The 60,948-nt window shown below is 44.5% G+C and overlaps 2 protein-coding genes across 4 annotated transcripts; one reads left to right on the forward strand and one right to left on the reverse strand.

Moving 5' to 3' along the window:
• Window positions 1-5,250: 5,250 nt before the first annotated feature.
• Window positions 5,251-10,843, reverse strand: LOC124048248 (ORM1-like protein 3). 2 transcript variants are annotated; one of them, XM_046368846.1, is made up of 4 exons: window positions 10,581-10,843; window positions 9,860-10,058; window positions 9,298-9,449; window positions 5,251-8,699 (listed from the first exon to the last, which is right to left on the reverse strand). In XM_046368846.1, exons 2-4 carry the CDS (start codon window positions 10,031-10,033, stop codon window positions 8,564-8,566), a joined length of 462 nt encoding a protein of 153 aa, XP_046224802.1. In that variant the 5' UTR covers window positions 10,034-10,058; window positions 10,581-10,843; the 3' UTR covers window positions 5,251-8,563. The 2 variants fall into 2 exon arrangements, with proteins under 2 accessions (XP_046224802.1, XP_046224803.1); XM_046368847.1 differs by having other exon boundaries at window positions 9,860-10,061.
• Window positions 10,844-30,413: 19,570 nt separating this feature from the next.
• LOC124048250 (proto-oncogene Wnt-3-like) lies at window positions 30,414-60,374 on the forward strand. 2 transcript variants are annotated; one of them, XM_046368848.1, is made up of 4 exons: window positions 30,414-30,770; window positions 50,435-50,676; window positions 54,445-54,710; window positions 57,582-60,374. In XM_046368848.1, exons 1-4 carry the CDS (start codon window positions 30,691-30,693, stop codon window positions 58,059-58,061), a joined length of 1,068 nt encoding a protein of 355 aa, XP_046224804.1. In that variant the 5' UTR covers window positions 30,414-30,690; the 3' UTR covers window positions 58,062-60,374. The 2 variants fall into 2 exon arrangements, with proteins under 2 accessions (XP_046224804.1, XP_046224805.1); XM_046368849.1 differs by lacking the exon at window positions 30,414-30,770 and adding an exon at window positions 45,670-46,366 and having other exon boundaries at window positions 57,582-60,373.
• Window positions 60,375-60,948: the final 574 nt, after the last annotated feature.

The raw sequence follows: 60,948 nt of genomic DNA on the forward strand, positions 1-60,948 counted from the left end.
TCGCCCCCTCCAACCACTGTCGCCATTCGCCTAGGGCTAAGCGGATGGCGAGCAGTTCACGGTTACCCACATCATAGTTGCGCTCAGATGGCGACAGGCGATGAGAAAAATAAGCGCAAGGATGAACCTTATCGTCAGACTGGAAGCGCTGGGATAGAATGGCTCCCACGCCTACCTCTGAAGCGTCAACCTCGACAATGAATTGTCTAGTGACGTCAGGAGTAACGAGGATAGGAGCGGACGTAAAACGTTCTTTTAGAAGATCAAAAGCTCCCTGGGCGGAACCGGACCACTTAAAACACGTCTTGACAGAAGTAAGAGCTGTGAGAGGGGCAGCAACTTGACCGAAATTACGAATGAAACGCCGATAGAAATTAGCGAAACCTAAAAAGCGCTGCAACTCGACACGTGACCTTGGAACGGGCCAATCACTGACAGCTTGGACCTTAGCGGAATCCATCTGAATGCCTTCAGCGGAAATAACGGAACCGAGAAAAGTAACGGAGGAGACATGAAAAGAGCACTTCTCAGACTTTACGTAGAGACAATTCTCTAAAAGGCGCTGTAGAACACGTCGAACGTGCTGAACATGAATCTCGAGTGACGGAGAAAAAATCAGGATATCGTCAAGATAGACAAAAACAAAGATGTTCAGCATGTCTCTCAGAACATCATTAACTAATGCCTGAAAAACAGCTGGCGCATTGGCGAGACCAAACGGCAGAACCCGGTACTCAAAATGCCCTAACGGAGTGTTAAACGCCGTTTTCCACTCGTCCCCCTCTCTGATGCGCACGAGATGGTAAGCGTTACGAAGGTCCAACTTAGTAAAGCACCTGGCTCCCTGCAGAATCTCGAAGGCTGATGACATAAGGGGAAGCGGATAACGATTCTTAACCGTTATGTCATTCAGCCCTCGATAATCCACGCAGGGGCGCAGAGTACCGTCCTTCTTCTTAACAAAAAGAACCCCGCCCCGGCCGGAGAGGAAGAAGGCACTATGGTACCGGCGTCAAGAGACACAGACAAATAATCCTCGAGAGCCTTACGTTCGGGGGCCGACAGAGAGTATAGTCTACCCCGAGGAGGAGTGGTCCCCGGAAGGAGATCAATACTACAATCATACGACCGGTGAGGAGGAAGGGAGTTGGCTCGGGACCGACTGAAGACCGTGCGCAGATCATGATATTCCTCCGGCACTCCTGTCAAATCGCCAGGTTCCTCCTGAGAAGTAGGGACAGAAGAAACGGGAGGGATGGCAGACATTAAACACTTCACATGACAAGAAACGTTCCAGGATAGGATAGAATTACTAGACCAATTAATAGAAGGATTATGACATACTAGCCAGGGATGACCCAAAACAACAGGTGTAAACGGTGAACGAAAAATCAAAAAAGAAATAGTCTCACTGTGGTTACCAGATACTGTGAGGGTTAAAGGTAGTGTCTCAAATCTGATACTGGGAAGATGACTACCATCTAAGGCGAACATGGGCGTAGGCTTCTCTAACTCTCTGAAAGGAATGTCATGTTTCCGAACCCATGCTTCGTCCATGAAACAACCCTCAGCCCCAGAGTCTATCAAGGCACTACATGTAGCACCCGAACCGGTCCAGCGTAGATGGACCGACAAAGTAGTACAGGATCTTGATGGAGAGACTTGAGTAGTTGCGCTCACCTGTAGCCCTCCGCTTACAGATGAGCTCTGGCTTTTACTGGACAAGAATTAACAAAATGTCCAGCAACTCCGCAATAGAGGCACAGGCGGTTGGTGATCCTCCGTTCCCGCTCCTTAGTCGAGATGCGAATCCCTCCCAGCTGCATGGGCTCAGACTCTGAGCCAGAGGAGGGAGATGGTTGCGATGCGGAGCAGGGAAACACCGTTGATGCGAGCTCTCTTCCACGAGCCCGGTGACGAAGATCTACCCGTCGTTCTATGCGGATGGCGAGAGCAATCAAAGAGTCCACATCTGAAGGAACCTCCCGGGAGAGAATCTCATCCTTAACCACTGCGTGGAGTCCCTCCAGAAAACGAGCGAGCAGCGCCGGCTCGTTCCACTCACTAGAGGCAGCAAGAGTGCGAAACTCAATAGAATAATCCGTTATGGACCGTTCACCTTGGCATAAGGAAGCCAGGGCCCTAGAAGCCTCCCTACCAAAAACTGAACGGTCAAAAACCCGAATCATCTCCTCTTTAAAGTTCTGGAACTTGTTAGAGCAATCAGCCCTTGCCTCCCAGATAGCTGTGCCCCATTCTCGAGCCCGGCCAGTAAGGAGTGAAATGACGTAAGCAACCCGAGCTCTCTCTAGAGTATGTGTTGGGTTGGAGAGAGAACACAATCTCACACTGCGTGAGAAAGGAGCGGCACTCAGTGGGCTGCCCGGAGTAGCAAGGTGGGTTATTAACCCTAGGTTCTGGAGGCTCGGCAGGCCAGGAAGTAACAGGTGGCACGAGACGTAGACTCTGGAACTGTCCAGAGAGGTCGGAAACCTGAGCGGCCAGGTTCTCCACGGCATGGCGAGCAGCAGACAATTCCTGCTCGTGTCTGCCGAGCATGGCTCCTTGGATCTCGACGGCAGTGTAACGAGCGTCTGAAGTCGCTGGGTCCATTCCTTGGTCGGTTCCTTCTGTCATGCAGGTGAAAGAGGACCCAAAAGCGACTTGGCGAAAACAGAGTCTTTAATCCAGTAAAGTAAATACAAACAAAAAACACAACTTTCACTCGAAATGACGAGGACAAACTGGAGACTCGATCTTGAACAGCAGGTGAACAGCAGGTTGCCTCGGGAAGGCACTTGAACCAGACAGACTCAGACACCTGCTCACCACGCAGCATCTGAGGAAAACACGACACGACAGGGCGATACACAAACACAGCACGGTGAATTCTAGACAAGGAACCGACAGGACAGGAACGGAACACAAAGGAAGAAATAGGGACTCTAATCAGGGGAAAGGATCGGGAACAGGTGTGGGAAGACTAAATGATTGATTAGGGGAATAGGAACAGCTGGGAGCAGGAACGGAACGATAGAGAGAAGAGAGAGCGAGAGAGTGAGAGAGGGAGGGGGAGAGAGAGGGATAGAAAGAGGGAAAGAACCTAATAAGACCAGCAGAGGGAAACGAATAGAATGGGAAGCACAGGGACAAGACAAGATAATAAATGACAAAACATGACAAGAAGCCACCAACCAACCACTATTTGTGCACAAAGCAACCAAGAATCTTTCATTTTTAATTAAACAGTCAAGGGTGAGCTGAGAAGTCCTCACAAAACCCCTGAACATAAAAAAGGCCAATCATTTTTATCTTGAGGCGATTCCTATTTATAATAGGAAAATGACAGTTCAGATTAGGATCAGTGACAGGCATTTGCTGCCCTCTGCTGGAGATAAGTGTTTTAGCGAGACAACGTGACTGGAGAGCATGAGGTCAACAAAAAATGGCAAATTCTTTATAACAATAACAACAATCTAGCATTGTATGAGGTAATGGAGAGGTTAAAATGACTTCTGGGGTATGTGGACTGTCTGTATATTATCATAAACATTGAATAACAAATTTAAAGCCACAGACATGAACACCTTAAAGCGTGTGGCTTCACGCCTATGGATTCTTGTACTATACTAACTCAGATTCAGCAACATATGGGGCTGGGCTTGGTTAGTGTTCATGGTTAGAGCTCAAATGACCCAGACTGATGTTTTATTGGCTGATAAGTGCTGGCCAGTATCCATGTCAAAGTATTCTACTAGTGTACTTTACTAAAGGATATCCCCTCAGTACAGCTTTGCTGCCATCAAGTGTTGGTTGGTTTACTGAGGTGATACAACTTTTAAATGTTATGAGAGGTAGCTATAAACAATTACAAAACTATTTGATTAGATGAATATAGAATTTTAATGTTGTGTCATGGTTTAACAAAACAATCAAGTAATCTTGTTAAACACCCAAGCCTAGACAAACCCGTTCTGAAAACATTCAGATACTATACAGAACAAAAATATAAACGCAACATGTTTTTTTTTTGGTCCTATGTTTCATGAGCTGAAATTAAAATTGTGCACAAATCTGTTTACATCACTGTTATTGAGCATTTCTCCTTTGCCAAGATTCCTGACAGATGTGGCCTATCAAGAAGCTGATTAAACAGCATGATCAATACACAATTGCTGGAGACAATAAAAGGCCACTAAAAAATGTGCGGTTTTGTCACACAACACAATGCCACAGATATCTCAAATTTTGAGCGAGCACACAATTGGCATGCTGACTGCAGGAATTTCCACCATTGCTGTTACAAGATAATTGAATGTTAATTTCTCTACCATAAGCCGCCACCAACATCGTTTTAGAGAATTTTGCAGGAGGTCCAACCGGCCTCACGACCGCAGACCACGTGTAAGCACGCCAGCCCAGGACCTCCACATCCGGCTTTTTCACCTGCGGAATCGTCTGAAACCAGCCACCTGATGAAACTGAGGAGTATTTCTCTCTGTAATAAAGCCCTTTTTTCTTCAATTAACTGATTTCCTTATATTAACTGTAACTCAGTCAAATTGTTTAAATTGTTGCCAGTTGCGTTTATATTTTTGTTCAGTGTAGATTCTGAATAAACGTCCCTTAAGCAAATGAAAGTCAGAGTTTCCTAAATATTGTACAAATCTAACGAGTTCACCATACTATCTCAAATCTATTATTAATAAACTATCGTATATATTCGCTGCCAGAGAGAAAATAAATCTACTTTAAATTACGTAAAGTGAATATCCATTTCTAACTTTTCATACGTGTCATTGTAGGTTATCACTAATTTATATACAAATATTGAGAAAAAGGTCATACAAAGACAAAACTTTTGTAAATGTATAATTAGATCATAAAACACCGTCGCCAACAGTAGACTCTCAACCTGGAAAGGAATATATCATTCAACAACATCAGCTATAATTCACAATGCTCTACAATGTATTTGTAAACAGACAGCATTATGCTATGGACAGGGCCCAAGTCACTGTCGTACTTATTAATAGATTAGCCAACGACTGGTTTAGTCTACCGACATGGATTGTACTGTAAGAAGGGAGACACCTACACTTACGGGACACACACACACATGAATTTCACACGGGAACAGTGTTCTAAAAACACGTTTTAATGTGATCTTAAGAAGGGAGACACTTTCTTCTGGAACAACAAAGAACCTACACTTACGGGACACACACACACATGAATTTCACACGGGAACAGTGTTCTAAAAACACGTTTTAATGTGATCTTACGTGAAGTTAATGTGATAGCGTGACAACATGGAAAGCAACATGTGACTACATGAAACTACACGTGAAGACGTGGTGGTCCAAAAAAAACTTTTCACATTACATTTTATGTGAAATCATGTGGTTTTTCTGTAAGGGTACATCTGTAGGTTCAGTGCCAGTCTGTGGCTAGTAAAGCCAAGTGACACCTGATGACTCACTTTCAGCACTGTACCTATCACTCTCCCTCAATCAATGTTTAACAAGCTGCTGGCTTTGGCTGCTAATGTTCCAAACACTAATTGGATTCGGGTTGCAATACCCATGGATTACTATCTAAAGTTGTATGAGTAGTTTTGTACTAAGTAGGGGTTGAAAGAGAGCACAAGCCTAAGTGTTCAAGACCAACACTAGTGGAAATATTATGCTATTAATAATTAAGGCTCCGCTAATACGGACAGGGTCTAGATTCTAAACCACTTGGCAATGTCCAAGTCTCAGCAGTTTACACAACGCATTTCTGTGGTCCGACTGTTTCGTTGTTTAACCAACCTAAAAATGACACTATTCTCATATGTAACAGAAAGACTTGTCTCTACATAAGCTAACATGTTTTCAGCTAAACACTACTTTAAATGACCATTTAGAAGACGCAAAAACTCCCACCGAAGGTTTTCATAATGGACGTTTCCTGCTCAACAACTTTAAACATGAGCAAAGTTCTTTGAAGGTAGGATGACTTCGAGGCCTGGGTAGGTTTTTATACACCACGACAAAACACTGCTAGGGGCGTAAGGCCAACATAAGTTATGTTAATATCGCTTGCTACTGTACATTTGTCAGGAATTGACCAACTGTATTCAGGTGTACTATATGTATTTGAATAACATTGGTACACCCACTGAAGTTACGATCCTCATTCACTGAAACCAAATGCCAGAGATAAGCATGCTATTCTGTGTGGTTGGACTAAACAATGCCTATCATGTACAAGTATTCACTAGAAAGAAAGAACTGTTTGCTTGCCCGTAGAACTGTGTTTTTTCCATGTAGGCCTACTCTTAACAAAACAAAAACACAAAAACTTTAACCCTCATTGTTATAGGTTTTCATTTGTAAAATATATTTACAATAGTCCATCCTCCTTCTGAACTTAAGTGACAAAAAAGCCCTAAGCTATATTTTTCCTAATCCACTATCATGCGAGTACCTACAATTTCATAAGACTGTAATGTTGTTACACAATCAAACGAATAAAGTCCTGTGCTCTGTACCAGTCAGATCACACATAAACGTCACATTGCTCCTGTGCAACAGACCTCACACACATCGAAAAACACTCGTGTTCTTTGCTACCTACTGTGCTAACAAACTAGGAAGGCGCACATACTTTGTTTTTTTACTTCTAATAAAAAACAATATGCAGTATCTCTAATGGTTGTACATTGAAACCCTGTCAGTCATAAGTGTAATTAATAAATCTTCTCTGCACTTGCTAAAATCCACTGAAGCCATTCATATTTGAGTATAGTGCATTTTTGTGGATATGAAAATGTTCCACTAAGTTCTTTTCTCCCTTTCATTGCCAGAATTTCCGTTGGGGGGTTATCTAACGCTGTGTGAAAGACTCTGGGAATTCATTTCAAACAAACATTCATCTCAATTATCACAACCTCTCTTCAATCGGAGTAAACAGAGTGTCAGTTCTGAACACAACACTTTGTGCTGCGTAGTTCTCAGTTTCCGTTTCCCCTTTTTAAATACGCTTGTTTTGTGTTTGTTGCCATGTTGTTGCCATGATGACTCTGCTCAAAGAGTGTAAATACATGCTATGTGGCAAACTCCCGGTATCTATCTGTACTTGGTACCTTATTAAAACAGCAACATTACAACATGTCATAACACATTTATAGCCTTTGTATCAACTGAAGGGATAGTTTGAGATTTTGTCAATCAAGCCCTATTTTCTACTTACCCAGTCGGATGAAGTCATGGATACAGTTTTTATGTCTCTACGTGCAGTTTGAAGGAAGTCTTTAAGCCCATACAGCACTACAATCTATTATTGTTGAATATACAATACTTAGAACAGGGATCATCAACTAGACCCAGCCGCGGGTCGTTTTTTTTCTTGAGCGGATGGTCCGGGGGCCAGAACATAATTACTAATCATTTGTAGACTGCAAATTGACCGCAAGAAGCCCAAACAGATATGTCTGACTAAAACATAATCATTTCACACGTCTCTCTATTATGCGTGGGAATACTTGGGAACAGATTTGTTCAATTGAAATCACTTGGGAGCTGATTTCCTGGTGTTTCTACAGTCTTTTATGTCCTACAATGAAAATCTCAGAAAACTTTGAGGGGACAAATAAAACCACCCAAGGGCCAGTTGGGGAACCCTGACTCAAGAGTATGCAATATGTATGCACAAATGTTTTCCATGAACATGAATCGCCTAACCTGCTTTTCATCTTCTGCCCTAAGGGTCCCAACTGAAATGTAAATACAACAGATTCACAATGCTGGAATTAGCTTTGGGGCCTGAGCATGTCTACTCTGCACTGTAGATTAAAGACTGCTATGTGAACAGACCTTTACTCTGGTTCAAATCAGAGCAAGGCAATCTAAATATGGAAATGATCAGATAAAATAAGTGTTGCTTAAACTTTCCAAACTCAGACTGAGTGGTCAAGGGGGGCTAAATATAAACCCTGTGGTCCCTCCTGTCTGACCACTGCAACAGTCAGAGCAACTCCCGAGCTAACCTTTTCTCTAGCAGTCTGTCCTTTCTTATGAGAGAAAGAGAGGATGAGCCTTGTGAGGACAAGATGCTAAAGAAATGTAGAGTTCTAATTCTAGAGGGCATCCATAACTGAGTGACATAACTTCCAAAATGTCTGAGTCTCACTTTTCTCAGGATCAAACTGCTCCGAGGTTTCTCCTCTCCACATTGTAACTCAATCTCAATACATCTCATACTACTGTATGTCCTCAAAGGCGTCACTTGCAGTGTTCTCTGTGAATCAAATCAAATGGACATAAAAGGAACCACAAATAAACACCACAGCACAGCTTCAATAGGACCACATAGGAGCTCGGACCCAGCCGAGCCCTGTAAGTCAATTCTGTGTTGTTTATCGCCCATAGGTTTCATTTAGCAGAGTGCTCAATAGCCCTGTGAGCCAGAGAGGGGCCATGGATCCCTATGGGCTGGGGGCCAATGCGGCGGGGGCCTGATACTCTGTGTTTACAGTCCACAGGGAGATGGAGGAATGGCGGTGTCCTCTTCCGCCCCATCAGTACTTGTTAATGCCAAAGATCCGAACTCCGTGAAGCTGGGGGAGCTTGGGAATGAGCACGGTCATCAGGGAGACCGTGTTGACCACAAAGTGGGCCCGGTCATACTTGGTGTAGAAGCTGGTGAGGATGTAGCTAGGGGGAGAGGGAACAAGTATGAGGAAGAGAAAGAAAGGGTAGGTCAAAGAAAGACTGGAGCTGGGTGAAGGAGGTCATTTAAAAAGGTATTGTCTGGACAACTACAGGTATCTGTTTTTTTGGTCGACAGTTACGTCTTTCCAATTCACAATGCCACATGTGAACATGTCAAAGTGTTGTGGAGGACTTTTGAAGATCAAAGTGACAAGGACTACAATAAAATGTAGCGTAAAATGTAAGAGGACGTATCTGCAAATAGATCCATCATGGTTCATTGACCAAGCATTAGTGACAAACCATCTGTCAGCAGTGTCTCTAAATAGAGCCTTCCGCTGACAGCAGGCACCACAGCAGCCCAGACTCCCCACTGCCCAAAGACTGGCTGGACGAGGCTGCTGAAGTCATTAACAAGGACAGCGAGAAAAAAACTGTACTTAAAAAACTAGGCTAATGCTTCACTTCACAGTCCTATCACTACTAAAATACCATTGCAACACATTGCATTCAATTATACTTTATAAAGGACTATAAGTAGTAAACAGACTATTATTTTATAAATAGTCTATAAAGAATAAGGTAGTGTTGATGTCCTTACAGGATGATAGGAGTGATGGTGAGGAACTTGCGTGAGGCAGTGAACTGTACACCATAGTCCATCTGCTCCCAGTATGTGTAGAAGCGAGCCTTGCTCTGGTCCGGAGTTTCAAACGGGGTTCCTTTCACCAAGTGTAACAACAGGTACATGCACTGCACACACACACACACACACACACACAGAATAGTCAGTCAGGAAAGCTGTTATATAAAACATTGTACGGGTTAAAGAGATACTGTGAAATTGTCAGTAGCCTAGAACTGCAAATCGATTTAGTTTGGAAAAGGATGTGGAAGCTGATCTGTTCTGTGACTTTTCATAGCAATGAAAATGCCACAAAAAGAGACAAACGTTCCAGACTGCCCCATGGACTATCGCTTTTATTCACTTTCACTCAGCACACTCCTAGTGACTGTGCAGACTGCAGAGTAGTTTGCTTATGGAGACTACCATTGTGTGCAATAACAGTGACTGGACCATCCACCTACAGTACTTATGTTATACAGTAGGTGAGATGCACTGGTGGCCCTAGGCATAGCCTACTAAGGTGCCTACTACCCACCAGGTTGTGTATGAGGTTGGTGAGCGTCCAGACCACGGGCACACTGGCGAAGGGGATGCTGAGCAGGATGACATGCAGCAGGCCGATGCCCAGGAGGTAGGAGAGCCAGATGCCCCGGCTGTTCATTACCCGTGTGTTGGGGTTCACCTCGCTGTGTGCCGTGCCCACGTTCATGATGTCACGTTACCACGCTCCTCGTCTGCTTGGGGTCAACGTTGAGTGGTGGGAACAGAAGGGTGTGTGTAATTCCTTAGGTATGCCAGCAATTACGAATGATGCAAGCAATGCGACTAAGCTACAGCTTGACTATTCCATCCATGCACTGTTCATTATTAGACCCTATTGGGAGGGGGTGGAGTCCCTAGATAGGCTAAATTTAGTTGGAATGTGGTGCTGAACTAGGTTTTGTGTAACTTTGAGGAGGGGGAGTCTTGCAGAAATGTAGCAGAAAGTAGATTAGTTTTGGTCACACAGTATATTGGATACTCTTTAAGCAGCAAAAATAGTAATTAAATAGCTATGAGAATTACAACATAATCATGACCCAGCATGTAGTGCAGGCTGATTCAACTCACATTCTTTCAGCTCTTCCAGAACTTTCCATTATTCAATTGAAATATGACATTATGATCTACGATATTGCATCATGCACTAGGACTACTGTATTCCAATATCAATAATAAGTAAATAAAGTAGCCAAATCAAACAAGATAATACTTACAGGAGAAAATGGCTTCAATCGCACTTTTAGCTTCAGTCCGTTATATCGCTGTTTTCCTCTTATTCACTGTCGCGTTCTCTGGTTAGGTAATTGGCATCAATAGGTCAGACTGCTATGTCGTTTCGATTAGTCATTCATTCAAATACCTTCTTATTGCTTTCTTATGCAATGTTATTCAAGTATTCTTCAGTTTATAGCCCGACATTCAGGCTAAACAGTTCCACTTCCACTACCAGCCAGCAATTCATGTAGAACGTCATCATTTTCAGAGCTCCACATTTGGACGTTGTTTTTTTTATTTTTTTTATCGCTCTTAGCACTGATTGGTGTCTTTACATCACATGGGTAAAATTGACCAATTCAAATGGAATGCGTTGACAACGTCACAGGAACAGGAGGGCGAGGGCACTTTTCATGGATACAGAAAGGCACATTTTGAAAGTAAGTGTTACATTTCAAGCATTATAAATTACTATTATCAGTAGGTCAACCTTTGATATCAAAACGAATGGTAGAGCTTGATTTTTATTGTACACAAATCACCAATAATTCACTGATAAATTAGATAGTAATTGGTCATTACACAGTAATAACCATTTCATATATTATTTGTTTCTTAGGAATTAATCAAATAGAGCACCACAGGCACCATTTGCTTCTGCATCTGCATTGCTAGCTCTTTGGTGTTCTGAGTATCTGTATAACACTTTGTGACAACTACTGATCAGAAAAATGGCGCCGACAGAGAGGGCTGCCTCGCTTCTAGTCCTTAGGAAACTCTGCAGTATTTAGTTTTTTTATGTATTATTTCTTACATTGTTCACCCAGAATATCTTAAGTGTTATTACATACAGTCAGGATTATTTTTTTACAAGCATTTTGTTACACTCACAATAAGGGGAAAGGGGGATACCTAGTCAGTTGTACAACTGAATACATTCAACTGAAATGTGTCTTCCGCATTTAACCCAACCCCTCTGAATCAGAGAGGTGTGGGGGGCTGCCTTAATTAACATATTTGGCGCCCGGGGAAAAGTGGATGAACTGCCTTGCTCAGGGGCAGAACAACAGATTTTTACCTCTGCTAACCATGTGTATGTGACCAATAAAATTTGATTTGATTTGATGTTAAAAAAAAGGTCTTAATAAAATACATTTCATTTGGTAAGCTACCAACATAGTTACCAATTGAGTTAAATTCTTTGATGTAAGAAAAGTAGGCCTACCTAACATGTTATCAAGTACACTACATGACCAATAGTATGTGGACACCTGGTCGGTGAACATCTCATTCCAAAATCATGGGCATTAATATGGAGTTGGTCCCCCCTTCACTATTCTGGGAAGGCTTTCCACTAGATGTTGGAACATTGCTGTGGGGACTTGCTTCCATTCAGCCACAAGATCATTAGTGAGGTCGGGCATCCCAAAGGTGTTCGATGGGGTTGAGGTCAGGGCTCTGTGCAGGACAGTCAAGTTCTTCCAAACCGATCTGAACAAACCATTGCTGTTTGAACTTCACTTAGTGCAAGGGGGCATTGTCATGCTGAAACAGGAAAGGGCCTTGCCCAAACTGTTGCCACAAAGTTGGAAGCACAGAATCGTCTAGAATGTCATTGTATGCTGTAGCGTTAAGATGTCCCTTCACTGGAACTAAGGGGCCTAGTCTGAACCATGAAAAACAGCCCCAGACTATTATTCCTCCTCCACCAAACTTCACAGTTGGCACTATGCATTGGAGAAGATAGTGTTCTCCTGGCATCCTCCAAACCCAGATTAGTCCGTCGGACTGTGGTGAAGCGTGATTCATCACTCCAGAGAACGCGTTTCCACTGCTCCAGATTTCAATGGTGGCGAGCTTTACATCACTCCAGCCGACTCTTGGCATTGTGCATCGTGATCTTAGGCTAGTTTGCAGCTGCTCGGCCATGAAAACCCATTTCATGAAGCGGTCGATGAACAGTTCTTGTGCTGATGTTGCTTCCAGAGGCTGTTTGGAAATAGGTAGTGAGTGTTGCAACCAAGGACAGAAGATGCACTCAGCGGTCCCGCTCTGTGAGCTTGTGTGGCCTACCACTTCACAGCTGAGTCGCTGTTGCTCAGAGACGTTTCAACCTCACAATAACAGCACTTACAGTTGACCGGGGAAGCTCTAGTAGGGGAGAAAATAATCGACAGACGTGTTGACATCCTATGATAGATTTTATTTTTTATATTTTTTATGTAAAAACATTTTTGTAGAAAAGCCTGTTTGCGCACCAACTCACTGCCTTCCTGAAGACAAACAATGTATACGAAATGCTTCAGTCTGGTTTTAGACCCCATCATAGCACTGAGACTGCACTTGTGAAGGTGGTAAATTACATTTTAATGGCATCAGACCGAGGCTCTGCATCTGTCCTTGTGCTCCTAGACCTTAGTGCTGCTTTTGATACCATCGATCACCACATTCTTTTGGAGAGATTGGAAACCCAAATTGGTCTACACAGACAAGTTCTGGCCTGGTTTAGATCTTATCTGTCGGAAAGATATCAGTTTGTCTCTGTGAATGTTTTGTCCTCTGACAAATCAACTGTACATTTCGGTGTTCCTCAAGGTTAAGGACCACTATTGTTTTCACTATATATTTTACCTCTTGGGGATGTCATTCGAAAACATGATGTTAACTTTCACTGCTATGCAGATGACACACAGCTGTACATTTCAATGAAACATGGTGAAGCCCCAAAATTGCCCTCGCTAGAAGCCTGTGTTTCAGACATAAGGAAGTGGATGGCTGCAAACTTTATACTTTTAAACTCGGACAAAACAGAGATAATTGTTCTAGGTGCCAAGAAACAAAGAGATCTTCTGTTGAATCTGACAATTTGTCATGTTTTGTCTTATATTGTCTTGTCATTTTGCTTTTCCTTCTGTTCGTTTTCCCCCTGCTGGTCTTTTTAGGTTCGTTCCCCTTTTTCTCTCTCCCTCCCTCTCTCTCTTCTCTCTGTCGTTCCGTTCCTGCTCCCAGCTGTTCCTATTCCCCTAATCAATCATTTAGTCTTCCCACACCTGTTCCCTATCTTTTCCCCTGATTAGAGTCCCTATTTCTCCCCTTGTTTTCCGTTTCTGCCCTGTCGGATCCTTGTATATTGTTCACCGTGCTGTGTCTTTGTATCGCCCTGTCGTGTCGTGTTTCCCTCAGATGCTGCGTGGTGAGCAGGTGTCTGAGTCTGCTACGGTCAAGTGCCTTCCCGAGGCAACCTGCAGTTTATTATCGAGTCTCCAGTCAGTTCTCGTGATTACGAGTGATATTGTTTTTATGCTTTATTTACCACTCCGATTTGTCTAGGAGTATTGCTATTTCCTTAAACTGGATTAAAGACTCTGTTTTCGCCAAGTCGCTTTTGGGTCCTCATTCACCTGCAAACAGAAGGATCCGACCAAAGAATGGACCCAGCGACTACAGACGCTCGTAACACTGCCGTCGAGATCCAAGGAGCCATGCTCGGCAGACACGAGCAGGAATTGTCTGCTGCTCGTCATGCCATGGAGAACCTGGCCGCTCAGGTTTCCGACCTCTCTGGACAGTTCCAGAGTCTTCGTCTCGTGCCACCTGTTACTTCCTGGTCTGCCGAGCCTCCGGAACCTAGGGTTAATAACCCACCTTGCTACTCCGGGCAGCCCAAGGAGTGCCGCTCCTTTCTCACCCAGTGTGATATTGTGTTCTCTCTCCAACCCAACACATACTCTAGAGAGAGAGCTCGGGTTGCTTACGTCATTTCACTCCTTACTGGCCGGGCTCGAGAGTGGGGCACAGCTATCTGGGAGGCAAGGGCTGATTGTTCAAACAATTACCAGAACTTTAAAGAGGAGATGATTCGGGTTTTTGACCGATCAGTTTTTGGTAGGGAGGCTTCTAGGGCCCTGGCTTCCCTATGCCAAGGTGATCGATCCATAACAGACTACTCTATAGAGTTTCGCACTCTTGCTGCCTCTAGTGACTGGAACGAGCCGGCGCTGCTCGCTCGTTTTCTGGAGGGACTCCACGCAGTGGTCAAAGATGAGATTCTCTCCCGGGAGGTTCCTTCCAGTGTGGACTCTTTGATTGCTCTCGCCATCCGCATAGAACGACGGGTAGATCTTCGTCACCAAGCTCGTGGAGGAGAGCTCGCGTCAACGGTGTTTCCCTGCTCCGCATCGCAACCATCTCCCTCCTCTGGCTCAGAGACTGAGCCCATGCAGCTGGGAGGTATTCGCATCTCGATTAAGGAGAGGGAACGGAGGATCACCAACCGCCTGTGCCTCTATTGCGGAGTTGCTGGACATTTTGTTAATTCATGTCCAGTAAAAGCCAGAGCTCATCAGTAAGCGGAGGGCTACTGGTGAGCGCTACTACTCAGGTCTCTCCATCTAGATCCTGTACTACTATGTCGGTCCATCTACGCTGGACCGGTTCGGGTGCTACATGCAGTGCCTTGATAGACTCTGGGGCTGAGGGTTGTTTCATGGACGAAGCATGGGCTCGGAAACATGACATTCCTTTCAGACAGTTAGAGAAGCCTACGCCCATGTTTGCCTTAGATGGTAGTCATCTTCCCAGTATCAGATTTGAGACACTACCTTTAACCCTCACAGTATCTGGTAACCACAGTGAGACTATTTCTTTTTTGATTTTTCGTTCACCTTTTACACCTGTTGTTTTGGGTCATCCCTGGCTAGTATGTCATAATCCTTCTATTAATTGGTCTAGTAATTCTATCCTATCCTGGAACGTTTCTTGTCATGTGAAGTGTTTAATGTCTGCCATCCCTCCCATTTCTTCTGTCCCCACTTCTCAGGAGGAACCTGGCGATTTGACAGGAGTGCCGGAGGAATATCATGATCTGCGCACGGTCTTCAGTCGGTCCCGAGCCAACTCCCTTCCTCCTCACCGGTCGTATGATTGTAGTATTGATCTCCTTCCGGGGACCACTCCTCCTCGGGGTAGACTATACTCTCTGTCGGCTCCCGAACGTAAGGCTCTCGAGGACTATTTGTCTGTGTCTCTTGACGCCGGTACCATAGTGCCTTCTTCCTCTCCGGCCGGGGCGGGGTTCTTTTTTGTTAAGAAAAAGGACGGTACTCTGCGCCCCTGCGTGGATTATCGAGGGCTGAATGACATAACGGTTAAGAATCGTTATCCGCTTCCCCTTATGTCATCAGCCTTCGAGATTTTGCAGGGAGCCAGGTGCTTTACTGAGTTGGACCTTCGTAACGCTTACCATCTCGTGCGCATCAGAGAGGGGGACGAGTGGAAAACGGCGTTTAACACTCCGTTAGGGCATTTTGAGTACCGGGTTCTGCCGTTTGGTCTCGCCAATGCGCCAGCTGTTTTTCAGGCATTAGTTAATGATGTTCTGAGAGACATGCTGAACATCTTTGTTTTTGTCTACCTTGACGATATCCTGATTTTTTCACCGTCACTCGAGATTCATGTTCAGCACGTTCGACGTGTTCTCCAGCGCCTTTTAGAGAATTGTCTCTACGTGAAGGCTGAGAAGTGCTCTTTTCATGTCTCCTCCGTTACTTTTCTCGGTTCCGTTATTTCCGCTGAAGGCATTCAGATGGATTCCGCTAAGGTCCAAGCTGTCAGTGAGTGGCCCGTTCCAAGGTCACGTGTCGAGTTGCAGCGCTTTCTAGGTTTCGCTAATTTCTATCGGCGTTTCATTCGTAATTTCGGTCAAGTTGCTGCCCCTCTCACAGCTCTTACTTCTGTCAAGACGTGTTTTAAGTGGTCCGGTTCCGCCCAGGGAGCTTTTGATCTTCTAAAATAACGTTTACGTCCGCTCCTATCCTCGTTACTCCTGACGTCACTAGACAATTCATTGTCGAGGTTGACGCTTCAGAGGTAGGCGTGGGAGCCATTCTATCCCAGCGCTTCCAGTCTGACGATAAGGTTCATCCTTGCGCTTATTTTTCTCATCGCCTGTCGCCATCTGAACGCAACTATGATGTGGGTAACCGCGAACTGCTCGCCATCCGCTTAGCCCTAGGCGAATGGCGACAGTGGTTGGAGGGGGCGACCGTTCCTTTTGTCATTTGGACAGACCATAAGAACCTTGAGTACATCCGTTCTGCCAAACGACTTAATGCTCGTCAAGCTCGTTGGGCGTTATTTTTCGCTCGTTTCGAGTTTGTGATTTCTTACCGTCCGGGTAGCAAGAACACCAAGCCTGATGCCTTATCCCGTCTTTTTTGTTCTTCTGTGGCTTCTACTGATCCCGAGGGGATTCTTCCTTATGGGCGTGTTGTCAGGTTGACAGTCTGGGGAATTGAAAGACAGGTTAAGCAAGCACTCACGCACACTGCGTCGCCGCGCGCTTGTCCTAGTAACCTTCTTTTCGTTCCTGTTTCCACTCGTCTGGCTGTTCTTCAGTGGGCTCACTCTGCCAAGTTAGCTGGTCATCCCGGTGTTCGAGGCACTCTTGCTTCTATTCGCCAGCGCTTTTGGTGGCCGACTCAGGAGCGTGACACGCGCCGTTTCGTGGCTGCTTGTTCGGACTGCGCGCAGACTAAGTCAGGTAACTCTCCTCCTGCCGGTCGTCTCAGACCGCTCCCCATTCCTTCTCGACCATGGTCTCACATCGCCCTAGACTTCATTACCGGTCTGCCTTTGTCTGCGGGGAAGACTGTGATTCTTACGGTTGTCGATAGGTTCTCTAAGGCGGCACATTTCATTCCTCTCGCTAAACTTCCTTCCGCTAAGGAGACGGCACAAATCATCATCGAGAATGTGTTCAGAATTCATGGCCTCCCGTTAGACGCCGTTTCAGACAGAGGTCCGCAATTCACGTCACAGTTTTGGAGGGAGTTCTGTCGTTTGATTGGTGCGTCCGTCAGTCTCTCTTCCGGGTTTCATCCCCAGTCTAACGGTCAAGCAGAGAGGGCCAATCAGACGATTGGTCGCATACTACGCAGCCTTTCTTTCAGAAACCCTGCGTCTTGGGCAGAACAGCTCCCCTGGGCAGAATACGCTCACAACTCGCTTCCTTCGTCTGCTACCGGGTTATCTCCGTTTCAGAGTAGTCTGGGTTACCAGCCTCCTCTGTTCTCATCCCAGCTTGCCGAGTCCAGCGTTCCCTCCGCTCAAGTGTTTGTCCAACGTTGTGAGCGCACCTGGAGGAGGGTGAGGTCTGCACTTTGCCGTTACAGGGCACAGACTGTGAGAGCCGCCAATAAACGTAGGATTAAGAGTCCAAGGTATTGTTGCGGCCAGAGAGTGTGGCTTTCCACTCGCAACCTTCCTCTTACGACAGCTTCTCGTAAGTTGACTCCACGGTTCATTGGTCCGTTCCGTGTCTCCCAGGTCGTCAATCCTGTCGCTGTGCGACTGCTTCTTCCGCGACATCTTCGTCACGTCCATCCTGTCTTCCATGTCTCCTGTGTCAAGCCCTTTCTTCGCACCCCCGTTCGTCTTCCCTCCCCCCCTCCCGTCCTTGTCGAGAGCGCACCTATTTACAAGGTACGTAGGATCATGGACATGCGTTCTCGGGGACGGGGTCACCAATACTTAGTGGATTGGGAGGGTTACGGTCCTGAGGAGAGGAGTTGGGTTCCGTCTCGGGACGTGCTGGACCGTTCACTTATTGATGATTTCCTCCGTTGCCGCCAGGATTCCTCCTCGAGTGCGCCAGGAGGCGCTCGGTGAGTGGGGGGGTACTGTCATGTTTTGTCTTATATTGTCTTGTCATTTTGCTTTTCCTTCTGTTCGCTTTCCCCCTGCTGGTCTTTTTAGGTTCGTTCCCCTTTTTCTCTCTCCCTCCCTCTCTCTCTTCTCTCTGTCGTTCCGTTCCTGCTCCCAGCTGTTCCTATTCCCCTAATCAATCATTTAGTCTTCCCACACCTGTTCCCTATCTTTTCCCCTGATTAGAGTCCCTATTTCTCCCCTTGTTTTCCGTTTCTGCCCTGTCGGATCCTTGTATATTGTTCACCGTGCTGTGTCTTTGTATCGCCCTGTCGTGTCGTGTTTCCCTCAGATGCTGCGTGGTGAGCAGGTGTCTGAGTCTGCTACGGTCAAGTGCCTTCCCGAGGCAACCTGCAGTTTATTATCGAGTCTCCAGTCAGTTCTCGTGATTACGAGTGATATTGTTTTTATGCTTTATTTACCACTCCGATTTGTCTAGGAGTATTGCTATTTCCTTAAACTGGATTAAAAACTCTGTTTTCGCCAAGTCGCTTTTGGGTCCTCATTCACCTGCACAACACAATTAATCTTAATGGTTGTACAGTCGTCTCAAATAAAACTGTGAAGGACCTCGGCGTTACTCTGGACCCTGATCTCTCTTTTGACGAACATATCAAGACTGTTTCAAGGACAGCTTTTTTCCATCTACGTAACTTTGCAAAAATCAGAAACTTTCTGTCCAAAAATTATGCAGAAAAATGTATCCATGCTTTAGACTACTGCAATGCTCTACTTTTCGGCTACCCGGATAAAGCACTAAACAAACTTCAGTTAGTGCTAAATACGGCTGGTAGAATCCTGACTAGAACCAAAACATTTTATCATATTACTCCAGTGCTAGCCTCCCTACACTGGCTTCCTGTCAAGGTCCTTCTGTAGCTCAGTTGGTAGAGCATGGCGCTTGTAACGCCAGGGTAGTGGGTTCGATCCCCGGGACCACCCATACGTAGAATGTATGCACACATGACTGTAAGTCGCTTTGGATAAAAGCGTCTGCTAAATGGCATATATTATTATTATTATTATAAGGCAAGGGCTGATTTCAAGGTTTTACTGCTAATCTACAAAGCATTACATGGGATTGCTCCTACCTATCTCTGATTTGGTCCTGCCGTACATACCTACACGTACGCTACGGTCACAAGACGCAGGCCTCCTAATTGTCCCTAGAATTTCTAAGCAAACAGCTGGAGGCAGGGCTTTCTCCTATAGAGCTCCATTTTTATGGAATGGTCTGCCTACCCATGTGAGAGACGCAAACTCGGTCTCAACCGTTAAGTCTTTACTCATCTCATCTCTTCAGTGGGTCATATGATTGAGTGTAGTCTGGCCCAGGAGTGTGAAGGTGAACGGAAAGGCTCTGGAGCAACGAACAGCCCTTGCTGTCTCTGCCTGGCCGGTTCCCTTCTTTCCACTGGGATTATCTGCCTCTAACTCTATTACAGGGGCTGAGTCACTGGCTTACTGGTGCTCTTTCAAGCCGTCCCTTGGAGGGGGTGCGTCACTTGAGTGGGTTGAGTAACTGGGTTGGCGCCCCCCCCTGGGTTGTGCCGTGGCGGAGATCTTTGTGGGCTATACTCGGCCTTGTCTCAGGATGGTAGTTGGTCGTTGACGATATCCCTCTAGTGGTGTGGGGGCTGTGCTTTGCTTTGGCAAAGTGGGTGGGGTTATATCTACAGAGTCTCCTGACCCCTCCTGTCTCAGCCACCAGTATTTATGATGCAGTAGTTTATATGTCGGGGGGCAAGGGTCAGTTTGTTATATCTGGAGTTCTTCTCCTGTCCTATCCAGTGTCCTGTGTGAATTTAAGTATGCTCTCTCTAATTCTCTCTTTTTCTCTCTCTCGGAGGACCTGAGCCCTAGGACCATTCCTCAGGACTACCTGGCATGATGACTCCTTGCTGTCCCCAGTCCACCTGGCCGTGCTGCTGCTCCAGTTTCAACTGTTCTGCCTGTGATTATTATTATTTGACCATGCTGGTCATTTATGAACATTTGAACATTTGGCCATGTGCTGTTATAATCTCCACCCGGCAGTAGGCCATTCTACTGCTAATGTTTGTCTATGGAGATTGAATGGCTGTGTGCTCGAGTTTATACACCTGTCAGCAATGGGTGTGGCTGAAATAGCCAAATCCACTAATTTGAAGGGGTGTCCACATGCTTTTGTATATAAAGTGTATAATATGTAGCCTACATGTGTAACTGCCTTTTCATATTGATATTAGCCGAGCGGAAATGGAGGAAAACTCGCCTCCCTGCGGACCTGGCATCCTTTCACTCCCTCCTCTCTACATTTTCCTCCTCTGTCTCTGCTGCTAAAGCCACTTTCTACCACGCTAAATTCCAAGCATCTGCCTCTAACCCTAGGAAGCTCTTTGCCACCTTCTCCTCCCTCCTGAATCCTCCTCCCCTCCCCCTCCTCCCTCTCTGCAGATGACTTCGTCAACCATTTTGAAAAGAAGGTTGACGACATCCGATCCTCGTTTGCTAAGTCAAACGACACCGCTGGTTCTGCTCACATTGCCCTACCCTGTGCTCTGACCTCTTTCTCCCCTCTCTCTCCAGATGAAATCTCGCGTCTTGTGACGGCCGGCCGCCCAACAACCTGCCCGCTTGACCCTATCCCCTCCCCTCTTCTCCAGACCATTTCCGGAGACCTTCTCCCTCACCTCACCTCGCTCATCAACTCATCCCTGACCGCTGGCTACGTCCCTTCCGTCTTCAAGAGAGCGAGAGTTGCACCCCTTCTGAAAAAACCTACACTCGATCCCTCCGATGTCAACAATTACAGACCAGTATCCCTTCTTTCTTTTCTCTCCAAAACTCTTGAACGTGCCGTCCTTGGCCAGCTCTCCCGCTATCTCTCTCTGAATGACCTTCTTGATCCAAATCAGTCAGGTTTCAAGACTAGTCATTCAACTGAGACTGCTCTCCTCTGTATCACGGAGGCGCTCCGCACTGCTAAAGCTAACTCTCTCTCCTCTGCTCTCATCCTTCTAGATCTATCGGCTGCCTTCGATACTGTGAACCATCAGATCCTCCTCTCCACCCTCTCCGAGTTGGGCATCTCCGGCGCGGCCCACGCTTGGATTGCGTCCTACCTGACAGGTCGCTCCTACCAGGTGGCGTGGCGAGAATCTGTCTCCTCACCACGCGCTCTCACCACTGGTGTCCCCCAGGGCTCTGTTCTAGGCCCTCTCCTATTCTCGCTATACACCAAGTCACTTGGCTCTGTCATAACCTCACATGGTCTCTCCTATCATTGCTATGCAGACGACACACAACTAATCTTCTCCTTTCCCCCTTCTGATGACCAGGTGGCGAATCGCATCTCTGCATGTCTGGCAGATATATCAGTGTGAATGACGGATCACCACCTCAAGCTGAACCTCGGCAAGACGGAGCTGCTCTTCCTCCCGGGGAAGGACTGCCCGTTCCATGATCTCGCCATCACGGTTGACAACTCCATTGTGTCCTCCTCCCAGAGCGCTAAGAACCTTGGCGTGATCCTGGACAACACCCTGTCGTTCTCAACCAACATCAAGGCGGTGGCCCGTTCCTGTAGGTTCATGCTCTACAACATCCGCAGAGTACGACCCTGCCTCACACAGGAAGCGGCGCAGGTCCTAATCCAGGCACTTGTCATCTCCCGTCTGGATTACTGCAACTCGCTGTTGGCTGGGCTCCCTGCCTGTGCCATTAAACCCCTTCAACTCATCCAGAACGCCGCAGCCCGTCTGGTGTTCAACCTTCCCAAGTTCTCTCACGTCACCCCGCTCCTCCGTTCTCTCCACTGGCTTCCAGTTGAAGCTCGCATCCGCTACAAGACCATGGTGCTTGCCTACGGAGCTGTGAGGGGAACGGCACCTCAGTACCTCCAGGCTCTGATCAGGCCCTACACCCAAACAAGGGCACTGCGTTCATCCACCTCTGGCCTGCTCGCCTCCCTACCACTGAGGAAGTACAGCTCCCGCTCAGCCCAGTCAAAACTGTTCGCTGCTCTGGCCCCCAATGGTGGAACAAACTCCCTCACGACGCCAGGACAGCGGAGTCAATCACCACCTTCCGGAGACACCTGAAACCCCACCTCTTTAAGGAATACCTAGGATAGGATAAGTATTCCCTCTCACCCCCCTTTTAAGATTTAGATGCACTATTGTAAAGTGACTGTTCCACTGGATGTCATAAGGTGAATGCACCAATTTGTAAGTCGCTCTGGATAAGAGCGTCTGCTAAATGACTTAAAATGTAAATGTAAATATTAAATAGATAGATGAATACTAATGGAAAAAGTAGGCCAATAGTAAAATAAAGTGTTACAAAATAGATATTTTTGCCAAATTGCACAATTTGATCAAAACAAATAGTCTAGCTCTTTAGAGAACTCTGACGTCCTTCCAATCATAATTTGATATTTGTGCACAAAAGAAGGCCATTGACTCCTATATCTGGTGGGACAGTGGAGGCTCCTCTAGGCTAGAAGCAGTGAGAATGATTGACGAGGTTGATGCCTGAGACTCCCAAATCAAAGAAGATCAAGAGTGTCATGTTCTAGATCCTCAGATAAGTCCAAACACTAATTTAGGGAACACCGTTCCCTAAAGCTGAAGGGGTCAGCTATGTTCCATTTAACTGGGTGGTTATGTGATACCCACTGTTTTCTAAGGATACCCCAGAATTGAGTGCCATTAAACAGGTTTGGCCAGCTGACAAGGTATTATCTCATGGTCATAGCTCTGGGTGGTGTGTTAGAGATGTAAACTTAGATCTACCGTCACATGCAAATACAGAACAATGCTCTGAGATCCCAGCTGGCATTGGAAACAATGAGAAAAACCATAACAGCGCCGAAGATTCCTATCAAGTCATGGCCATATCATAATAGCTATACTTTTGTCATGGTTATCAAAGCTAAGTAAATTATAATATATATATTTTTGGGGGGGTACTTTTTACCCCCTTTTTGTGATATCCAATTGGTAGTTAAAGTCTTGTCTATTCGCTGCAACTCCCGTACATACTCGGGAGAGGCGAATGTCAAGGGCCATGCGTCAACTGACACAGTGCTCGCTTAACCGGGAAGCCAGCCGCACAACTGGCAACAGTATTCAGCTTGCAGGTGCCCAGCCCGCCACAAGAAGTCATTAGAGCACAATGCGACAAGGACATTATTTACTGCTGCCCTTAAACTATTTGTTATTTTTATCTCTTACTTTTTGGGGGTTATTTTCTTAATTAAAACTGCATTGTTGGTTAAGGGCTTAGGAAGGAAGGGCGTATTCAATATATATTTTCAATGCCTGGGGGAGAAGGAGCAAGCTATTGCTTGTTTGTATAATCAACCTTATCGTTATAATTTGATAATGTGTTTGTTGTACATGCTACGATTTTGACTTATGCATCTAATTTGTCAAATATAATATCCATAATAATCCATAATAATTCTCAGAGGTGACAACGTTCTCGTCATGAAACATTTCTAACCTTGCTGCCATAAGGAATCCTTAATGTATAATGTAATATGTAGGCTGAAGCATGGGCCTAGATCTTCAGCCCACTGTGGATATCTTCCATGTTTTATTGTAAAGCTACAGTACGATAAACACTCAGTCTGACGTGGGTGGAAATGTGATCCCTGGCCTATAACAACTCTGGCGACCTTGGTGGATGATCAAATTGAAGCTTCAAAGTCCTTGTGGTCTTTTTTCCTCTTCCATCTCTTTTTCTAACACACGTTTAATAGTTGTTCAGATGTGTTCTGGAGCAGATTACATTTCTATACTCTCTGGTCCCTCGAGGCTCTCACAGTGAGGCTTTACAATGTAACATGTTAATAGGACAGCTTTTAGTGACGAGATACCGTTCATGCTTAGATTCACTTTTGGCATTATTGTCTCTCTTACTCTCTAGGGCCTTCGTTTCTGTAACATAAACACAATTTTGCCCACTCCGATTCAAGGGTAGAACTACTTTTTTTCTAGTGGTTCTAATGCATCTGACCTGATGTGTATTTTGATAGTGTTTCTATTTCCCGTTTGAATGTATTGTGTTGTTTACTAGGTGTTTTCCAATTCATTTGGACTATTGGCTGTTCTGTGACCACTCCCTCTTCAATCGCGCCAGCGTAGCCTAGTGGGGCGGCAGCGTAGCCTAGTGGTTAGAGCATTGGACTAGTAACCGGAAGGTTGCGAGTTCAAACCCCCGAGCTGACAAGGTACAAATCTGTCGTTCTGCCCCTGAACAGGCAGCTAACCCACTGTTCCCAGGCCGTCATTGAAAATAAGAATATGTTCTTAACTGACTTGCCTGGTTAAATAAAGGTAAAAAAATCGGGGTTGATTGGAAAATGCTTTGATCAAAAGAAAATACATTGTACAACAGGGACGCAACTGTGAAGTGGAGGGGACCTCTTTTTAAAAATATATATATTTTTTACATCCAGTCGGATAAACACTCCAAATAGCCTACCCGACCACTTGGAGGCGTCTGCATGGTCCTAAAGCAAACCTTTGCCTCGTTTTGTATCACATTCCAATGATACATCTGGGGGGTGTCAAAAATGCCATTTCAGAATGTGGGCAGCAGTGAAAGTTGCGCCCCTGTTGTACAGTATCATTCTAATTTTGTGCTACCTTAGTGGTCCTTCTGTAGCTCAGTTGGTAGAGCATGGCGCTTGTAACGCCAGGGTAGTGGGTTCGATCCCCGGGACCACCCATACGTAGAATGTATGCACACATGACTGTAAGTCGCTTTGGATAAAAGCGTCTGCTAAATGGCATATGTAGGCCATGCAGATAAAACACATCACATTTTTCAATCTTTGTTCCATAGAACATGCCATACAAATGAAGGCATTTCAATTAATTATATGAAGAGTGCCTTGGTTCACCTTCTTCTTTTTTACCAAAGAGCACCTTCTATTTACAAAGACATACTATTGTGGACCCTACCAGTGCTTCCCTTCCTTCTATTTTCTACATGGCCAATTTTGACTTTGCAGCTGGCCTATCTAAGGAGATCTCGCTCAGTTCTGCCTTCAGGACAAGAATCCTGACAATAAACATGAACTAGCCCCTAAGAATCCCATGTGACCAGTAGATGTCACCATCCTCACAATTCCAACCGGTCGCTTCCCCCCTCTGGGATTATTCTGACTGAGAGTGAATGGTACACCTGCAGTGAGAACCAATTGAACATGTAGTCAAGCTAAATATGAAAGTGGGCAGGACAGGACAGGACAGGACAGGTATGTTGGACATTGGTCATAAGACGTATGATAATGGAACAGAAAGGCATGATGTTGGGTAGTATGCTCATTGTTCATGCAGTCCATTATACAATGTCTCTGCCCAACTCTACATTCTGTCACCCTCTGCCAAAATACAATTTAAATCAATCCCTTGTTATTTGAATTGTAAAACTAGCCATACATAGACATTTTTAGTTAAAGCAAAACTAAGGTTGGTCACTACAAGATGGAAGGACACATTTGCTATTGGCTCTGAGATGTGGCATCACCTTGAAATACAACACGACACTGTCACTGGAGTACTATAACTTCCAACACTGACTTCCCATCAACCTTTGAATTCAGCAGCACATTTGTATTGATTCAAGATAACATTTCATTTCACTAACAAATGCTACAGTGCTAGCTATAGTTTATTTTCACTGACTGGGAAGGCATATATTGTTGACATTGGAGAAGTAGAAGACTTGACATTGGAGATGGAGAGGACTTGGGACCCGGGCTGGGAGAATGCTGCTAGCTATCGGTGCTGGAAAAGTCTGTCGCAGGGAGTCCATTATTGGCCCTGGAGGAAGCTGGGGATTAGAACACCAAAGAATTTCAATAAAATAAGTGTCTGTTTTGGGGGGGGGGCTTGGGAGCGGGTCCAGGGGGGCTCCCTCATTGTCCCATCAGTGACTGAGAGCGAGAAGAGGGGAGTGGGAGAAGCATTGTGTTTGCAGAGCCCTCTGAAGGTGGTGGTTATTAGGGGGGATGGCAAGAGGGCTGGCTGTTGACTTTGTCTTGAAGAGTGTGAACAAAGTCGCTGGTACATAGCCCCTCTTCTCTCTCGGTCTCTGTTCTCTCTCTCTGTTCTCAGACCACCTTGTTTACGAGTGCCATGAATACTGCCCCTCCACTCTGAGACCCCCGCCACCCCCAAACCTGCACGGCGGCTCATTGTGGGGCTTAAGTGCCCTTTAATTAGGCTTGGGCTCAATGTCCGACTGAAGACCGCCAGCCGAGGGTTTAAGGCTCTCCCCTCCCTGTGTGACAGTGGCTTGGCCTTCCACACCAACAGGGGATCCTGCTGCATAGCTAAAGGATGAAGTGTTTGCTGCTCTAATGAAAAAGGTTTGTTTGGGGGAGAGTTCTTGTCGCTCTTTGTCCCCAGCTTACAAAAATCCTTGACGAAGGCTGCAGCGATATTATCCAAATGCTCCCATTTCCAGGACACGTTAGCATTATAGCGTTCGGGAGATCCAGAGCAGATGGATGAGGATGCAGTCTCTGGATACAGAGAGGCCTACTGGTAGAGTGCGCCAGACATTCATGACAGCATACAACACAAGATGCATTTCCACTGCAGATGGGACACATCTGCAACATCCTTGCATTGTCCTGGAGTGAAACAAAAAAACTGTGAGACATTGAATTGTATCTCTGTCAAACACATGTAGAGGCACAGGTGCATGCACACGAACACAAGCAACACACACAAACACAAACCATTGTTATTGTGATGGAGCGCATTTCATTATCATATCAGGGCAAGACAGAGGACTCCAAGTATGACAGGGGGAGACGGGCATTGAGAACTGACTGAACTGCGCTGGCTAAATGAGTAATTTCTGGAAACCCCATTGTGTCAGGAGCTTACAGAGTTAGGGATTTGAAAGAAAGAGACAGAGGAAGGAGAGAAAATGGGAGCGAATGAAATAAACAAAGACAGAAAGATGGTCTAAGAAAGAACTAATGAAAGAAAATAAGTGTGTGAGGGGAGGGCGGAGTTGGGCGTGTTCAGAAACTTTTTCGCTACAGCCCAGTGTGTGTAGACACCCTCCTAATCCTGGTTTTATTGGCTGCCTGTGTCCGGCAACATTGGTCGGATTGAGTGGGAGTGGGCGGGAGGCGGGGGGCTGAACACATGTCCTCCTTTGTAGTAATACGCTGATCAGGCCTGAGAAAGAGCCGGACTTGGTTACAGCCTTTCTCAGGTCACCGTAGAAACCAGCACAGCAGGGGTCCTCTATGTGTGCCCCCCACCCTCCTGGGCATATACTGATACAAGTACATAGTCTCTCTCTCACTTACACACAAATGCTTGAGGACGAGCACACGCATGCACAAGAATAGACACGCACACATGTTTTATGTCACTATTGAGTTTTTGACATACATCCATACATTACGTATTTAACAAACAAAGATTAAACAAGTTCTGATGTTTCACAGAATAGCCTACTTCTCAGGCTGTCATGAGTCATCTTCAGAGAGAGATATAGATACGTATGGTATCAGACAGACTACAGACGTAGCATCTTAATTTGATCACCCTGTTGCTGGATAATTTTAATAATTTTAACTTGTAGTATTTGTATTTGTATTTGTATTTGTGGTTTAAAAAGGCTTAAAAGGCTTAAAAAGGCTTCGGAAGTTTGTAATTTCCCTTATGAAAAATGGCTCAATCCCTACAACAATTACAATTAATTATAATCCACATAATAATGAGCATGTTCTGTTGCTGCAGGAGTATCTACCTGCTGTAATAAACTGGTTCAAATTAAGATCCTACATCTGCACAATGGAAACTCTCCATGGGTCACAGTTCAGGACCAGGTTTCATAGATTCAAACTGTAAATGTCCAGACAGTTTATCACATTGTGGCTTTGACCTGCAGGGAAACGTGGTTTCAATGTTGTTCAGATGCAGACCATTCCATCGCCTCCGATCGTAAATTGCGCACTTGTCACATTCCCCATCCATCCATCGTTGGCCCCGCGAAGCGTCGATCACTCCTCAAGAATGCTGAGCTCGGCACATTTTCAAACTCGTTCACCGTAGCACAGGACAATGTCTGTGATCGAAAGCAGACCTTAGTTCCTTGTCGTGAGCCTCACAGATACATACCCCATCTTGACGGGTACGTATACAAGGCCGTATGTCATTAATGTCAATATGACTCCAACATTTTTTTTGTGGATAGTGACTGATGTTTTCTTTTCTCAAGCCAGGCGATATTTGGTCCCAAAGTGCATCGGTCACAGCTTCTTTGTTGTGGGGGAAGAAAACAGGAGGAGAGCGAGGAGTGTATTCTGTGACTGACCTCTAGGCTGGGGTCACTGGGCTCTGTCCCTGTGGTAGGTAGGCAGCTCTCCCCTCCAGAGGGCACACTCCCAGCCCCTACTGTGAAACCTTTCAGCCCCTTCCTTCAGCCCCTCCGGCACTCACTCCCTCCTGCCCTGGGGTAGAGCATGACCACCACCACCCCCAGGCAGCACATCAGTTGTCACCAGACAAACCTTACCCTGGGGTACATTTCATAGCCACACCAGAGAAGACGAGAGAGCTTTGATTGGTGGTAACCAATAGGGTTTATTTTAGGGATGTTGAGAGGTAGTAGTATAAATGAGGTTTGGATGAAGGGCCAACATGATCCTCATGGGTACTGCATGCAGAACATTAAAGCCGTGACCAATTCCTCTTTGAGGCACCTGTGCCACTATGTCTACATCAGTCCAAAGGCTACAACAGATCATCAAGAAAATCATTTAGACAAGTTTAGTCAATGAATAATATTTCTCAAAAGGATGACGACTTCAGTGAATAGCTGTGTGTCTCGTAAGAAATATAACGGTTGAATAAATCTCACGGTAAATCACTTTTAAATAACTCAGATTGATCTTGTTTTGACTCAGGCGTGATGTCACGGCATTGTGCAGTGTTTCTGTTAGAAAGAAAACACCATCTGAACACACAGAATCATAAGAACATAGAGGAACCACTAAAGAGCATTAGACATCATTCTCTAACCACACGATGCAACACACTAGCAAAACTCTAATAACAAGCTGTTCAACCGAGAATAGATTTTCTCTCTATAGGGGAAACATAAGAAATGTATCAATTTCCGCTAACGTACTGCAGTCTTTTCATGGGTTCATTTATGTTTTTGCTGTTGTGGTACAGTACATCAATATGCCTTTGTTAAAAATAAAACGTTTCCCTAAGTCTTGCTATAAATAAAAGAGCATTTAACCCCGTGACTCAACAAAAGTGTGAAGTTTGTAATGGTCACAAATCACTTTCCAAACATCTAAATTGACTTTGGGTTAGTTCTAGAAATAGTGCCCCCTTCTCCCTCCTCTCTCTCCGACTACTGCCTGCCCCACAGCCCATCAAAATGACAATGGTATTGATGTAAAATGTGTCACCTTTGGCCCACTACAGCATATAAACTTACGTGACTGGCTCGACCACCACATTTTATGGCTTTATTGTGTCTCCTTTTATGTCCTCTTGTCGGTGTGGGAGGACAACAATTTAGAAAATCCACTGTAAATGTCTCCCTGTGTGCGTGACAGAGAAAGGGTGTGTGGATGCACTGTATGCACATATATCCGGATCAATTAGTCAGGGCACAACCCCTTAAAAATGGAGTCAACACTTCCTCCCCCCGTATGCCCTCCTCTCTGTTGTCAATCCCAAAGCCTCCATGAAGAGGCAGGCCTTACATCCTTTCACCTATCCTCAGCCACTTTAGGGAGTGCTTGCTTTGAATTATCACGGATGAAATAGATTGAATAAGAACTCTACCTTTTTCCTCTGTCCCTCCCTATACCTCCCCTCTCATTTTCCCTCCCTCTCGCCCTCCCTCTTTCTCTCTCCTTTTTTTTCACATTACCAGGGGGTGGTGTGTGATTGACAGATGGGAACAAATATTTTTTTTCGTAACCTAAGGCCATCCTCTGTGATTGGCTTGCCAGCTGACATCTCCAAACCTCGCTCGTCTCCCCCCTTTAATATTGGGCCTGTGGATGAGGCATCCTGAGGGAGAAAAAAAGTGGAGAGAAAAAGATATCTACCTTAGGAAAGAACCTCAGAGAGGGAGGGAAGGAGAGGACGGGTAGGAGCGTGTGTGTGCGTTTGTGTATGTGTGAGAGAGAGAGACTTACTCTCTTAACTACAAGGAGCCAGACACACTTCCCTGGCCCGACTCAAAGAAGGGGGAAAACAGGAGGTTTTTTTTGTTGCTTCAATTTCATTTAAATTCCCCTCCCTCAACAATCAAGCTTTTGCTAAAGCTTCTCCTCCAGGAAGCCTGTTCTTCATTCCCCATTGGACATTCTATGTATTGATCCATTTCCACTCCTATCACCACAAGGCATACCTCATGGATTTGTACCTGATTGGATATATGATGTGTGTGTGGTTGTCCAGCTGGCGGGTGCTTGGAGGTTATCCCATCTGGTGGTGAGTACAATCTAGAGTTTCAGCATCAAATCCTAGAGCTGCTATAGACTTTTGGTCAATGATCATTTTTAGAGGGCAGAATACAGTGCACTTTCAGTTGACTGCGTGGAAAAATGTTCTCCAGCCCAGTCCAAAAGAATCTTAACCTCAAACACTGGTGTAACGGAAAAGGCTTGCCGTTCTTTTCCTCTTCACTAAGGTCCATTTATCTTATTAGATAAATGTTGTGATGCTAAGGAGGTTGGAATTGTAGTTTTGAACATGAAGCTTATTCAATATCTATTGGGATTTTTTTAAAGGAGCCTATGGATGGCATGTCTATGTAAATTGTCTCTGAATATTGGCCTGGAGCGTTTCTAAATAGCGGTTGGAATTAGTGTAATTATTGGTTTAGATAATGTCTCCATCCTCCAAGGACAATGACAACATTGAACATCTTCAGGACAAACTAAAATTGTATAAACTCAACCATACATTTATAAGTCCAAATGTATAAGTACTTTGTTGATTTTGTTAAATAAAACTATACTCTTATATTTGGAGTCATACAATCTGGACCTTTTAAGTCAGTGTCATTTTGTTTTGTTTTGCCATTGTGGGTCCATATTTTACATTCTGGCCGTCAGCCCCCAATCATGCCGTGTAACTCTTCATTGTTAACTAAATGTTCTTCATTGGTTTTGTTTTCGAGGGAGTTATTCACAAAAAGTGTTAACTGTTTAGTACCATAGTGTTTGAAATGACTTAAAGCCCTCTCATTTTGAAATTGTCCAAATCAATGAAATCAACAAATTTGTGAGACTGCCACAGTGTCAGATCTAATTGATACACAAATGGTTATAATACATTTTAATATACTTAATATAAACAATAATTAAGCATATACTTTGCCATTGAATTAGTATTGCAATATTTCCGAGGTCTATGGGAGTTTGTTAGTGTCATGATACAATCAGGTTATGCTCTGTAGGGCTTTACGTGTCTTTGTTGAAATATTCCAGAACCCGTTTGGCACTCTCACGTGAAATGTAGAGGATCATCTCATTACAAATTCAGCTTTATGCATCTGACCTCATAGGCCTTGCTCTTTTGTAACATTAAGTATTTTATTTTGGAGATATTTGTGAGTAGGTGTATGACAAAGCTTCTTTGGATCCCGACACAATACTTGTCAGAGCTACTGCACTTTTAGTAGCCCAGTTAGCATGTGGTCCCACAGCGGTCCTGCCCAAACCACCAGCATCTTCTGGTTTCATTTACAGAGAGGGGAGCTGCCAAAGACACAGGCCACAGGGATGAAGTGTTAATGGCAGGACGACTTTACACCCACTCCCTTGATTCAGCACACAACATAACAAAGACACCAGGATTCTCTGTCTGAATTACCTGCAGCTGTTCTCTGCTCAAGGAGCTTACATGACACTGGTGTAATGTTCAGCTCCAGACAATGCGCACCATCTTTGATTTGGATAACTCATTTGAAGTGGAGGGTGGGGGAGGTGGAGAGGGAGAAAAGATGAAATGGCCTTGTATAGCTTCAGGTGGTCAGACAGGTGCTGAGGGATGGATGTCATGGGGCGCTGTCACTGTCGTCGTGGAGCGTTGTCGAGCAAATCCAAGAGCGGATAAAACAACGAGATGGGTACGTGGTGCGTCAAGGGAGAGGGTGCTAAGTTTCAGCGAGCCAGGGCTCCTTTCAGCTTCAGGGCGATGACTTGGTCGTAAATTCTCCAGCCAAGTGGGGAAGGGAGGGGAGAAGGAGTTTTGACTGCACCATGCCTGGCAGCCAGTCACACAATCACAAGATGGGGTGTCGAAAACAAAACAGAGCATAAATGACTCTGGAGATGTACATATGCACAGAGGAAGAGGTGATAGAGTGAAATAGCTAGCTAATGAAGGGGTTTGGAGAGGAGAGGAGCTGGAGCCCCCCCCCCCCCCCCCCCCCATAACAGTATGTTCCAAGAGGGCTTTGTATTTTATTTAACCATTATTTAACTAGTCAGTTAAGAACAAATTCTTACTTACAATGACGGCCTACCCCGGATGACGCTGGGCCAATTGCTCGCAATCACGGCCCGATGTGATACAGCCTGGATTCGAACCAAGGACTGTAATGACGCCTCTTGCACTGAGATGTGTGCCCACTCGGGAGATCGCTGCACCACTCGGTAGACTGCTGCACCACTCGGTAGACTGCTGCACCACTCGGTAGACCGCTGCGCCACTCGGTAGACTGCTGCACCACTCGGTAGACCGCTGCGCCACTCGGTAGACCGCTGCGCCACTCGGTAGACCGCTGCGCCACTCGGTAGACCGCTGCACCACTCGGTAGACTGCTGCACCACTCACTAGACTAGAGCCATCTGATAAAGGTTTTGGCAGCCTGATGCCCATCTCTAATATAAATGTGTGGTATTTGGAGAAAAATCTGTGCTTTTTTAACTTTGTATAGTATGTCTATTACTCACCTCTTACGCTATACATAAATATAGTACATCTCACAAGTCTCATCTTATATATCAAGTATTTTGGAAAAGATTGTGGCAAAGCCCTGTACTGCTTCCATACTGTATGGTGTCTTTTGCCAGGCTATAAAACTGGGATGTATGATAATCTTTTCTCGCAGAATTTTGCGGTTGCTGTCGTTCATTGTCATCAGTCTTGTCCTGGAGGCAGAATTAACTGATTTCCTGTTAGATAGGCCAGCTGCAAAGTGATTGGAGAAAAAGGGTTGATATGCGTCAACTTTGTATTCTAGACTATACCATACCTACAGTAGGCCTAAGTGTTTGTCATCATGGTAGAATGATGAGAACAACAACTTAAAAAGATCTTGACAAATCATCAATGTAGTTTAGGATGAGCCCATCACACATTCAAATACCATCAAAGCTTGGTGTACACACAAGTAATCCCTAAATGAAAGCGCTAAAGCTAACCTGTCAGCCAGTTCAGTCATTTCTGTTTGTATTCATGTTATAGACAGTGGCCATGATGAGTGAACGTTGACACTCCACATCGCCCATGTCTTACCCGTTAGAAACTCTTCAAATACCAACCTTGGTGGAACAAAGATTTGAGGTGTACATTGCCGCAGAACCGCTAAACATTTACATCCAGCAGACTATTACCCCACTTAATATTCTGGTAAGCATGGCCACTCTTCTGTTACAGAGGGAACCAGAGAGAGGATGTCACCTATGGAAACTGTATGTTACTATTCAAACTGACTGAGCTATGGCTTTACCTTTTAATGCCAGAGTTTCTAGTGACTTGGTGAAATGCAGTTTTTAGCCGATCAGTGTAGCCTCCGGTAGCACCAATTTCAACACCGCCCTAGTCGGCATAATCACATCAGTTGCATGGAATCCACTTCCTGCAGGTCAGAGTAGGGATATGTGGAGCACCAAAACTATCTATTTGCTACAATCGTGACAGACAAATACAAGACATTTGTCAATACCACAGACATGGAACACAGGAAATATGCAGAAATAAATATGATGTGAACATATTATAACGTACATTCTCATGTCTGTTGGTAGTGAAAGCAAAGTGTTACTATAATAAAATAATACACAAAGGAAGTTAAGATTAAGGTATAGAAAGTAGATAGATGAAAGGCAGTGACATAGATATTGTATAAAACTAAAGCCCGGACCGATATATATTCACCAATATTACTATATTCACCAATATTACTACATCGGTATCGGCCAATAACTCGATAAACCGATAAACGATATTCAATAAATAGGATGAGAAAAGGGAATCTCATGCTGATCTGAACACTGCGGCCATTCTCATGATGTGTCATTAATGTATGAAATCAACATTTGAAGCATAGTTACTAACCACCCCTTTTTTTCAATTTTTGCCTAAAATGACATGCCCAAATCTAACTGCCTGTAACTCAGGCCTAGAAGCAAGGATATGCATATTCTTGGTACTATTTGAAAGGAAACACTTTGAGGTTTGTGGAAATTAAAATGGAATGTAGGAGAATATAACAAAATAGATCTGGTAAAAGACAATACAAAACAAAACACTATTTTGTATTTTTTTTGTACCATCATCTTTGAAATGCAAGAGAAAGGCCATAATTCCAGCCCTTCTGAAATTTAGATTTTGGCCACTAGATGGCAGCAGTTTATGTGCAAGGTTTTAGACTGATCCAATGACTCATTGCATTTCTGTTCAAAATGTTGTATCGAGACTGCCCAAATGTGGCTATTTTTGTTTATTAATAACTTTTCACGTTCAAAACTGTGCACTCTCCTCAAACAATAGCATGGTATTCTAAACCCCAAAAACACATCAGTTGGGCCCTATATAAAAGGTTAGGTAGAGAGAGAGAGAGACATGAAGTCTAAACACTGATTCACTCTGTGATATGTGGGTAGCAGAGTAAATGAAATGGTCAATCTTCTCTAAGTCATGCCTACCATACACATCCCCTGTCCTGCCCACCCCTGCCCTCTATGTGCAGGGCAACTCTTGTGGCTTAAATGCAGGCTCCAGGGTCCATCTCTGGGTCTCTGGAATGTCATTATGTGACTGTGAACCCCCCCCCCCCCTGAAGGGGTCACTTTAATGATCCTCAGTGCGAGAACCTCCTCCGTCTGCAATCCTGGTGTGAAAAGATCAAGGATGTTCAGACATTATATTGAGCAGTGCAATGGGAGTGAGGGGAAAGAAGAGGGGAAATCCTTACAGAATGTTATTATTAAGACCGGTAAGGTTCCATAACAATGGCACCGGCTGCCATACAGGCGGGTGTTTTCAAGACATCCCTAATGCCTGTGAGAATTATCTATGACTAGTATAGTGACTTCGACCAGACAGACATCTGTACCATGTGAAATGCAAGTTTATTTTCCGATTTGGCTAACCTCCATTCTGTACAGTTGATATTGGACTAGCCTACATCACTTGAGCAGGTGGATAAGGTTCCCTATTTGTGCCCTAGTTTGGGTTATATTGTGTTGTGGTTCCTTTGCCGCAGTGATAGCTACAGTAGCTAGCTAACTGCTTGAATTGCAATCGATGTACGTCATCCGAGTGAGCTAACACTCAGTTGACACAAAAAGAGCCTGACACCTGACTGTCCAGCTCTACAAAACAAACCACTGGCATGACGTTATCCAGTCTAACCAGACGGTTGGGAGAGAGGTTCAAAGGAGGCTGGTAGTTCAAAGTAGTAAAGGAGATTCCTAATCTCTGCATATCATCAAAGAACATGTGATGACAAAGTCCCACAGTGCAGGGCTATTACCTGCATTAAAACACAGGTCAGGACAGTTCCTCAAAGAAAAATAGGCCAAAACGCCAAGAAGTCCTCAGGGGTACACACATGGACTGAGAGAGAGAGAGAGAGAGAGAGAGAGAGAGAGAGAGAGAGAGAGAGAGAGAGAGAGAGAGAGAGGGAGAGAGAGAGAGAGAGAGAGAGAGAGAGAGAGAGAGAGAGAGAGAGGGAAGGAACAAACTCCTTCACTCTGAAACAGAAACCCACACACACACCACAGTATAAACCTTCATTGGCCAGAATTGCCCATTTTTATAGCTCCTGTTTGAAAATCTGCTACTTGGCTCCCGAGTGGGGCAGTGGTCTAAAGCACTGCATCTCAGTGCTAGGGGCATCACTACACACCCTGGTTCGAATCCAGGCTGTATCACAACCGACCATGTTTGGGAGTCCCATAGGGCAGCGCACAATCGGCCCAGCCTCGTCCAGGATAGGGTTTGGCCGGGGTAGATAAGAATTTGTAAATAAGAATGTTCTTCACTGACTTGCCTAGTTAAATAAAGGTTAAATAAAATGTAAAAAATACTGGGCAGTAGCTAATCATGAACAAGAAGCAACCTTTAGACAGGCCTGGTGTCTGGTGACAAATTAGTATTGGTCACACCTGTGTACCCTAAATGCTTAATTATAGTCAAACCTTCCCAGGTTATGTCTCAGGTCATACATGTATGCACAAGACAAGATTCCAGATACACTATATATACAAAAGTGTGTGGACGCCCCTTCAAATTAGTGAATTCGGCTATTTCAGCCACACCTGTTGCTGACAGGTGTATAAATTTGAGCACACAGCCATGCAATCTCCATAGACAAACATTGGCAGTAGAATGGCCTTACTGTGACTTTCAACGTGGCACCGTCGTAGGATGCCACCTTTCCAAGTCAGTTCGTTTCTGCCCTGCTAGAGCTGCCCCAGTCAACTGTAAGTGCAGTGGAAACGTCTAGGAGCAACAGCGGCTCAGCTGCGAAGTGATAGGCCACACAAGCTCACAGAACGGGACCGACGAGTGCTGAAGCGCGTAACGCGTAAAAATCCTCTGGCCTCGTTTGCAACACTACCGAGTTCCAAACTGCCTCGTGAAGCAACGTCAGCACAAGAACTGTTTGTCGGGAGTACCATGGAAACCCAGCAGCCTAACACAAGCCTAAGATCACCATGCGCAATGCCAAGAGTCGGCTGGAGTGGTGTAAAGCTCGCCACCATTGGACTCTGGAGCAGTGGAAACACATTCTCTGGAGTGATGAATCACGCTTCACCATCTGGCAGTCCGGCAGACTAATCTAGGTTTGGCGGATGCAAGGAGAACACTACCTGCCCCAATGCATAGTGCCTACTGTAAAGTTTGGTGGATGAGGATTGTCTGAGGTTGTTTTTCATGGTTTCAGCTAGGCCCCTTAGTTCCAATGAAGGGATATCTTAGTGCTACAGCATACAATGACATTCTAGATGATTCTGTGCTTCCAACTTTGTGGCAACAGTTTGGGGAAGGCCCTTTCCTATTTCAGCATGACAATGGCCCCGTGCCAAAAGTGAGGCACATACAGAAATGGTCTGTCGAGATCAGTGTGGCCTGCACAGAGCCCTGACCTCCACCCCATTGAACACCTTTGGGATGAATTGAAATGTACAGTAAATCCCCGCATCAATGTTCCAATATCTAGTGGGAAAGCCTTCCCAAAAGAGTGGAAGCTGTTATAGCAGCTAAGTGGTACAAACTCCATATTAATGCTCATGACTTGCATCACCGCCAGGTATGGCAACTGCTCGGCAACCGACCGTAAGGCACTACAGAGGGTAGTGCGTACAGCCCAGTACGTCACTGGGGCCAAGCTTCCTGCCATCCAGGACCTCTATACTAGGTGTGTCAGGCGAAGGCCAAAACAATTGTCAGACTCCAGTCACCCAAGTCATAGACTGTTCTCTCTGCTACCGCACGGCAAGTGGTACTGGAGCGCCAAGTCTAAGTCCAAAATGCTCCTTAACAGCTTCTACCTTCCAAGCCATAAGACTGCTGAACAGTTAATCAAATGGCCACCCAGACTATTTGCACTGACACCCCCCCCCCACCTTTGATTTTACACTGCTTGCTACTCAATGTCTATTATCTATGAATAGTCACTTTACCCCTACCTACATGTACAAATGATATTGACTAACCTATACCCCACACATTGACTCGGTACTGGTACCCCCTGTATATAGCCTCCTTATTGTTATTTTATTGTGTAACTTTGTTTTTGTCATTCTTTAGCAATTTTTTTTCTTTAGTTCATTCAGTCAGTAAATATTTTCTTAACAAATTTTCTTAAAACTGCATTGTTAGTTAAGAGCTTGTAAGTAAGCATTTCACAGTAAGGTTGTTGTATTTGGCGAATGTGACAAATAACATTTGATTTGATGATGTTATTTTTTTAAACTTTGGAATGAGATGTTTGACGAGCAGGTATCCACATACTTTTGGTCATGTAGTGTAATTCAATAAATGTTATGTTGAATCAATATTGTTTCCACGTCATTTCAACCCACAAATTCTGTGATGACTTTGAATCAACATGGAAAACTAATTGGATTTGCAAAAATGTCATTTTTCTCACCCAAATTTGAACCTTAATCAAATGACAAGGTGATATTTTTGGTTGATTTCACATTGACAATTCAACCAAATGTAAATCAAAACGAATGGGCACTGTCTCACAATGCTAGGAGAGGTAAAGCCAGGGTAGTCACTGATTACTACTGTTTCCTTTGGATGGTTCACACAAACACTTTGTAAACAGGCCATGCCGTTTTCTATCTGAACAGTTTCAGTTGTGTCTGTGCTCTGACATACAGAGCGAGACTGAGAGCAAGCAAGAGAGAGAGAGAACGAGAGAGAAAGAAAGGGCTATTTCCACTATGACTGGCACTGCTGCACTGAGTTAAACACAGTCAGTCAGAGTGTTCTGTCTGCTCCCCAGCGAACTGCAAACTGCACGGCTCTCACACTCAGTGTCGCTTCCTGACAGGCAGGTTCACAAGTTTACACCCCAGCTCCCTGTTCTCCTCTGTTCTGACTGCAGGGGCTCCCTGTCCCAGCTTTGCACTCGCTCTCAAAGTATTGAAGGAGGGAGAGCAAGAGCGAGGGAGAGAGGGATGAAGGGAGAGAGGGATGAAGGAAGAAAGAAAAAACAGGTTGGAAAATGTTTCTGGGGTCCTGTCATTTTTTATCTGATCAGCCCAGAGCTGTTGGACTACAAATCAAAAGTGTGCCAAAGAAAAACAGAACACAACAACACAGAGAGGAGCTGTGCATTCCAGCCTCCGCCAGGAAAAGTCCCATCCTGGGGGCGAAGCCGACAACTTCCTGTGCCCCACTTACACTCTCTTCAGAGTGTCTTTGTCTCTCCTGTGGATTCTGTGGTTGGATTATAATTGAGATTCCGATGGCAATGTTTTGGTGTTCATCCTGAGTGCATGAGGCCTCATTTAGCACAGACCTCCAGGGTAAATCTGACAACTTCTGATGTCAACATAGAGCTAGAATAAAGTTTGATAGCACTTCATTGTAGAGAGCGCTCCTATAGACCGAACAGTCTATGGACTTTATATGGTGTCTAACTATCTGGAGTCTGAGTTTCATCTTGGTGTGATTGATAAGACAACTATCGTACGCAAATGGGACTGCAAATGGGAATCATGATTGCAAGGTGTCCCGGTATCTTTTCTAACTGTCCCGTTATGGGTTTTAATGTCCATTCTAGAATGCCCTAGCCAATCAAAAATGAGTATTCAACAATGCTGCGGTATAAGATGAATTGAATTAATCAAATCAAAGTTTTTCACACATGCACAAAACTGATTGGTACTCATCAACAACTATACCTATGCAAATGTGTGGTGGAGAAATCTTAAATTAATCCCACTTCTCTCCTACAACACAGATCTATCAGCAAGTCATTATCAACGGGCTATATTATGTGTAGGGGTGGTTGAGACTGAGTGTTCTACGCAAACAAACAAGGTACAGTCAGTCATCACATTGAAATGAAGTTAAATGTGATATGAGTCAAAAGGTTGGTATATCAGCATCTGCCAAATTTTCAGTAGGCTGTTATCTGTTTTATGAAGTAGCCAGTCAACACACTCAACAAGCAGGATAATGCAGTGGGTGAGGCTATGGTACAGTAGTTTCACTGAACATTCAGTTGAATTATAAGACAGCAATTTGTCCCCACAGCAGGGTATTTATCTGGATATAAATGGGGTTTAGGTGGTGGATGTGAAAGTGGGGGTGGCCAATTGCGTGGTCAACGATTGAACATTTTAGAGGCTCTTCTCTTGGCCGCAGAAACAGAATTTGCTGTCTTACAGCTAATTTCCTGAAATTCTACACATTTTGCCATGGAGATACATTTTTTAACATTTTAAAGCTGGCATCCTGCAATTCTACACATTTCGCCATCAGGCTGAGAGAACATTTGCAGTTTTAAAGCTAATTTCCTGAAATTCTACACATTTTTCCATGGCTTATACCCGAGTGACTCAAACAACAAAATCAATTGGGGCCCCATGCCATGACAAAAATACTCCTGAATGCATAGCTTACATTTTTGTGATTGTTTGGTCTCAAAGAATATCTTATTTAAAAATACATAGGTCCATAATAATAATATTTTGTGCATTTCTTTGAGAAAAGAAAACAAGAGCACTAAACATGTGACGTTCATAGGAGCACATCAAATTTGGTGTCAAATGAAAGCAAAGTCTACATGTTTGAGAAATTAAGGCATACAGTATATACATTACAACCATTTTCCATCTGACAAATTAGGAATAAGCAAAGGTTTTGTAAAAGGAACATCTATCAGAAAAAGTATTAAAAGGCATTAGAAATACATCAAAACACATCAGTATTTTCCAATTTCTCTCATGAGGGGGGAGGACAATGAAAGTTCACAGGTGTAACAAGTAAATGTAGACCTATCAATTAGTTATAGTGTTTTTACTGATAACAATTTGGTTTATGATTTATTAAGTCGGTAACAGAAAGACCAAAAAAATCTGTAAAAGAATGGCTACAACTGAATTGGCAACAATGGGAATTCATAGTAGTCACACACCACAATTGGGTCACCTGCTACTGTTCTCTCTTCCACTGGCATACTGTTTGGTTCAGCTTATAACAATTTTCTTTCTTTTTCTGTCGCTAGGTGGTCAAATCAAGAGTGTGAAAACAGTCTGGACAACCCCTCCCTCTCTCTCTCTCCCTGTCTCTCTTCTCACTCTCTCCAGTTAATGTAATTTCTCCCGGCTCTTACTGACACCTACCCATGAGCTCCCTCTCTTTCCATTCACTGTAACCAGCCCACTCACCCACTGAGCACCGAACGACACTGGACGTCCACGGACGTTGAAAAATTATTGAAATTGGGTCAGTCCAAATTTAAACCAATCATAGACGTCTATTTCACAAGTTTGAACAGCACAGTACAGTACAGTAAAGAAAAGTAGGTCAGTACAATACAGTTGTTAGCTACCTTTTGAATTTCTTTCCCGTGACGCGGTTAGCCGCAGTTGCTGGGACCGCTATATCTGTCCAGGGATCCAGCCTCAGTTGCTGGGACCGCTATATCTGTCCAGGGATCCAGCCTCAGTTGCTGGGACCGCTATATCTGTCCAGGGATCCAGCCTCAGTTGCTGGGACCGCTATATCTGTCCAGGGATCCAGCCTCAGTTACTGGGACCGCTATATCTGTCCAGGGATCCAGCCTCAGTTACTGGGACCGCTATATCTGTCCAGGGATCCAGCCTCAGTTACTGGGACCGCTATATCTGTCCAGGGATCCAGCCTCAGTTACTGGGACCGCTATATCTGTCCAGGGATCCAGCCTCAGTTGCTGAGACCGCTATATCTGTCCAGGGATCCTGCCAACCAAAAGTTTGAAGAGCTGCTGGTCGTAGCAGCTAGCCTTGCTGCTAACTAGCTAACCAGCTAGCAACGGTTCCTTAAAAGCTTGAACACAGGCCATAGCGCGGTTAGCCCTTGTGGCTGGGACAGCGAATTATACTGGGCTAGTGGCTGTCTAAATCCCTGCTGTTTGTTGCTGTTTAAATCTGCCCTCGGTATTTGGACAAAGCTCTTGAAGCTACACTACATGACCAAAAGTATGTGGACACATGCTTGTTGAACATCTCATTCCAAAACCATGGGCATTAATATGGAGTTGGTCACCCCTTTGCTGCTATAACAGCCTCCACTCTTCTGGGAAGGCTTTCCACTAAATGTTGGAACATTTCTTCTGGAACTTGCTTCAATTCAGCCACAAGAGCATTTGTGGGGTTGGGCACTGATGTTGGGCGATTAGGCCTGGCTCGCAGTCTGCGTTCCAATTCATCGCAAAGATGTTAGATGGGTTTGACGTCAGGGCTCTGCGCAGGCCAGTCAAGTCTTTCACACAGATCTGGACAAACCATTTCTGTATGGACCTCACTTTGCATGGGGGAATTGTCATGCTGAAACAGGAAAGGGCCTTCCCTGTTGCCACAAAGTTGGAAGCACAGAATCATCTAGAAGGTCATTACATTCTGGGGGCAGGTAGCGTTCTCCTGGCATACGCCAAACCCAGATTAGTCAGTCGGGCTACTAGATGGTGAAGCGTGATTCATCACTCCAGAGAACGCATTTCCACTGCTCCAGAGTCCAATGGTGACGAGCTTTACACCACTCTAGCCGATACTTGGCATTGCGCATGGTGATTTCATGAAGCTCCCGATGACCAGTTATTGTGCTGATGTTGCTTCCAGAGGTAGTTTGGAACTCGGTAGTGAGTGTTGCAACCAAGGACAGACGATGTTTACGCACTATGAGCTTCAGCACTCGGCGGTCCCGTTCTGTGAGCTTGCGTGGCCTACCACTTCGCAGCTGAGCCGTTGTTCCGGTGCCTCTAACAGGGCAGAAATTTGAAAACACTGACTTGTTGGAAAGGTGGCATCCTATGAAGGTGCCACGTAGAAAGTCACTGTAAGGCAATTCTACTGCCAATGTTTGTATATGGAGATTGCATGGTTGTGTGCTCGATTTTATACACCTGTCAGTAAGGGGTGTGGCTGAAATAACAGAATACACAAATTTGAAGGGGTGTCCACATACTTTTGTATATATTGTTTATTTTTGTACAAAATATCTAATAATGAAAGAGAAGGATCGCTGTTTAGAATTTTGACAAGTTAGTGTGGGAGAGGTGGAAAAACTATTGTTATCCATCAATAATAATAATAATAATAATAATAAGCCACCAGGCATAGAAACTATTGAGAATGATAGCAGACGGAATTGCCACCCCTATTTGCGTTATCTATTTGCATCATCTTTAATAAAAGCTTAAAGGAGTGTATGTCTGTTCTAAGTAAACTGATGGAGAGGATTGTGTTTGACCAAATGCAATGCTAATTTTCAGAGAACAAGTTAACTACTGACTTTCAGCATGCATATAGAGAAGGGCACTAAACTTGTACTGTACTGACTGATGATTGATTAAAATAAATTGATAATATATTTGATAGTTGGAGCTGTATTCTTAGATTTCAGTGCAGCTTTTGAAGTTATTGATAATACATTGTTATAAAATGTAAAACACAAATCACATTGTTGGAGAGTTATTTAACTAATAGAATCCATAGAGTATTATTCAATGCAAGCTTCTCTGTGGTGTCCCTCAGGGCAGTTCCCTTGGGCCTTTACTCTTCTCTATTTTTACAAATGATTTGCCACTGGTCTTACTCAAAGCTAGAATGACTATGTGTATGGATGACTCCACATGTCAGCACCCAAAGCCAGTGAGCTCACTGAAATGCTAAATAAGGAGCTACAGTCAGTATCAGAATGGGTGATTATTAATAAATTGGTCTTAGATACATCTAAAACTAAAAGCATTGTATTTGGTTCAAAACGTTCTCTAAAACCTTAACCTTAACTTGAGTACATAAAGGGCAGCAGACCCATTAAGCAAGTTGAGAAACCTAAACTCCTAGGTATATCATTGAATGGTCAATTATCATGGTCAAATCATATTGACAAAGTTGTTGTGAAGATGGTGAGGGGTGTGTCTGTTTCTAAAATACATGTTGTGTTTTTTACACAAAAATGAACTGTACTAGCGCTGTTCTTGTCCCTTCTTGATTACTGTCCATTAAAATGGTCAAGTGCCGCAAAGAAAGAAAGCAGCAGCTGGCTCAAAACAGACACCCACACAGACACACTCTAACACACACATTATTGTTGTTGTTGTATTGTTTGTATTATGTTTCAGTTGCATTGTTTGTATATCGTCGTATTTTAAATTTGTATGGCACTCCTTGTCTATCCGTGTTTTGTTACTTTTCATGTTTTGTGTTTTTTTTATGGACCCCAGGAAGAGTAGCTGCTGCTTCTGCAAAACTAATGGAGATCCAAATAAACAAATAAACTGTACTGTACTGTGATGCCCAAACTTTTGAAACATAGACGTCTATGATTGGTACAGATTTGTACGGTCCAGACCAACCAAATTTGGTATTGTTTGGAGACAGAGCTCATTAGAATATTAGCCAGTGAGTAGAATAATACCCAAACATGCAAAGGAGGTTATTACATTTTTCTACCTTTTGTGTACCTATTCCGGATACATCACTATGAAGAGAATAACATTCATTGTTATGCATTTCAGTATGGTACAGATCATTATGGAACCATAATTTAATTATGTTACCGTAATTCCGTTACCAGGTGTTAATCCACTTCACTTCACTTACTGTAGTTCAATAACCAAAATAGATTTTTTTAAACTCAAGGTGTCATATCATAGCTGACACCCCGTTCTTTTTGCAGACATCTTGTAATCTTAATTCGGAGCATATACATGGAAATCGTGGTTGCATAAATCCTGAGGGAGATTTTGACAGAAATTCTGCTACCAAATTTGTTTCTGCACAGTGCTTCCAGTAAATGTGTTTTTGTAAAATTCTCAGTGGAAATTGTTCCAAGTAGTCTTTGTGCATAGAGTTGTATGGTTTGTTTAATTTTGCAATCAATGGTTTTTGTTTGGCATATTTTAAAAGTGAAAAATCTGAGTCTCAGCGTAATTCTGTTACTGTGGAATAGCCCTTCTCTACATAATCTATATCTGATTGTAGTCGTTTAAGTTTACACTAAAAACGTTTTACCATCCCGTAAATTATGTTTATTTATTTTATTTTTTACTGTTTTGACTTACTTTTCTATGCAGAAAAAGCACTGTACAGTAACTATGACAGGGTAACCATGTGTGCACCTAAATGCATGGCATGATAGGAGTAAAGCCTTTGAGTACAAGTAGCAACAGAGACATCCCCTCTACACAAGCACACATCACCCTATTTTCCATGAAGCTTTGAACAGTGCCTGGGGAATAATGCATAGAGGGATGGATTGTGACAGGCTGGTTCTCTCTAATCCTTCTCTCCCTATGTGTTTTGCTCTCCCTTCCTAGGCCCCATTATGGTCATAGTGCCATGGGCAAACGTTGCATTTTTGCCGATCGCAACTCAGTCAGAAGACATTAGCAATACCCCTCCTGGAAATGTTGGTTACTGCAGTTAAGTAGCCTAGCCTACCTGCACTTTACTCAAGCTAAAGGGAGTTTGACAGCTTGTTGGGCATAATTGCTGCTCTCCATTCAACATCTTCATTGTTGCATGTGTGTAGCACGTGTGAGTAGCCTAGGCTAGCCTAAAACCAGGCATGCATTAGCATAGATTCAGGAATTAAATTGTCCATCTATTAACTGAAAACCGAATCCCCAGCCCTGTAACATTGCATGGATCTTACCTGATAACTTTTCATTGTCAAAAGTTACAACTTGTGGTGTATTTTAGTGTAGGCGGCATCATGCGATAAGATTACAATCGGTCACATGCGCGGGAAGAAGAGGAACAGCACGAGACTGTTTTACTGACAGAACGGTTGTCTGTCCTGCCAGTCGAGATAGTTCGTGTCGGTTTGCTCTAGTTGTGTTTTTGAAATATCACATAGTGGCGACCCTCTTTGATATGATATATGTTTGGTAAACCTTTACAAGATTAAAGTTAGCAACGTACAAATGGTGAAGGTCTAAATGGGGCGCCATTTTGCCCGAAGTTATGTAAACTCGTTGACAACTTGACTGGCATTTTCTGCGCTGTGAAAAACGTGTAGGCTATTTACATCAACAAGTAAACTTGAGCAATAATGGACCAAGCAACCACAAGTCTAGTTCCAGAAGTGTTCCTCGTGATGAGGGCTCCAACAAAATGGTGAGTTCAGCAGTGACTTTAACAACACAAATATAAAGCATTATTGGAAATCCTAAATAATTCAAATGTGTCTACTAGTACAATGACTGAAGCAATTTAAAACAGCAACTACATAGTCACAGTTTCCTGTTCTTTTATAGGCCTATTACTGGATAGATGGATGACAAACTGACAACAATATTGGTGAATTGAGATAGCTTGCTTAGTTATCGCTTCACATGGCTACATTCAAATGATAGAGCATGGGATGAGTTGTAGCCTAGGCCTATTGAGGAAAAAAGTTGTCAACATGGTATAACAGCACTGTCATCATTTTCAGGAATATGCCCACTCACTTTACAAAGTAAGCCTATAGGCCTAATACAACTGAGTGATTGCACATGTTACAGTTGACATTGGCTTTATACTATTGGAGAGATTAAGAGGGCTACACATTTTGAGGTAATTGTCCTTGACTGGTGTTGAGCTGATTGCATGACTGGAGGTTAAAGTGATGATAGGATAGGAGGCCTAGCTGGTCATGAACTTCAAACTGATCCTACATGCCACCAAGCTCAAGGCAATGAGGTCAGGTGTCATGCTTAAAGTGGTTCAGAGGGTCGCAAAGTGTTTTCTGTGCCTCTGGGCATGGAGTACCTGGCTGTCACAAAGGGAAAGTCTGCTCTTAGACAGGTATGACATTTTGACCCCAGTGATGTAGACCTCCCACAGAGATAGCTGCAAAATATTCTAGCCACACATACTGATTGAATCAAAGGTTATTCAGCAGCTAAGGGAGTGGTGAAGCAAACCTTCATAAAAGACATATGGAGCAGAATCGCAACCTTCACAGAGGCTTTGCCCCTGTGAAAATAGCCTTGATAGATATGTCCTTAATTTCAACCGTTTTGCACTTTGTGGTGAAATCCCTTTGTCTCCTCTTCTTCGTGTCTGTGGTTTCTAGTGGCCCATATGCTCACATCGAGTTGCTTTTGATACTGAGAAAACCCCCAACCAGCAGTACTAATCCCCCACAGGGCCAGAGGAGGCCCCACAGTCACAGACCTGCCTAGGCATGCACCTGCCAAGCAGTTTCTGCTCCTCTGTCTACTCCCCTAGAGCGGATTCCCCCGGCATTCTGCCTCCCTCAGCCCATGCCCTGCTGCTTCTGTGCTCCTCTCCCACTTGGTTGAGACACATCGCTCATGGCTTCCAAGAAGCGAGGCAAAGCCGACCGGCTCAGCGTGATATACGCACAGCGCTGTGTGTGTGTGTGTGTGTGTGTGTGTGTGTGTGTGTGTGTGTGTGTGTGTGTGTGTGTGTGTGTGTGTGTGTGTGTGTGTGATATGCCTGGCACCCACAGGCTTCTCCTCAGATCTAAGACTGTCATTAGCACCTAGCCAAAGACAACCCTTGCTTTCATCTCGTCAGTCCATTACAGACCAAGTGAGGCTCATCCTTTACAAACAAAATAAAAGAGGACGCAGAGCCTCAGCGTGTAGTCTAAACACGCTAAGTCCACAAGAAAACCCTCCTGCGGTTAAGTAATTGACTTCATCAGACATCGCCTCCGAAACTGGTGCGTCAGTAGCAAACGTACCAGAAGGAGACGGGGCGAGCCGATTGGCTACGTGGTGCCAGGGATGGGCTCCACCGCGGCAGGCAGCTCCATGCAGGGCCAGGGCATCAACTCAGGTCCGCCCCAAAGCAGGTTGGGAGATTAATGGGCAGTAGCACAGCTGGCAGACTGTGTAATTACGCAACTTAGTCACTCAGTCACTCCAGACAGAGTGAAGTCAGCAACACTTGAACTCAGTGGCATTTCTGGGATTGGCCGATGAGTTTATAAGGTCTTCCCTCATGCCTGAGTAAACATGGCCTTAGATTACTGGATAACAGAAAAATATGGATAGATAAAAAATGACCGCTCTCTAATTACCAGCACATAAATCAGAGGTCTATTTTTGTGCAAGGGAACATGAAATGTTATGGAACTATTTATTCAGTTGATATCATTGGGATATTGTTATTGGGCAGACAATAAGTGTGTGTTTAAAATAACAAAACTCAGCATTGAAATGAGTTAGAGGTCTGAAGCCTGGGTGAATGCAGGTGAAATGACTTTAGCTTTACCGGGCATATTTTAATCTTTTGAGATAGGACTGCTCACTGCAATAGACTTTGAACTAGTCAATTGTCTTCCCTCCGTCTTTATTTAGTCCAGAAATTGCATGATATTTCTGAACATTATTGGTATGTTAGTGCAAGATGATCATGTGGCAGGCCAGGCAGTGATGACTGTTGACAGTCTCACATGTTCCATCAGCTTAGCTGCAGTACTAGCCAAGCCATTCAGCCTGCTGTCTCAGTGTGTAAGCCCCATTGGCAAGCAGTGAAACCTGGGAGCCTGCTGTAACAATGCTCACCTGTATTCCAAAGGAGATCAAAAAGCAAAAGTGTGAGGAAGGCGGTGGTGGTGGGGGGGTTGTGGCTGGGAGAGAAAGCAAAGCGTACATGAGCTGTGAACTTTTCCCTCTGACTTCAATGGCTTGGCTTTTGTGTTGGGTTGGCTCATCTTTCAGAGTCAGTGGCTGCCGTGATAGAGCTGCGCCCCGCGGCTGGCCTGAGGTCTTCCCGAGTGGCGCTCTGATCTGATCAGCACCGATTGTTCCCCATGATTCTCTCTCTCTCTCTCTCTCTCTCTCACACGCACAGTCTCTCTCACACATCCTCTCTTCCTGTCTGTGTATGCTGATGAAAAAAATCAATACAGTACAATATCATGAAACAGATAAGGATCATGAATGCTCTGTCTCTTGAGAGAAGCTACTGCTAAATTATAGTACTGTCAATTTAGCTTACAGGACTTAATATCTGCAGCAATGTGTTGTGGTGCATGGTGGATTGCGCCACTTCGCATAGGTAGGTAAGGGCATGTTTATAAAAGTGGCATACACTCGCAAATAAATAAACAATAAAACCTCAAAATCTCATAACTACCTTATGGCAAACATAGCATCTTTAAGAAGGTGCAGTTTTGTTTGAGCCTGTCATCACAGTAAGCATGTTAAAACATGGACATAGCAAACATCACCTTTTCCTCTCCTTCCCTTATCTAAGGGGAAAAAACAAGTAATTAAAATTAATTACCTTGATGAAACTATAATGGTTTCTGGCATCCCTGTCTGATCTGGGCTGTCTCGTTGTGGTGATTAATCCATGTTTAGGCACATCTTTGCCAGCACGCTGGTGAAGCACAAGGAGTTTCAGGAATGCCATATGTCCAATACGACACATGGCACAAACTTAACTGCACACACACACACACACACACACACACACACACACACACACACACACACACACACACACACACACACACACACACACACACACACACACACACACACACACACACACACACACACACACACACACACACACACACACACACACACACACACACCGCATATCAGAAATTAGGCTAATAACAGAGAATTGAGCATGTGTGTTTGTGTGTGTCTTATCTAGAGGAGAAACTAAGAGACAGATTAGTGTGTGTTATCTTTCAGATCATCAGGATCTGCGGGGGCCAACAAGAGGGAGCTCTTTGAAAAGTCAATACTAATAGGTCATATCCCTTTCTTGAAGAGGGGCTATTAGCTTCTGTAAGTGCAACTGCATTAAGCACTCATGCAGCCAATAAAACACTCACTGAGTCAACCCAACCCCCACAGAAAAACAATAATCAACCCCACCTACTGCAAAAGCAACTCTGAGCACAGAATATAAGTTTAATTTTGTATATCAACAGGCAATCTGCTTTCTTTCTTTGAACAATATGCCTCTGGAGGGTCTCCCTGGCATATATAACCCTCCCTGCCATTGAGGCAGTGAGTTCAGGGAGGGCCCTCTTTTCTCAATGGCAGCAGATCCTATAGATGGCTTCTCGTTAGAAAGCTGAATGGAGATACAGAGAGACTGACAGACTGTGTAGGGTAGGCGCTAGACTAGACAGTAATATACTGTAGGTCTGGATGGGCAGGTACATGACACACTCCCCCGTCCTTCCCTCTCTCTGTGTTGCAGGTCCCTAGCCTTGGGGCAGCAGTACTCGTCTCTGGGCTCCCAACCCATCCTGTGTGGCTCTATCCCCGGCCTGGTGCCCAAGCAGCTGCGCTTCTGTCGCAACTACATCGAGATCATGCCCAGTGTGGCCGAGGGCGTGAAGCTGGGCATCCAAGAGTGCCAGCACCAGTTTAGGGGGCGCCGCTGGAACTGCACCACCATCAAGGACAACCTGGCCATCTTCGGGCCCGTACTGGACAAAGGTAGGCCTCCTACTGTAACAGGACTGTTTGTATGAAGAATACAAATATACTCTTTCCTCTATACTGCCAGTGAGGTATTCATATGAGGGATGTAACTGAGATATCTTTGGGATATATGAATTACAGCCAAGTACCATATAAAACATACAAAAAAACACATTGATGTACAACAACCATGGAATTTGACTCCTCAGTAAAAGATGAGCTAATCTGACTTCAACAGGCGATTGCAGGTTCTATGAGGAAACTACTTTTTCTCATAGCGGTGATAAAAACATTAAAGGGACATATCAGCAGTAGTGGAAAAAGTACCCAATTTACTCATACTTGAGTAAAAGTAAAGATACCTTAATTTAAAAGGACTCAAGTAAAAGTGAAAGTCACCCAGTAAAATACTACTTGAGTAAAAGTCTAAAGTATTTGGTTTTAAATATACTTAAGTATCAAAATTAAATGTAATTGCTAAAATGTACTAAAGTATCAAAAGTAAAAGTATAAATCATTTCACGTTCCTTATATTAAGCAAACCAAACGGCACTATTTTCTTGTTGTTTTAAGTTACGGATAGCCTGGGGCACACTCCAACACTCAGACATCATTTACAAAAAAGCATTTGTGTTTGGTGAGTCTGCCAGATAAGAGGCAGTAGGGATGACCAGGGATGTTCTCTTTAAGTGCGTGAATTGAACAACTTTCCTGTCCTGCTAAGCATTCAAAGTGTAACAAGTACTTTTGAGTGTCAGGGAAAATGTATGGAGTAGAATGTACATTTATTTTCTTTAGGAATGTAAAAGTTGTCAAAAATATAAATAGTAAAGTAAAGTACAGATAACCCCAAAAACCTACTTAGGTATTATTTTAAAGTATCTTTACTTAAGTACTATACTGCATATCAGTGAGAAAATGGGAAACAAGGTGTGTAAACAAATGTGAGGTAAGTACCGTAAACTGACATAGGGATAGAAGAACCCATTGCTCTGCTGCTGAGCACTGCCTGTTCCACATGCTCCTACTGACAAATGACCCGCAGGGTAATTACAGTAATATACACCTTTCCTGACTGCAGTGAGAAAGGAGCGCTGGTACAAGCACTGACAGATTATTTGACGTCCATCCATCTCGCTACCTTCAACATCACATTTGTCTTTTGAATCTGTGTGTCTTCTTCCGAGCTTCCCAACCTTGTTGATGTTTTCACACATGAAAGTTAGTTAGTGTTGTAAATCTCTCAAGATTAGCTCACACAATTACAGTTGATACACAGTTGTCACAGTTAATACACTGGAGATCATCTGCCAGGCTTTTCACAGTGAATACTAATCATCAACGGTCTTAAGACTGACTGGGTGCTTTAAACAATCTGATACAAAAGCACAGAACGCACTAAGAAAACAGAACCTGGGGTGCCTTAAATACCTAATGATGAAGATGGGTCTTTGTGTTGCGGAATGAGGCTGCTGATTGGATATTAATTACCCTGCGTGTCAGAGGGAAAGGGATCTGGGCAGGAATGGGCAGTGTGAACCTCCATCTCTCTCCTAAAAATACATTTTAAAAAAGGGAGCGGGAAGGCCAAATGAGATTACATGCAATAGAAAGGGGCTGGAGGGCTCAGCTCAACCCCTACTGTGCCTGAAGACCAGTGCGCGCCTCACACAGCCCGGCTCCCACGGACGCCCCATTCACACGCCCTTTTGACTCTGTCATGAAAACAGGCTGAAAGGGAATCTCCCAACCTACCCTAGGCCGGCATGTTGGGGTGAGGTGGAAGGAAGGCAGGGGGTGCTGGCGAGGGAGGAGGGGCAGCCTGAGTCGGGAGTGACGGCATGGGGTTGACGAGGGAGGGGGTCCCAGACCAGGGTGGCTATACCCTTTCCCCCGCCACCTTAACCACTATGGTGTTTATGGTGGTGGCTACAGGCGGAAAATGGGGGGTTGAGGGTGCAAAGTGGCGGTGGTGGTGGTAGTGGAGGATGGGGTTTCAGGGTGGTGGCGGAGAGAGGGTGTTGGAGGGGGGGAGTTTAGGGATTGCCAACTCTGGGCAGAGCGGGGCTGCAGGGGCGCGAGTCGCTGGGCCCTTTGTGTGGGTAATCTAGTGTGACACAAGGGAAACAAAGGCGGATTGATGGGCCCAGCAGGTAGCAGGAGCAGCGCAGCCTTGGCTGACAGCCAGAGCTCCTGGGGCCCACAGCTCACAGGCCCCCGTTGTGGAGAGCCCAGCATGGCTTGCCAGGGCTAGCTGGGACACCCCCTCGCCTCTCAACCAGAGGTGTGTGCGATCCAATCAAACAAACATTGAGGTTTTAGCACAAAAATTACATTTTACCGCTGTTTACCTAGAATGAAGCACACTGGAAATCATTTTTGATTGTGGGCACTTTGGACAATGTCTTTAATCATGGTTTTGTGACCATATATTTACAAGATGTATTACCTGATTGGATATTGTGTGAGAAATGTTGTCATGTAGATAACAGGGGTGATGTTTAGTGTTAGTTCAGTAACTATATTACATTTCCACTTCCCAGGATTTCCCATCAGTGCAGTCATATGACCTCTCACCCTATTATAAACTGTGACTCTATTCAGCCATTCACATAAAGGTTTCAATCAAACAAAGGCTTAAATGCAAAAAATAACGTCATGAAAGGTTGAGCGCTAATTAACTTTATGAGCGCGTTAAATGTCCCCTAGCGACCGAAACAACAACTTTTTTCAATTATCTTTCTCTCTGTTTCATGCAAATTAACACTACAAAGACTTGTAGATCGCCTTACACTGTAGAATAACTAACTTCCCTGCAGGTGTTTAGTAGAGAACACTACTAACTGCAGTCAGTTTTAGAGGGGCTAGGCCTCCCTAAATGCTTTAACAGTGGCTCCATTGCAGAGTGGGCCCTCCCCATACCCTCTGTGTGTGTGTCCCTGCCGGTGTGTGTGCAGTGCGAGGTGGTGCAGTAGAGAAATGGGTAAGCCCTCAGCACACAGTAAGTGAGCTGCGATTGTGAAACAATGGTGTCTGGTTACATAATAAGTTGTTCCGTTCAAAGGAGGCGTAACTCCATCTCCAGCACAAACACGGAGCAAAGCAGACGCACTGCAAGGTTTCTACCTAGAGGCCCTGTGGGCTCTGACAGGGAGGAGGGGGGGGGGGGCATTCCTTAAATACTTTCCAATGCAAAACAGCACACCTCAGGGATGACAGAAGGTCATTGAGATCTCACTGAGCATTAGGCCCTTCTGACACCAGCCACAATATGGCGATGCCACAGCTAGGGGACATGTCTCATGTAGCCATCTCTACGACGCTTTCCAAAATCGGTAGAACCCCCCCCCCCCCCCCAACATAATTTATCGCTGATTTATTGTTACCGCAAAAAAAAATTTTTGTCAATTTATCGCAATATGGATTTTTGTCCATATCTCCTAGCTCTATGGTAGATGTTGAGATGATGAGAGTGAAGAGAATTTCACCCAGTGTTTTCTACACTGTTCATGGCCCAATGTTTTAAATCCTCTCAAGGACTTTTTTCCTGAAAAACATTATTCTTGCAGTACATTGTGTGTCAACCAAGTATTTATCGCTATGATATATGAATACCTGCTTGAAGGAGAAAAGCTGTGTTAATAGGTTTGTGCCCAAGGGTGTCATTTTTATTACCCCTGATGTATGGAAGTTGGCAGCAGTGAAGATTGCAGAAACTGTTTTGTTAAGAAGATAGTACTAAAGATTAATTGATTGAATTTACTCCTTCCTTTTTCTCGCTAGCCACCAGAGAGTCGGCGTTTGTCCACGCCATCGCCTCTGCGGGTGTGGCGTTTGCTGTAACGCGGTCCTGCGCTGAGGGCACGTCCACCATGTGTGGCTGTGATTCCCACCACAAGGGTCCCCCGGGGGAGGGCTGGAAGTGGGGCGGCTGCAGCGAGGACGCTGAGTTCGGGGTGCTGGTGTCCAGAGAGTTTGCTGATGCCAGAGAGAACCGGCCCGATGCACGCTCTGCTATGAACCGGCACAACAACGAGGCAGGACGCACGGTAAATAGGCCTACGCTGGCCTACACTGAGGATTTACTAGAATGGATATATTGATTATACATACTATACAACCTAAATATGTAATGTAAATACACATACAGTAGAAGTCGGAAGTTTACATGTTGGAGTCATTAAAGGTTTTCCACCACTCCACAAATTTCTTGTTAACAAACTATAGTTTTGGCAAGTCGGTTAGGACATCTACTTTGCATGACACAAGTAAGTTTTCCAACAATTGTTTACAGACAGATTATTTCACTTATAATTCACTGTATCATAATTCCAGTGGGTCAGAAGTTTACATGCACTAAGTTGACTGTGCCTTTAATAAACAGCTTGGAAAATTCCATAAAATGATGTCATGGCTTGAGAAGCTTCTGATAAGCTAATTGAAGGTATACCTGTGGATGTATTTCAAGGCCTACCTTCAAACGCAGTGCCTCTTTGCTTGACATCATGGTCAAATCAAAAGAAATCAGCCAAGACCTTTTTTTTTTGTAGACCTCCACAAGTCTAGTTCATCCTTAGGAGCAATTTCCAAATGCCTGAAGGTACCAAGTTCATCTGTACAAACAATAGTACGCAAGTTTAAACACCATGGGACCACGCAGCTGTCATACCGCTCAGGAAGGAGACGCGTTCTGTCTACTAGAGCTGAAATAACTTTGGTGTGAAAAGTGCAAATCAATCCCAGAACAACAGCATAGGACCTTGTGAAGATGCTGGAGGAAACGGGTACAGAAGTATCTATATCCACAGTAAAACGAGTCCTATATAAACATAACCTGAAAGGCCGCTCAGCAGGAAACCGCCATAAAAAAGCCAGTCTACGATTTGCAACTGCACATGGGGACAAAGATCGTACTTTTTGGAGAAATGTCCTCTGGTCTGATGAAACAAAAATAAAACTGTTTGGCCATAATGACCATTATTATGTTTGGAGGAAAAAGGGGGAGGCTTGCAAGCCGAAGAACACCATCCCAACCGTGAAGCACGGGGGTGGCCACATTATGTTGTGGGGGTGCTTTACTGCAGGAGCGACTGGTGCACTTCACAAAATAGATGGCATCATGATGGAAAATTATGTGGATATATTGAAGCAACATCTCAAGACATCAGTCAGGAAGTTAAAGCTTGGTTGCAAATGGGCCTTCCAAATGGACAATGACCTCAAGCATACTTCCAAAGTTGTGGCAAAATGGCTTAAGGACAACAAAGTCAAGGTATTGGAGTGGCCATCACAAAGGCCTGACCGCAATCCTATAGAACATTTGTGGGCAGAACTGAAAAAGCGTGTGCAAGCAATGAGGCCTACACACCTGACTCAGTTACACCAGCTCTGTCAGGAGGAATGGGCCAAAATTCACTCACCTTATTGTGGGAAGCTTGTGGAAGGCTACCTGAAATGTTTGACGCATGTTAAACTATTTAAAGGTAATGCTACCAAATACTAATTAAGTGTATGTAAACTTCTGGCTCACTGGGAATGTGATGAAAGAAAATAAAAGCTGAAATAAATAATTCTCCACTATTATTTTGACATTTCACATTCTTAAAAAAGTGCTGATCCTAACTGACCTAAGACAGGGAATTATTTTCTAGGATTAAATGTCAGGATTTGTGAAAAACTGAGTTTAAATGTATTTGGCTAAGGTGCATGTAAACTTCCAACTTCAACTGTACATAACACTGTTTACTACACAGCCAAGCAGGATGCAGTGGATATACTTTAATACACACCACTACATAATGATATGTAATGATACTACATAATGATACTGGACACACCCAGCCTTGTAGCTGAATAAAGGTAAAAAGACAATGAACAAAGATTTACTTTTTTGGCAACAGGATGGAATTATCCACAGTAAACGTTACAGTACCAGATTACTAATTCTGTGACAGGACAGATTTCGGTATTTGACTTCAATTCAGTCCACATTTCTGTGAGTTTCCGCTTGAAAAGTAGCACTTCATCTTGAAAGACTGGGTAATTATCTGATATAAAAAAGTTGCCCCTGCCTTTCATGCCTCACATCACATCCGAAATTCCCTGACAGACAAATAACCTGAGTTAGTTGAGGGGGAAGAGAAGGGAATCAGTCTGGACTTAAACCATCACTCGTTGCTGTCATTGCTCAGTGAAATATCTGGCGAGCTACTACTCACCAGCACGCTGAGGGGCAATTGGAGAGACCACACGGCAACAAGGCAGCCTTTTGATCTGACTAGACAGGAGCAGGGAGCCCACAGGAGCTGCAAAACGGCAGGCAGCCCTGTCACAACCCCTCTCCCTCTCTCCATCACCCTGATCCTAGTCGCCCCACCTGGCACTCTCACACTCCATTGTTTCCCCCTAGGGCCCCTGGGAGATGCCAGGGGCCAGACGAGCCCAGGACATGATGTCAGAACTAAGAACCCCTCCACCCCTCATCGCCCCCACTCCCCTCTCGCCCAAAGGTGCCACAAGCACCTGCCTTCCGGTGCAGGTGGGGGAATTCTGCAGCTAAATATAGCCAGAGAATTAAAGCTAAGCAAATCTAAACAAAGGCTAAGAGAGCCGGTGGCGTTGCTCAGGTGAGTGCAGTGACTTCTGAGGGAATTAGCTGCTGCACACTGCAAAGGCCTGCCTCTGTTTCACAGCTGCCTGAACTACACCTGAAGACTCAGCCAAGTAGCATGTTGTTCTCAACCTACAAGTCGGTCGTCACTAGCCAGGTTATTGGTAAGAGTAGTTAATCAAATGGACTTTCCGGTAGTAGACTGACAAGCTACCAATCGATATCACATTTACACTGTGCTGAAAGAAAACCGGATTATTCTATCAGTTTCTGAACTGTTTCCTTCTCCCTATTTCTCTTTTTTTCCCAGACCATCCTGGACCACATGCACCTTCGCTGTAAATGCCATGGCCTGTCTGGAAGCTGCGAGGTGAAAACGTGCTGGTGGGCACAGCCCGACTTCCGCATGCTGGGTGACTACCTGAAAGACAAGTATGACAGCGCCTCGGAGATGGTGGTGGAGAAGCACCGAGAGTCGCGTGGCTGGGTGGAGACGCTGCGCGCCAAGTATGCCTTCTTCAAACACCCCACGGAGCGTGACATGGTCTACTACGAGGGCTCGCCCAACTTCTGCGAGCCCAACCAGGAGACGGGCTCGTTCGGCACCCGCGACCGTGCCTGCAACTTGTCCTCGCACGGCATCGAGGGCTGTGACCTGCTCTGCTGCGGCAGGGGCCACAACACCCGGACTGAGAAGCGAAAGGAGAAGTGCCACTGCATCTTCCACTGGTGCTGCTACGTCAGCTGCCAGGAGTGTGTGCGTGTCTACGACGTACACACATGCAAGTGAGAGCCTGTGCCCTCGCTCGGACAGACGGACAGAATGATGGACCATAGCGCCCATCGCAGACACACAAACACACACACTGCAGTCCTTGCGTATATACAGACAGACAGGCACCAATGAGGAATGGCACTTTGTACTGGAACTCTATTCTTCTGCACCCTTGTAATAAAAAAAAAACATATCCTTCTTCCAAGCCCTGCATCCTCCTTCTCTATTTGAGTAGGTAGTTCCACGAACGGACATATGGGAGGGCCCATTTCCTTTGGAACAAGCTGTCAGTTTGACCTGTTCCCATTCCTGCACCATTGGGCCATGACCCCTTCTTTATTTATTTCCCCCACACACGGCTGTGCAGTAACCGATGACTTTCCAGACCGTTGCTATCGAATTGACATATTTTTAACTCACACCTGATTCCACCAGTCAATCACCTGGCTGGCCGACTATTGATAAATAAACCAACTCTCCAACAGTACTAAACACACAGCAACAACCCAGGAACCTACCATTTTAACTACTGAACCCACTGAGTGGCTGTTACTGGACCCTTCCCTCCTAAACTAAACTACTGAGCTGATGAAATCTCCTCTTTCCCAACCCCTGCACACTGTACTGATACTGAACTACAGCTGTCGCCTGGCTGGGATGCCTGATGCCTGGAAGATATGCTAGAGCCTGATTTTATAGCCCCACATTTCTGAAATATTAGCAATGGGCCAGGACTGGAGGTGGTATGCAGGAGGGGACATGTGCAGGAAACAAACACACTCGTTTCCACTAACGAACATTTCTGCACGTATGTACTATTCAGCTGAACAAGAACTGTCTAGAGGTAGTGAAACGTTGGCTATTGCTATTTATGAGAGAAAATGCATTCTTCTTGTCTTAACCAGTTACATTCTAACATACAGTAACACAACTGAGATTGTTCATCTCATTCAGATCAGAGACGTTTCGCTGTAATTTCCCCTTGAGTATGAAACAAGACAGATTTACAGTATTTGAGGAAATTATAATGAATTATAAACTGGGTGGTTTGAAGCCCTGAATGCTGATTGGCTGAAAGCCATGGTATATCAGACCGTATACCACGTGTACGACGAAACATGTATTTTTACTGCTCTAATTATGTTAGTAACCAGTTTATAATAGCAATAAGTAACCTCTGGGGTTTGTGATATATGGCCAATATACCACGGCTAAGGGCTGTGTCCAGGCACTCCGCGTTGCGTCGTACATAAGAACAGCCATTTGCCGTGGTATATTAGCCATATCCCACACCCCTCGGGCCTCATTGCTTAAATGTCATATAGAACAAAACTTTCACAACAAACAGGTAGGGTTCAGGTATAAGAGACTTTATTGGATTCATTCGTCATCAGTTTATTTTGCACTTGCAATAGGCCTAATGCTAATGAATTATTATACTCATAGCAGTCATACTACGACAATGAGATCATTTATCCAACACACTGACATTTCATTATGTTCCTCATAATACTGTGAAGTCCTTGTCTAAGCTAAACCCTTCTCTCACCAGTGAAATGTGATGACAAGTGGAGACCAGAGGGGAGAGAGCAGAAAGTGTCCTAATAGTCTTCAATAGGCCTCTTTCCTCATCTCCTTCCCTGGATTGCCACTGATGTGAAATGTCTTGACAATAGAAGCAATATGGTGGAATCCTGTTCAGAGATTTGAAGTATCTGTGGGAAACAAATTAAGGAGACAAGGGTAGGGGGGGTTACTTAGTGTTTTGGTACACAGCCAATGTGAGTGAAGGTGAATGTGTGTTTGTGCTGCTTCCAATGACGGGTGTTAGGGTTAGAGGGACGGCAGGCAGGCATGCTGGCTTCACAAAAGTGGAACCTGTGAGAGGTTTCCACACAACATGTTCTGACAGTCCTACATGCTTCCTATTCATTATATTTAACAACAAAAATACAACTTACCTAGGTAGTGTAGACTCCTCCCTTTGTGACATAGCTTAGTATCTGCGTCACCCTCAAAGGCTCTCCCTACACGGGCCCTTTCTGTGTTCAGTTCCTTCCTTTCCTCACCGCTACATCCAAAGTTTTGTACAAAGGTTTTAAAGTTAATAATTCCCTTTTTATTTTATAATCTGAAAATGTTATGTTTTTATAAATATAATTTATTATACAATGTATATATCTGTATGACTGAACTAAGATTATATATTTGAAGAACAAATGATTGGCTCATGCTTTTGCTTCTTAGACAGAGGTACTTTTCTAATCATTGCAGTTTGTGGGCATCGATACCTCTACGTTTCCTTACCAAATCATGTATATGGGCATTGCACATAACACTACTGAACTAATTTCTTACATGGCAAGCCGTGATGGTGTTCCCAACTGTGATAGTTATCCATCATACAATCCTTTCAATACTATAAATCAGAATGTCAATCTGCTCTAGGACACATCTGTGAAATGTCTCATTTGTCTCGGCCCATCTCATTTCCCCTTGATAATAGGTGAATGACAAGTAAATTACCACTGCATCTGCAGCATCAATCAATAATACACATATTTATAAAAATGTTCAGAAGAGTACTGTACCAAATCTTCATTAATACAATTTCAACTTGCCATAAAAACGTTTCTTACAGATTTTGGACAAAAGGCGCACTGGTCACAGCAAATAATATATAGATCTGGTCAATATAGATATATACACTCAGTGGCCGATTTATTAGGTACATTACCCATTCACAAAAATGGTTAGCTCCTACAGACACGTGGCCAAGCTTGCTATATAAAGCAGGCAGACCGGCATCGAGGCATTCAGTTATTGTTCCATTTAACGTTAGAATGGGCAAAACGAGTGATCTAAGCGACTTTGATGAAAGGTCGAAGGAGAATGGCAAGAA

This window comes from Oncorhynchus gorbuscha, linkage group LG11, assembly GCF_021184085.1.
Source record: "Oncorhynchus gorbuscha isolate QuinsamMale2020 ecotype Even-year linkage group LG11, OgorEven_v1.0, whole genome shotgun sequence".
In the NCBI taxonomy this organism is placed as follows: domain Eukaryota; kingdom Metazoa; phylum Chordata; class Actinopteri; order Salmoniformes; family Salmonidae; genus Oncorhynchus; species Oncorhynchus gorbuscha.

Excerpts from the sequence above, each read along its gene's own strand:
- LOC124048248 (XM_046368846.1), bottom strand. The coding sequence starts at position 10,033 with ATGAACGTGGGCACGGCACACAGCGAGGTGAACCCCAACACACGGGTA. Across the intron at positions 9,450-9,859 it reads CCAACCTCATACACAACCTG|TGCATGTACCTGTTGTTACA; the intron begins GTGGGTAGTAGG and ends GTGTGTGTGCAG. Across the intron at positions 8,700-9,297 it reads ACCATCACTCCTATCATCCT|CTACATCCTCACCAGCTTCT; the intron begins GTAAGGACATCA and ends CTCTCCCCCTAG.
- LOC124048250 (XM_046368848.1), top strand. The coding sequence starts at position 30,691 with ATGGATTTGTACCTGATTGGATATATGATGTGTGTGTGGTTGTCCAGC. Across the intron at positions 30,771-50,434 it reads GGAGGTTATCCCATCTGGTG|GTCCCTAGCCTTGGGGCAGC; the intron begins GTGAGTACAATC and ends TCTGTGTTGCAG. Across the intron at positions 54,711-57,581 it reads ACAACGAGGCAGGACGCACG|ACCATCCTGGACCACATGCA; the intron begins GTAAATAGGCCT and ends TTTTTTTCCCAG.